Consider the following 72,089-nt stretch of genomic DNA (forward strand, 5'->3'; position numbering starts at 1 on the left):
ACAATTCCCTGCTTTGTTTCCTCAAGAAATGGGACGTTTCCTTGATGAAACAGTCAAAAATAACAGAATATAATAACCTATGCTAACTAACAATATGTTAATAACTATATAGAAAAGGAAGAGAGGAAAGTTTTGTCCAGAGGGGCAATTTTTTGTCCTCATGAACCGACGCTTTGATATTGGTCTTTCAAAGGGAGGGCCTCTTCAGAGAGTACATGTTACAGATGGTATATATTATAACAGAAAGAGAAAAAGAAAAAAAAAACAATCAAAACAAAACAAAACTGTTCATTTAAAGTCTCTGAAAGTCTTTTCTCAGATGTCCTCTAGGTGTAGTCATGGAATGGAAGTCTTTTCAGGGGTTGATGTGTGGATGCTGGTAATCAGCCAGGAAAATTTCCTACAAAATTGAGCTTAAAACAACTTTAAAATAGCTTTGTCAATAATCAAATCAAACAATGAAATTTCTCAAAAACATGTCTAAGCGAATTTAGAATCTTAATTGTTATACATGACACATATAATAAAACAAAAATTGAAACATTCTTTAGAATTCATATTTCTATAGTTCCCCCCCTCCTTATGGAGGGTAAATTGAGAAGACAATTGCTGAAAAATGATTTTTATCTTTGTTTCATCACTTTTTACATCATCTGTCTAATTATCCTCATGCCATTATGAGAAATTAAAAAATCTAATATAATTGGTAACAGGTGTCAAGGCCAAATTCAGCACTGTATTTATCATGACACCTGAGATAATTATGGGGGTTACCATAAAATAACAGAGAAATGATGGGAGATAAGCATTTCCACACTTGAGCAATTTATACAGCCCATGAAGTATGCCAGGCCTAAAATTGGTGGATGGAATATATGTCCGTGCCACCGAACATATTGGAGGAAATTGAGTCAGACTTAATCAGATGCATGGGATTGAGATGTCCATGGCATCAGGCATATAGGAGAGAGCATAGAAGCCAGGTGTGTAGAAGTGAGATGGGTGGGATAAAAACTTCCAGCCTTCTGTGCAGTATTGTGGGGAAAAATAAAATAAAATATTAAACCAAGAGAATCCAATCTCAACATTTGTCAAAAGCCATTCCCTCGGCCATACCTTGACTTCATGCATGACTCCCCTCATGTGACAGTTCAGTGTCTGCGCTTGCATGTATTCCTTTTGCGACTGGATGGCATCTTGGCCAACTGGCATCTGATAACTCAGAATAAAGGCAATTAATATCTTAAATGATAAGTTCCCATAATCCAAGTCTCATATGGATTTAAAAATTGAGGATAATAAATGATTGCAAAAAATGTGAATACATCTTGACTCAGAACACAACATATAATTATGCAACAATTTCAAATAATACCCCTTTTTTTTTACTTAGTATACAATTACTTTTGTAAAAAATCGGAACACATTTAAATACAAGTTAAAGCACAATGCAATCTCAAAGAAAACTTTTTTTTTAAAAGAAAACTTTTACAAATGTTTCCCTCTTTTTTTTTAATATGCTTATCAAAAATAATACTTCTAGAATCAATTTACACTGGCCATGGCAACCAATTTGCCAGGGAAATGCTTTAAAGAGTTTGATCAAATAATCAGTTGAGAGAAAAAAACAAAAACAAACAACTCAGAATATGGGAGCATAATACTCCCAGAATTAACATTGTATTATGAAATCAAAACCATCTTGCAATGTTTCAAAATTAGATAGACAAATGAATAGAAGAAAATATACATGGAACAATAAAAGACAATGAAATTCAAACTAGGGAAATCTAAATGAATATGAACTTAATATTAATAAGAGTCTTATAAAATATAAACTTGATCACATGACTATAAAAAGCTTTTACAAATATTCTCCTTGTTTTAAAAACTAAGTATAAAACACAATCTCAAAAGCATGAAAATCTCTATGAAAATAAACCCATACCATGAATTTCTTTTTTTTTTCTTTTTTTTTTCTTTTTTTTTTTTAGTGAGGCAATTGGGGTTAACCCAGGGTCACACAGCTAGTAAGTGTTAAGTGTCTGAGGCCGGATCCGAACTCAGGTACTCCTGACTCCAGGGCCGGTGCTCTATCCACTGCGCCACCTAGCTGCCCCCATTAATTTCAAAATGTATATATAATAGGATAAAAATCCTATGTAACCTCTGAACTGACATTAATACTCTGAGTAAAGTTAGAACACTTTTGATTCTGACATCTAAAATCCCCACTACTCATATCAATACCTTGCTGCTTACTTCTACATTTCTGTAAAATATGTACCCTTCCATGGCAAAAGAAGCGGAGTCTTGAACTATGATGATAGCCAATTTTATTCAGCTTAAGTTTTTCTTCTTTAACCCCTCTATATTGTCTGTTGGTCCTTTCACCATACAAATGCTTTATAAGGTTACTAATCAAAGACAAAAGAAGATTAGCAAAATTATGAACAAAACAAGCATATCTGGAATTTAAAGGACTTTCTAAGGTTGAGTCAGAAGCACAGCCAGGCCAGGGAAGGGTTGAGCCTGAGGCTGCAAATGCAGGTAGAGAAAGCTGTTCATGTGTATTAGATCTCTGGACTTCCTGGGCAGGGGAAGCAATGGGCTTGGCCATGGGAGGTGTAGAAGGTGGGGTCTGGAGAGGAGGGGAGGGACCAGGGCAATTTGAATCAGACTTGATTTTGAACTCAGGCCTGGATTCCTCTTCCCCCACTTTGCCTCCAGGTGCTAGGGGATTAAAGGCTTCTAGAGGGTGGGTCATTGCCCCCAGGCATGCAAAATTAGAGAATCTCTCAGCATTAGAATTTGAAAAAAATACAGGAGTGTGAGGCTTCTCTGAAAAAGCATGGCTGGGAGAGGGGGGCGGGGATGGCTCTTCTAACAAAATTAAAAAGAAAAATAGAAAATCCACAAAAACAAAGCACTAACATGATCTTATCTCCCATTTGTCTGGTTAAATAGACTAAAATAAAAAATAGGGTAATTAGGGAGTTTAAAAGGTCCATTTGAAAAAATTTAAAGGGAAAACACCCGGCAATTCAGCAGTACTTCAGATTTAAAGGGACAGGGTAGGGGAAATTTCTTACCCAACCAGAAGATCAGAAGAGTGAGGTTCAGTTTTCCCCTTTGTGGTCAGCCATCTGTTAAGGGCTAAAATTCTAGCTATTCTGTCTAAAATATCTAATGAGTGGTCGCCAATAAATTATAAGCTTTAGCAAAAGTGAGGCTTTTAAGCATTTATTAAGGAGAATAACAATTTGGTAAAGAGAGAGAGAAAGGCCTACATTCATCTATCTATTAAAGGGAAAACACATTTCTAGCTCCGCTCTCCACCAGAGTCCAAAGGAAAGAACCAGAGATAGAGCACTAGTCTCTTCATTCTTCCCCCCACTACCCAACGTCACTTCCTGATGCCAAAGAAAAGACTCCTGGTCTTGCCTTCAAAGACCTTTGCTTCATGGGCGGAACTCTTCTACAATAAGTCTCCAGCAGGTGGTGTCATTGTTTTTTTTAGACTTTTTAATTTTAAAGAATGGTTCAATTTTTGTTTTATTATATGTTTCATGTGTAACAACCAAGATTCTGAATTCCCTTAGACATGTTTTTGAGAACTTTCATTGTTTGATTTGATTATTGACTATTTTAAAGTTGTTTTAAGCTCAATTTTGTAGGAAATTTTCCTGGCTGATTACCAGCATCCACACATCAACCCCTGAAAAGACTTCCATTCCACGACTACACCTAGAGGACATCTGAAAAAAGACTTTCAGAGACTTTAAATGAACAGTTTTGTTTTGTTGTTGTTGTTTTTTTTTCTCTTTTCTCTTTCTGTTATAATATATACCATCTGTAACATTTACTCTCTGCAGAGGCCCTCCCTTTGCAAGACCAATGTCAAAGCGTCGGTTAGTGAGGACAAAAAATTGCCCCTCTGGACAAAACTTCCTCTCTTCCTTTTCCATATAGTTATTAACATATTGTTAGTTAGCATAGGTTATTATATTCTGTTATTTTTGACTGTTTCATCAAGGAAACGTCCCATTTCTTGAGGAAACAAAGCAGGGAACTGTAACTATTGGAATGACGTCACCTTCTGGAGACTTATTGTAGAAGAGTTCCACCCATGAAGCAAAGGTCTTTGAGGGCAAGACAAGGAGTCTTTTTTTTGGCATCAGGAAGTGACGTTGGGTAGTGGGGGGAAGAAGGAAGAGACTAGCGCTCTGTCTCTGGTTCTTTCCTTTGGACTCTGGTGGAGAGCGGAGCTAGAAATGTGTTTTCCCTTTAATAGATAGATGAATCTAGGCCTTTTCTTTCTCTCTTTACCAAATTCTTATTCTCCTTAATAAATGCTTAAAAGCCTCACTTTTGCTAAAGCTTATAATTTATTGGTGACCACTCATTAGATATTTTAGACAGAAGAGCTAGAATTTTAGCCCTTAACAGCAAGTCACTTAACCCTCGTTACCCTGCAAAAACAAAAACAAAACAAAACAAACAAACAAACAAAAAACAATGTTTGGTATGAACAATTTGTTAAATAGTAAAAGCTCATCATCTGTGACTATATAGTGGTTACCACTAAGCTGAGAGGAGGTGAAGGGGCAGAGCTACCTTATATGTTTATAACATCCTCTTACCTCTGGATCCACTCTCATAATTTCCACTTCTCTGGAAAGTTGGAGTTGAGACTTCTACCTGTAAATCTGTGGGTGGTGTAAAGTGCAGAGCTAAAAATTGCTCGAGAACTATCAAAACCACTTAAAAGAGGACTTTTGAAATCACTTAAAAAGAAAGGAAGGAAAAGAAAGAAAGGAAGGAAGGAAGGAATAAAAAGAATATTTGGGGGAGTCTTGCAACCTGGATGGGGCAGGGGGGCTAACTTACCCCATGAATTGGAGGCTCATCACAAATCATCACAAAATAAAAAGAGATTTATTAGGAAACAGAAATAAGGCCAGAGAACAGATCACCTTGGTGACTGTCCTGCTGGAGTAAGAGAAAGCTGGTCTTTTGTATTTTTACCAGACAAAAGGGAGGGAAGGGCATTACAAAGAACAGGGGGAGAAATGTAACAACAGGGAAGGGATTTTGGAATAATGGAGCATCAAGGAGATATACAACAACCATCTATATCTTGTATATCAGTGTACAAGTTTGTACCTGGCAACACCCATTCCTGAGGTGGGAGGCAGAGCTGCCCCTCCCCTAGGAGAGATCAAAGATTCTTTGGGGGGTTCGGATCTTTAGGTTTCATGGGATCCCACTGTATTCCCATAACAGAAGGAAAGAAAGAAGGAAAGAAAGAAGGAAGGAAGGAAAGAAAGAAAGAAAGAAAGAAAGAAAGAAAGAAAGAAAGAAAGAAAGAAAGAAAGAAAGAAAGAAAGAAAGAAAGAAAGAAAGAAGGAAAGAGAAAAAGAGCCTACTGCCCCTTTGACCAGACCTTATCACTCCATAGATTGGGGGGGGGGTTCCTTTCTGTACCCATTTCTGAGGACTTTTTGTTGTTATGCAAAACAACTTATGTATCAGTTTCCCAAGGAGATGTCTTCCTGAGACTGCCTCCCAGCAGTTATTTAAAGCTTACCCCTTCACCCCTGTTGCACGGGCAACAGCTTGTTTTCCATATTGATCCGCCCAGGCCAGCGCCCTGGAGAGGACACTCCAGCTACTCCTCATGGGGTAGATACAACATGGGATGCGGCAGTTACCAGTTACAAGTCACTCAGGACCTGCAGCTCCCATACAGGACTGCACAGCCACACTGTGGCCTGTGGCTCTTCAAGGGACTGATCCATGGTTGTCTGCAACTGGTGGAGGCCTACTACCCCTTCACCCTATCTTGTGTACTCTTGTACCCTGGTATTATATGATGACCCCAAATTTCAATTCTCTTATCTTGATTAAAAGCCCCTGTTTTTTTGCTGTTTTTGCAGTCTTCTTTAGTTAATAGTTGCTATATCTTATATTAGATTACCATCCCCTACTAATATACTTTGAGCTAGAACATGTCAACCTGAAATTTTAATGAAAACAATCAATACAACATGATTGAGGTCTTTAATCAAGGTAGAGGAGTAGTAGCTCCTGGTACCACACAGCAATCCCTGGAGTACTCAAAGAGGGGCTGGTCACAGGAGATATATAGGATGCTAAGATAGAGAGTGACAAGACTGTCTTTGGAGGAGTCTAGTATCTCATAGTTTCACCAGATAAATTCTTTTGCATAACAAGTTAAGTCCATGAAATAATCTTGGGAATCTCATGGAAAGAAGAGTTTGAGAGTTTTACAAAATAATATCTGGTTAGCCCCCAGGCATTTCATTGTCCCTGGAACTTAAACTAGGTCAGCATGAGCCAGTTCTTGGTTAATTGTGTTTGTCATATAATAATCAGCTACTAGATTCAGTTCTTTAGCACCTTTAGTCATCTGTCAAGAACAGTAGATACAAAGTATCCCTCTCCCTCTCCTTCCTTCCCCCCCCACCCCTTCTCCTTTCCTCACCACCCACTTTTCCCCTCCAACATTAAGTATACACAAAAGCACAAGTCTGGACTGGAAGTTTGGGCACAAAATTGCACTTTGAGGTGCAATGATACTGAGGCACATGTGGAGGGACCACAGATCAAGACAATTCACAGGCAGATACTTTTATGTAGGACTGAAGTTGGTCTGATGGGGTGATCATCTGACTGTGGAAAGTTCTCTTATTGGGTGGTGGGTTGGAAGCAGTATCGTGAAGGGTGGTTGTTCTGTCCACTCTCAACACTTTGGCAGCAGCCATAGCCAACAGGGCTATCTCCTCAAGACGCTGGGGGAGACTGGAATGAAGTGTGATGGTTCTGGAGATATCCCAGTCCAGATCAGGTGCCCCTTATCTCTTTAGGTGTTTCTGTCCTTTAGTTTTGTTTTTCAAGAAGAAGGTTCTTTGATTTCCCTCACAAAATTTCTGAGGTACTCTGAGCCCATAATTTTAGGATGCATTTATTCTGCTTAATGGGTTGATCTATTGGACTCCCTGGGCTCACTCTGGGTCAGCTAGCTGTAATCATTTCCATGTTCAGCAGACATTTCTATCTTCAGCCACTGGCATGGCTGAATGGGACTGGACTTCTTTGGATGGAGTGTTACAATGTTCTTTTCAAATGCAGTACTACAGGGCTCTTTCTGCTAAGGATGCTTCTTAGTTTAGGATTGGCAGAAGTGTCTTCCTTCTTACTCCCTTACTTTTATTTTCTTCATGTAAGAAACTAGAGCCTATCTAATTCAACAATTCTTGCAGTTCAAAAGGTTCTTCCTTCTATAAAGTATTAAAGGTGGCCATTAGGTGATGAGTTCTAATGTATTCAGTTTTAGGTCCTGGGGGAATCTTATGTATGGAAGTGACTAGGATTTTAGATAGGCCAGCTGGGTGGCACTGTAGATAGGCTGATGGGCCTGACATCAGGAAGATTAATACTCCTGAGTGCAAATTGGGCCTCATACACACTTACTAGCTGTGTGACACTGGAAAAGTCTTTTAACTCTGTTTGCCTCAATTTTCTCTTCTGTAAGATGATCTGGAGAAGGAAATGGCAAAGCAAAACCATTCCAGTATCATTGCCAAGAAAACTCCAAATGGGTGAGTAAATGGCTAACAGGACTGAAAGAAACAAAGATTGAAAAACAAGAGGATCTTAGATATTAAGGCTAACTATGCCTGGAGGCAAATTCCTTATCTGGGAGAACTCTCAAATGCATTTGAACCATTCAAGCCTTTCTAGAGTGGAAAATATTTATTTTGTTGTATTTGAAGGCCTTCACATTTTTCATTTAAATATTTTTATGTTTTAGTTTCTCCAGAACTTCAGGTTTTGCTGAAATTTCTATGGATCCCATTGTATGTTAAATGAGAAACCTAAGGGCTTAAGAACTGTGCAGGATCAAGTTCTTATCCTGCAGGAAATGATTACATTTTGAGAGTGTGCATTTATACATGTGAATTCTGCCAATTTTAGAAGTCAAAGTTTCATTTATTCTTTTATTGATTGTCTAGACTTTAAAAAGTGATCGGGAAAATGTCAATAGTGCAGGTAAACATAAAAATATGCCCTGATTCCTACTTAATTTTATTTTGTTTTTTCAGTCAGGATGGCAAACACTTGCTGAACCTTAGGTTAAGTGACTTGACATACTTAAAGGATTATTAAGTCTGATTCCAAATACCGTATTCCAGATCCAGTGCACTTTTTCCTTTACCACTAAAGATGGATGTCAGTAGACATAAGAGATGAACCTCTCAAATAGGCCTAGTGTCCATGCTTATATCACCTTGGCTTTCTATCTCTGCTCTCAAGTAGCCTTAGAGATGACTTGTTCTATATTGTCCCAGTAAAAGTACTTAGATAGAAAAAGAAAATCCTTTCCTCTAACTTGTCTACTTTAGACAGATTAACTAATGTTAGAGCATATTATTAATGGAACTAAATTCATCAGGTTAATCCCTATGAAGAGTAGGTAATAACTTTCCTGTTACATAGTCACAGAAAGACTGCTGCCCTAACTTATGCTAATGTATCTTGGAAAAAATAAAAACATGCGAAGGGTTACAGGACTCTGTCAAGAAAGTGTAGGTGGCTAAGCACGAATCTATCTCTTTTGCAACACAACCTAGCAAGCACTCTGTTAATGATGGCTCAATAATACATATTTTGTTAATGAAGGAGAGCAAATGGGTATAAGAGCATAGTTTAAGTCCATTTACTCTGTTCTATTATGAGGGAACAACTGGTCAAGATTTTCCTAGTATAAATGGGATTGCTTTGTTAATTCATTCTTAATAATAGCCGAACTCTGCATAATGTTATATATAGCATGATATTAAAAGAAATCTTCATTCAGAATTTACACTGGTCAATTAGACAAACTCAGGGAAAGAATCTTAAATGTAATTTATTACCAAGTCAACAAACTACTGGGTAGGGCTGGCCCTGATTCAAACTGTGGGCTGCTTTTTTTTTTTTAATACACAAGAGTAAACAACTTCCTCATAAGGGCAAAAGAATTCTGATTGGTGATTATAAGGAGATAGGATTACTGCCTCCTCAGTTCCTTCCTTAATACAATATCACAGGGAGATGGAATTAGTGTACATGAGCAAGGGTATTTGACCAGGCTGGCTATAAATGTGCTCAAAGTTGTAAACAAGCTTTTTTTTGAAAAGGGGGACACTCAGACTGATTCTGCACAAGTATTTACTTTTGATATGTACACATGTGTATATACACATACATGAATGTTTATATGTGTAGGTGATAATATGTATATTATCAAACACACATGATCACATTTGTGTATTACAACCATTTAGGTAGCCACTAAATATTCAATTATTATCCCCTCTTTACAGATAAGACAAGGAACCTTACAGAGCTCTGTGACATGCCCAAAGCTAGCCATGTGAATAGTTAGTATGTGGTAGAGGTGGGATTTCAATTCAAATTTTCTTGACTCCACTATATCATACTGCTTTTCCATAGGTCCATAGAACCATGGGTTCCACAAAGGTAAAAATTTTCTAGATTGGAGAAGGATGTATGCAGCCAAGGTTAAGTCAACTTAGGTTAGCAAGTTCAAAGAATGTGAGTTGGCTTATTAGAATTGTCAGTGGTCATCCCTCCTTTGGAATAATGCATCTGACTATGAAGGGATGATTTATTTTAAATTTAGTTTTTGAGGAAAAAGTTCCATTAAAATGAAATTTTAGTGACTCTCCAAATTGCTTGGTCCTGATATTTTATTTCTTTAAATAATATTACAATAAATACATAATCATTTGATATTTGGAAGTAGTAGACTTGAAGTTTTGGCTTTTTTTTTTAATTATACATCAAAATGGTAGTAATTTGCTGCTTTGAAAGTTTTGTAAACTATTTACAGACCATAAGGAAATACTATGCTGTGGATTACCAGGCTGGAACTGCAGGCTAGATAGGCCTTTTCTTAACTTTCTGAACTCCTTGTGAATACTTGTATGCTTTAATAAATGTTCAATGCCCAAAGACTGGTGCTAAAGCTTCTAATTTAAGGCAATCACACAATATAGATTTTAAACATCACAGTTTAAAGATAATCTAGGTTCAACTTCTGACTTTGACACTTAGTTCTGATCCCTCTTTAAAAAGGGAAGATTACAAGGCAAGTAGAAAACTGGGAAAGAATTTTTGAAATAAATATCTCTGATAAAGGCCTCATTTCTCAAACATATGAAGAACTGTATCAAATTTTTAAAAATACAAGTCATTCCCCAATTGATAAATGGTCAAAGGATTTGAACAGGCAGTTTTCAGACGAAGAAATCAAAGTTATAAATAATCATATGAAAAAATGCTCTAGATCTTATTGATCAGAGAAATGCAAATAAAACAACTCTGAGATATCACCTTCCACCTATTAGCATGGCAAAAGTAATAAGAATGGTAAATACTGGTTGTTGAAGGGATTGTGGGAAAATTGGGATGCTAATCCACTGTTGGTGGAGTTGTGAAAAGATCCAACCATTCTGGAGAACAATTTGGAACTATGCCCAAAGGGCTATAGAATTGTGCATACCCTTTGATTCAGGAATACCACTACTTGGTTTATATCCCAAAGACATCCCCCAAAAGAGAAAAAATACCTATTTGTACAAAAATATTTACAGCAGCTCTTTCTGTGGTGGTTAAATATTGGAAATCAAAGGAATGCCCATCGATTGGGGAATGGCTAAACAAACTGTGGTATATGATGGTAATGGGATATTACTGTGCAGTAAGAAATGATAAACAGGATGACTTCAAAAAAGCTTGGAAAGAAATGTATGAAATGATGTATTGGGAAATGAGGATATCCAACATAACTCTGTACACAGAGACAGCAATATTGTTTGATGAAGAACTGTGAATGGCTTGACTATTCTAAACAATACAACAATCCAAGACAATCCTAAAAGAATAATAATGAAACATATTACCCACCTCCAAAGAAAGAACTGATATTGATGGAACAGACTGAAGTTTAATATTTTTCCACATTCTTTCATTAAGTGACAGATATGGTGATGTTTTGTATGATCATATATGCATAACCCATATTGGATAGTTTTCTGCCTTGAGAAGGTGGGAGTGGAGGGAAGGAAGGGGAGATAGAAATTGAAACATAAAAATATAAACAAAAATGTTTAACCTGAAAAAAAAAGAAGGTGGGGGAGGGTTGTGCTACACACACATAAAAATGTTGTGCATATATAAGTCATTTAGGTATTATTTATGTAGTAATTATATTTACACAAATTTGTCATATATATTATTTATATAAATTGATATGTGTATGTTATTTATAAAACAGTCACTTGCTTGTATTAAAAAAGAGAAAAGTTCCTGTTCTCAAAAAAAGGAAGATGAAGGATTTAAAATACTATACTAAAATATATGTACTAGAATATGTCTATGTATATCTAAATGTAATAGCATAGAAAATATACATTATATATGTCATATATGTGTGTATGTCTATATTATATCTATTTGATAAATGCATAAAATTTAATTATATATCCAAAATAATTTTTTTGAAGGGAAGATACCTATGTTATTTGGATAGTTATAAAAAAAGGACTTTAGGGGGCAGCTAGGTGATGCAGTGGGTAAAGCATGGGTCCTGGATTCAGGAAGAATTGAGTTCAAATCCAGCCTCAGGCACTTGACACTTATGAGCTGTCTGCCCCTGGGTAAGTCAACTGTAAATCTTGCTATGCAAATGCAAATGATTCTAATTTTTCTTGTACCAAAATCCTAGTTTTAATGGAATATATAATTATTAATTAATCTCCTCTTCAGTCTACTGCTCTCCAGAATAGAACTGTAATTTTACAAACCAGTGTATAAGGAAAAAATGGGATCCTGAGATACACTCATCATTCTTGTGTATTCTTGCATCATTCTTGTGTATTCCAAATTAAATATTTTACTACAAGTCAAAGAAAAAGAGTTTACTATTTAGAATTAACTTGCCTTCTATTATCAAAGTCTTAGAAAAGCTATTTGGCTTTTTTCACCCAAAATGAATATATTGTATATATGTTTTTCAAAAAAAATGAGTGATTTTGATATTTAGAAACATCAAAGAAGAAACTTGCAGCAAACATTCCTTGCTTTTAATGAAATAATGCATTTATGTTGGAGGAAAGAATGATTATGAAATCTGAAAGAGAGAAAAAGCTTATGAAATGGAGTCTTTTTCAGAAACACTTGAATATTAGAACTGAATTTTGGGTTTTCTTAGCAATAACCCAATCCTACGACTTTTGATGCTTTTTAATATGTCATTGAGAAAGCATAATGCCACCAGAAATGCATCCACATTTGGTTTTCCTTCTTCTGTTATAAAAAAAAAAATCCTACAAGCCCTGAAATGTGTTATCTTTGATTAAATTTTTATAGTACTGAGGAATCAGTTCCTTAAACCTGCCTGCCTAAGCTTGCCTATGTGCTTTATGAACCTAACATCAACCTGAAGAGTCAGTGATATCTTTGATCTTTTGCTAGGCCTGAATGAAAGGAGTCTCTTTCTTTATAAAAAGAAACCTAATTTTGGTCATTTTTTTTTCCAATGCAACTTCAATATCTAGACACAATTCTTCTTCTGTATGTACCATAGACCTTTCCCATTTAATAGATTCTTTAAAAGTACTATGGTACATGTGGATTTTTAAATTTTGAACTCTATTCATACTTCCCATTCTCAGGAGATGATTTTGCTTTCTACTTGATAGAACGAATTCTTAAAATATAGATTTACCTCTTATTTGACTAAAGACATCTCACATGAATTCACTCATTTCCTCACTTAGAAAACTCTTTGTCTTCAACTAATTTATCTTATTGTATAGCTAGGTGGCACAGTAGATAGAGTGATATACTTGGAATCTGGAAGACACATCTTTATGAGTTCAAATTCATAAAGATCCTCGGATACTTACTAGCTGTGTGAACCTTGTCAAGCCACTTAAACCTCTTTGCCTTAATTCCTCATCTATAAAATGAGCTGGAGAAAAAATGGCAAACCATTCCAGTATCTTTGCCAAGACAACCCCTAATTGGGTCATGAAGAATTGGACAGGATTGAAATAATGGAAAAACAAATCCTCTCCTTCTCTCCTCCTGTAGGGGATTTGGTGATGATCTTCATTGTATGATTAACTTATTTATTTAAGTCCTTGATCCTATTACCCCCTACCATAAACAGGGAGGTCAAATGGCACAGTAGATAGGTCATTGGACTTAGAGTTAGGAAGACCTGGGTTCAAATCCCACATCAGACTCTTTTTAGCTGTGTGACACTGGGAAAATCACTTAACCTTTCTACAGCTGAGAATCCTCATCTGAAAATGATTGTTGCATTGATGGTGTTTAAAGTTCCTCCCAGATCCAAATCTAAAATTCAATTACCTTCTGTGTCTTATTTAATCAATAATGCCTGATCTCTTTAATCTTCAGTCAGTTCCATTCCCTTCTCCTCTTGCCTACAAACAAGTTCTCTCTTTCAAAAACAAAAAGAAACAGTAATAAGCTCCTCTTGAACCATGTGCCTCACCAACACCTTTTACCTTTGTTTTATTTTTTAATTTTCAATTCACATAACAATACAAGAATTTCCACAACACAGTATAATAATATGATAATTGCACATTTGCTATTCCTTTCAAATATTCGATGTTACTGTGTAAATTTCTTTCTTCTCTTCCCTTCATCTTTTCCCCCTTCCCATCCTAGAGTTGGCTACCATTTGGCACAAATAAGGGAGTGTGTGTACACACACATACACATACATGTATACACATATGTTTATGTGTGTAAAATCTGTCTATACTTATTTCAATTTATCAGTTATTTCTCTGGATGCAGGTAGAATCTTTCTTCCTGTGTCCTTTATTTTTAATTTCTGTATTCCATATTTCTTTCTTTTCATATCTATAGTTCTATAAAGAAGAGTTGACACTTATAACTTCATTGCAATCTGGCTTCATTTCTAACTACTCTTTTCAGAATATCTTTGGAAGATATAAGAAGTAAACTAGGCCTCACCTACCACTTCATAATTTTGAAGAAGTTTACTGCCCAATAGAAATGAGGCGATGGAAAGAGGTACAATTAGGTATTGATGATTGAACTGTTTTCAATCCCATAATTCTGGAAATGAATTTGTAAACATTTTAGGAAAGTGACTAAATAGTTATTATCTATATACTCCAAAATATTAATTGCAATACTTTTCATAGGAGCAAAGAATGGAAGGGAAGGGCAGGGGGAGTAGCAGTTTGAATAATGACTAAACAAAGTGAGGCACGTGAATTAATGAAATTTCATTATGCCCCCCAAAATAATGAAAAGGACAGAGAAGCATGGGAAGATTTATATGAACTGATGGAAAGTATCAATCAAGAAAAAATATATATACACTAGAGGTACACAAACTTTATCTGTTCATATTACATGTTAGGGTCTCAATAACTTTTTCATGGCATCTATAAACCAAAGAAAATACATCACTGTTCTATTTGTTATAACCAGTAACTTGCTAATGAGATATTTATGACTATTGGACACTGCACAAATTCTTAAAACCTGGAAACAGATTGGACATGACTAGTTCATTTCCAATTGCACATTAATTTTCTTGGGAACTTGCTTTTCATCACAACTGCTTTGCAAAGATTTGGAACCTCCCATGAGAAAGTTTGAGAAACTTATTTGTGTAGATAAAATTCCTATAAATAAAAACATAGGTCAAATATTAAAGAACATCAAAGAAAAGAAAATAGTTTGATCTACTGTTGAAATAGTGAAGTAGAAAAAGCTAATTGTGTGATATCTGACGGTTGTCAAGTAAGAATGTGTTTCTCTCAAAAATATAAAATATCCTGAAGCACCACTGTGAGTTTGCTGGTGGTATAGAGTTTGAGAACCTAGATGTGTGTACATGTGGTTTTGTCTGTGCATGTAAGAATTACAATAATAACTATTCAGGGAAAATGAAAACAGTATGAGCTAATTATAATGACCAAACATGTTCCCAAAAAAGATATGAGTTTACTATCTTCTATTGTTTTTTCATTTATTTAGAATTTTATTTTCCCCATTTATATGAAAAAGCAATTTTAATGTCCATTTTTAAAACTTTGTGTTCCAAATTCTCTTCCTCCCTCCCTCTCCAGCACTCACCCCCTTAAGAACTCAAGCTATTCAATATAAGTTAAACGTGTGTGGTCATGAAAAACATTCCTATATTAGTCAGGTTGTGAAAGAAAACAGACAAAAAAACACTTAAGAAAAAAGAAACAAAAAAAATGATTCAGAGTTGTCTTGGATCATTGTGTTGCTGAGAATAGTTAAGTCATTCTTAGGTGATCATCTTACAATATTACTGTTACTTTGTATATAGTACATATAACTTTAAGTCAGCTTTTCAGGTTTTTCTGAGAGCATCCTGATAATTGTTTCTTTTTTTTCTTTTTTTGTTTTTTTTTGGTGAGACAATTGGGGTCAAGTGACTTGCCTAGGTTCACACAGCTAGTAATTGTTAAGTGTCTGATTCCAGATTTGAACTCAGGTCCTCCTGAATCCAGGGCCAGTGCTCTATCCACTGCACCACCTACCTTCCCCCATTGTTTCTTATTTCACAGTAGTGTTCCATCATAATCACATCCCAAAATTTGTTCATCCATTCCCCAGTTGATGGGCATCTCCTCAATGTCAAATTCTTTGCACCATAAAAGAGCTGGCATAATTTTGTTGGTACATATAGGTACTTTAACTGTTTGTTTTTATCTATTTTTGGATATGGACCTAGTAGTGTTCTTATTGGGTTGAAGAGTATGCATGGTTTTATAGCCCTTTGGCCACAGTTCCAAATTGCTCTAAAGAAGGTTTAAATCAGTTTACAACTCCCTCAACAGTGCATTAATGTTTCATTTTCCACATATCCCCAACAACATTTGTCATTTTCCAATCCAATAGATAGACGTGAGGTAGTAACCCTGAATTGTTTTGAATTGCATCTCTCTAATCAACAGTGAGTTAGAGCATTTTTTTAAAGTATGGCTATAGATAGTTTTGATTATTTCACCTGAAAACTCTTCATATCTTTTCATCTTTTATCAGTTGGGGATTGGCCCTAACTGTAATAAATCTGACTCGGTTCTCTATGTATCTGAGAAATGATGACTGTCAGATAAACTTACTTCAATTTTTTTCACAGTTACAATTGCTAAATGTATTTCCCTCCATCTTATTCCCTCCCCTGGACATTTATTCTATTCTCTATCTCCTTTTACCCTGTCTCTCCTCAAAAGCGTTTTGCTTCTAACTGCCATCTCCCTCAATCTGCTCTTCTTTCTATCACCCCCCTCCTCCAACCTCTTATCGCCTTCATTTCCTATTTTCCTGCAGGGCAAGATATATTATTATGTCCAATCGAGTGTGTATGTTATTCCTTCTTTGAGCCAATTATGATGAGAGTAGGGTTCACTTACTCCCTATTATCCCCCACATCTTCCTCTCCATTGGATAAGTTTTTTCATGCTTCTTTTATGTGATATATTTTACCCCATTCTACCTCTTTTTTACCCTTTCTCTCAATGCATTCCTGTCTTGCCCCTTAATTTTATTAAAAAAAAATCATGCCTTCATATTCAACTGAAACCTGTGCCCTTCATCTGAATATACTACATCTACCTACCCTAATAATGAAAAAGTTCTTATGAGTTACAAGTATCAGCTTCCCCCGTAAGAATGTAAACAATTTAACCTTTTAACATCCCATATTTTTCTTTGTTTTTTTTTGTTTACCTTATTATGCTTCTCTAGGGTCTTATATTTGAAAGTGAAATTTTCTATTAAGCTCAGGTCTTTTCATCATGAATGCCTGAAAGACCTCTCTTTCATTGAATTCCCATTTTTTCTCCTGAAGGATTATACTAAATTTTCTGGATAGGTGATTCTTGGTTGTGATCCCAGTTCCTTAGCCCTCCAGAAAATCTTATTCTAAGTCCTCCCATCCTTTAATGTAGGAGCTGCTTAAACTTTTTTTTTCAATCTTGACTGTGGTTTCACAATACTTGAATTGTTTCTTTCTGGCTGCTTGCAATATTTTCTCCTTGATCTGGGAGCTCTGTAAATTTAGGTATACTATTCCTGGGAGTTTCCTTTTGGGATTCTCTTTCAGGCAGTGATTGGTGGATTCTTTTAACTTCTATTTTACCTTCTGGTTCTAGAATATGAGAGCAACTTTTGTGACAATTTTTTGGAAGATGATGTCAATGCTCTCTCTCTCTCTCTCTTTTAATTTTTTTTATCATAACTTTCAGGCAGTCCAATAATTTTCAAAGTATCTCTCCTCAATCTATTTTTCCAAGTCAGTTTTTTTTTTAATGAGATAGTTCACATTTTCTTCTCTTTTTTCAACCTTTTGGTTTCAATTTATTTTCTTGTTTTCTCATAAAGTAATTGGCTTCCATTTGTTCAATCCTAATTTTTAATGTGAGCTTTTGTGCCTCATTTTCCATTTGGCAAATTTGGCTTTTCAAGGCATTCTTTTCCTCATTGGCTTTTTGTACCGCTTTTACCATTTGGCTTACTCTGTTTTTTCAGCTGTTATTTTCTTCAGTATTTTTTGTGTCTCCTTTACCAAACTGTTGATTTTTTTTTCACGATTTTCTTGCATCACTCTCATTTTTCTTTACACTTTTTCCTCTGCCTCTCTTATTTTGTTTTCAACATCCTTTTTAAGTATTTCTATGTCCTGGGACTAATTCATATTTTTCTATGAAGGTTTGGATGTGGGAGCTTTAAATTTGTAATCTTCTTCTGAGGCTGTATTTTGATCTGCCTTGTCACCATAGAAGCTTTGTATGGTTAGTATTTTTTTTTTCTGTTTGCTCATTTTCTCAGTTTATTTCTTGACTCTTGACTCTTTGTTAAAGTGGGGCACAGTTTCCAGGGTTGAGGGCCCACTGTTCTAAGCTCCAGGGTGTTTGTGCAGCTGTTTTCAGTTATACTTCTAGGAATTTGTAAGTTTTTAGTTCTTCCAAGGGGATATGCTTTAAGGAAAGGCTTGTTTACTAATCTCCTGGCCTGTGCTCTGGTCTGCAAGCAACCATAAGCCTGCTTTTCAGCTCTGGAACTATAAACAGAGCCCCACTTCACTGTTTCCAAAAGCTCCTAAGTTCTTGTGCTCCTCCCCTGCCTGGGACTGCCAACCAAGACTGTTACCTGGATATGAGTATGGGCAAAAAGCACAGTCTTACCTGAGTGTTGGCAAAGAGATCCCTGTAATCTCCTTCTAGCCAATTGTTCAACCCCCTTACCATCTGTGGGCTGAGTTTCAGAGGCTGTTGCTGCCACTGCTGATTCAGAGTCTCCCAAGGCCTGCTACTGTTTTTCTAGGGTTGGGGCTGGGGCTGTGTTTGCATGGCCTGTGCTGGACTGCACCCCACTCTCACCCAGGTGCTACAGACCTTTCTTGACAAAATTCTAAGTTATCTTTGGCTGGAAAATGATTTCACCCTCTCTTTTTGTGGGTTCTGTTGTTTCAGGAATTGTCCTATGGCATTATTTGAAGATATTTGGATGGGTCTTGGGGAGAGCTCAGGCAAATCATTGCCTTTACTCTGACATCTTGCCTGTGCCCACCCTTCCTTCTCTTTATAGAATTCAATAACTATGTTTGTGGAACATTCATTCACATTCCATAAGACTTAGTTGATATGTTAATTAGTTGGTTAGTTTTATTAAATTTCTTTCTTACACACATACATTCACATACACACATTCAGTTATTATAAGAATGCTTGGAGAGGTTATGAGGAAGAATATATTACAAAATAAAGATGTAAATAACAAAGGATAACATTAATTCAAAAATATAAGAGATTAAAAATGGAAAAAATGCAACAATATCAAAAGATAACAATAATAGAAAGAAGAATAATTCCTACAGAAAAAATAGCAATAACAATAACAACCACCACCACCACCATCATCATCATCAAAGACCATTTCACCTATCACATCCAGTACTCCTGGCAAACTTGTTACAGAGCCTGTGGCCATGATGTCTACAAATCATAAATAACCATTTGATAATATGCCCCAACCCACTAAAGGTGAGGGAAATGAAAATTGAAAGATTTCTAAGGTTCCATCTCTTTGCCTGTAAAACTAAAAAGACAAACAATGGGAACAGTAAATATTGGAACGGCTGTGAGAAGAGCTGAATAGTAATATATTATTGGTAGAACTGTGAATTGATCCAACCATTTTGGTTATCAGTTTGACATAATATAAGAAAAGTCAGTCAGTTTAAAAAAAAGTTTATTAATCACTGACTATGTGTCTGGCAATGTCATAAGCACTGAGGATACAAAAAGAGGCAAAAGACTGACCCTGTCCCCAAGAAGCTCACAATCTAATTAGAAAACAAGTTTATACAAAAAAAAAATTCATACAGGATAAATAGGAAATAATTAACAGAGGGAAAGCCCTAGAATGAAGAGGAGTTGGGCAAGACTTCATGTAGAACATAAGATTTTAATTGGGACTTAAAGAAATCAGGGAGGTTAGTAGACAGAGTTGAGAATGGAGAACATTTCAGTCGTGGTGGATAGCTGGAGAAAATTCCTGGCACTGAGAGATGAAGTATCATATTTGTGGAACAGGAAGGATGCCACTGTCACTAGACCAAAGAATAAGCAGTTAAAAATACAATATAAGCAAGGTTATGAAAGTTTTTGAAAACAAAGTAGAAAATTTTGTATTTTATTGTGTAGGAAATGGGATACCTTTGGCCAGGTACCCAAATTTGTTGATATAAAGAGCAAAACAACCTTGTGGTCTGTAAACAGGTAGGTTTGTAATTGGGTGGTAAATTTGAATTACATAAAGATCAAAGGAGGAGAGTTAACTTAGTGAGAGAGATAGAGGATTAACCTTAAGTGTCATTGAGGAGCAAGGAATATTTTAACTCCTTCTCTTTCAACAGTGAACTGAGGGGAAGTAAATGAGAGAAAAGCCAGTACTGAGATTTTGACAAGTGAGGATGTCAGTGGGGAAAAGCCAGGTTAGGGGGAGAGCCAGGTTTCAGTAATAGCTAAAAGATAGAAGGACTGGGAGAGGAAATTATTTAGAATGAGAAGTGTGTTGCTTTATGGAATAGACTTTCCAGAGGGTACAGTGGAAGGAATGGGTGTCATTTGGTTGGCACTTTGCAGAGGGAGAGTTGAAGGCTATGGGAATAAAGAATTGGATGGTGGTGGATGGGAAATGGTGTTTTAATGATGAAACTGTGTAGTTCAGAACAGGGGTTCTGAATCACTAGAATGTGCACATTTTCATGATTGAGTGGATGATGTCACGTATCTTTTAAGAGGAAACTGGACATTGAGCTGGAGACAAAGGGAGTACAAGATGGAAAGTAGATGGACATATTGGGAGGATTCATTTCACTACTATTCCTTTCAATGGCCAGAGATTGAACAGGAAAATTTTCATTAGGATATGGAAGTCCCATTCTCCATTAACTCTCTTCTTCCTTTTCCCTTAAGGGATAGGTACAGAAGGAGAAGGAACAGTTACTTAATTGTACATGCCATTTTGTCTGATAATCTCACTACTAGAATATACCCACAAGGATATAAAAATAAGATCCAGCAGTCTAATATGTAGGGAGAAAAATTAAGAGTCCTCTTTGTAGTAGCCTGTGGTAAAAAGTATGCCCATTTTTGAAGGACCATCCTTTCGGGGAGGAGACTGTGACAAACAGTAAGCACTTCACCTCTGTCTGGTAGGCACTTCACTTCCAGGTGCGAGCTTAAAAGGCAAGGAGAGAACAGAAGTGAGGTCTTTTGATCCGCTCTCCTCCTCCCATGGTTGCCCGGCGCATACAGATGCTGACAAAGGTTGGACTCGCCTGGCTCGCTGTAGCAGCATGTGCTTGACACGGCTCTCCTCCTCAAACATAGCCTTGGGCTTTTGGTGAGTTTTATATGGAATATAGACTAAGCTTAGACTTAAAACTATTTGTTTTGCATTTCTACTTTCCTATCCCTCTAATCAACATCACCTTGAAATTTCCAAACAATAAAAGCTCTAACTAGAGACCAGAGGCTTCTTCCATTTACTAGTCTGGGAGATAAAGAAGGGAAAGGTTAAAAAGGGGAGGTTAATGCTCTAGTATCCAATTTTAAATCTCACAAGCCAAAAATTGGAAACAAAATGAATGACTGCAAATTAGAGAATGGGGGAAGGAAAAAAAAACCCTCCAGCATATGAATGTAATGAATTATTAATGTACAATGAAAATGATGATAGATATGAAAACATTATAGGAATGTGAGGAAAAAACCTGTAAGAATCAATGTAGCAAAATAAGCAGAATGAAAAGAACAGTATACATAATGCCTACAACAATTTAAATGAAAAGATGAATAAAAAGAAAATCAACAGGAGTTTTAGAAAACAGATCAGCATTCAACATATCTCCCTTAACATAGCAAAAAGGGAAAAATGTATATATTATGAAATATGATCCTTGTATCAGTTGTTTTAACTTCTTTCTTTTTCTTACAAAGAAGGATTGAGAAATGAGGAAAGGTTTTAGAGGGGGCATTTTCATAGCTAACTGATGTCAACACAAAAAAAATATATCTTTTAAAATAAATAAATTATGTTTTTCAAAAGTAACTCTAATTCCTTATTGATAAATTCTATGGCTTTGTGTCACTCTTCATTTTCCTTCACTTCTCTGAATAATTAGTTACTATTGAAAATTCCTTCCTTCCTGAAATTTCCTCCTCCTCCTGGATTTATGGACATTACATTCTGATAGTTCTCCTAGCCCTCTGAACTTTCCTTTGGACTCTCTTTTATCAGTTCAACTTTCCTAAACATAGCATCTATATTCTTTCAGTTGGTGATCATATCCACTCCCATGACTTTAATTTTTTATTTCTGTGAAAATGGTTTTCCTATGCATCCATCCTGCATTTTCAACTCTCTTCTGAATAAATCCAACTAAATATTCCTCCATAATCTTAAATTCAACATATTAAAAAATACAAACAACAACAACAACAAAAATAGAGTCATCTTTGTTTCTAAAGAAGCTTCTCTCAGTTTCCTTATGTGTGAAAAACATTCAGGGTAATTTTTAACTCTTTCTTCTCCTTCACATTCTCTATACCATTAGTTTCTAAATCCTGCCACCACAGTATCTCCTATATGTATCTTTTTTCCACCTCTCCCATTCTTTTTGCTATCATTATAAATCATACCTTCATTGACATTAACATGATCTATTATTATTTTTTTTTTTTAGTAAGGCAATTGGGGCTAAGTGACTTGCCCAGGGTCACACAGCTAGTAAGTGTTAAGTGTCTGAGGCCGGATTTGAACTCAGGTACTCCTGAATCCAGGGCCAGTGCTCTATCCACTGCACCATCTAGCTGCCCCGACATGATCTATTATAATAGACTCATAACTGGTTTGCCTGTATCTCCCTTCTCCTACCTATCCTCCATTACACTGTTAGAATAATGTTCCTAAAGTTTTTCTGCTCAATTTACTTCTGCTCAAAAATCTTCAGAAATTTCCATGTCTTTATCACAGAACAGAAAACAAATTTTATTCTCACTTTGAAGATTCTCTACAATTGGTTTCTAACCTACTCTTTTGAGCATATTATATTATACTCTTCTAAAAGTATTACAGAAAAAAATATGCTACATGCATCTCTTTGTGTGATTGTTGTCCACCATAACTGGCATGGTCTACCCACTAGATTCTTAAACTGTGGGTCACAACTCCATATGGGGTAGTGTAAAGAAATTTGGAAGTTGCAAAAAAATGGGCAACAATAAATGGTTATGTATACCTATTTTATATATCTATATACCCCTGGGTTGTGTAAAACTTTCTTGGGTGAAAAGTAGTGGCAAGTGGAAAAAGTTTAAGGAGCCATCTTCTATCCTAACTTTTGAAATCCTTCTCTTTAAGAACCAGCTCAAATGTTATCTCTGGAATCCACAGCTAAAAGGGATCTTTGCCTTAGATCACTCATAACATTCTTTGACCCACTTCTTGTCACATTTAAAATTATAAATTAGTCATTTGTCCTCTAATTTTGTCCTCATTTCTAGAATTTAGGTTCCTTGAAAGAAGTGATTATTATATATCATTATCATATTAGAGTTCAATTTCTGTTTACTTAATTGAATTGAAATACCTATATTCCATACACAAGCAAATGTCTCATAGTGTATTGACAGCTCATCTTTAACCCAGGAAGACCTGGACTCAAAACCGAGCTCTGACACATAGTAGCTGTGTGACCATGGGCAAATCACCAATCCCTCACTGCCCTAGGCAACTCTAAGACAATGTGTTTCAGAAAGGTGCTGACCTGCATTTGTAGAGAGTTTCCATACCTATGAGTTCCCTATGGTTGTGAAATTACAAGTCTAGTTTCTATCCCTCTCTATATTCCATAGGGACATCTCTTTCCTAAGGTACTATATATCATATTACCATAGGCATAGGTCAAGTAGAATGGGGGAAAATGCTAAATTTTCCACTCAGAGAATTTGAATTTGAGTTATAGCTTTGTTATTTGCTACTTTGTGATCCTGGGTGAGTATTTTAAATGAGCAGCAGCTACATTTCCTCATCTGGAAAATAAGGGAGTTGAAATAGATGATTTCTGAACTCTTTTGTGCCCTAAATTGAAAATCTGTGCTGAAAATTAGGTATTAAAACAACACTGTGTATTGTAATTTAACTTTTTATATTTTTTGTGTATTTTTGTGGTGTTTCTCCCTAATGTATACATGTATATGAATTCTCTGGGGATAAAGATAAGGGAGCTTCCATCCCCTTCTCCCTTTATCCTCTATAGTTGCTAACATTTACCATGTATATAATAGTTATTCACTAAGTACTGATCAGATAATGTGTCAAATAAATAAATGTAAAGGGCTTACCTACTGACTAAGCAAATTTAATTATTTTTATTTCAATCTTTTATACCTTGTAAGAAACAACTCTTGAATTCTCATAGCCCTACCTGGGGCTTAGAATAGATTTATTTTTACATCATTCTTGCATATCTGTTTTGGTGTTAAATGGGGTTACTCCTACTCAGTCTTAAATACAAAAAGAATTCTAGCTTACAACAGGGAATTGAACCACCTTAGTCTGAGTGTTGACACCTACATGGAATGTTACCACAAGGTTACATGATATTTGTATACACACATATACATATATATACACACACATATACATGTATATGTGTGTGTATATATGGTCATTGTTTTGGTTGTGTTCATATATGGGTGAGTATGTGTGCATGTGTGTGTGTGTGTGTGTGTGTGTGTGTGTGTGTGTGTATATATGTGAATTTAATACATTATTTTTTTCTTGGTTTGATGGTACCCCAAAGATCTGATTATTCACAATGCCTCAGAATACTAACTCTGGTCTGGTAAAGATTATAGAATACATTTATTCACTAAAATGGCATGTAATAATAGAAAATAATTAAAAGATCTAAGCCCAATTTCCTCTGGCCTACCTTTTGAACTTCAAAATGTTATTTATTTATTGGGCAATCAACTCAAAATGAATCAGAATATTATACACATATCTATCTTTCTATCTATCTATCAACCGATCCATATACCCACTGACCAAAACAATTACAAATTCTTGATAGTATAGGCCTTTGTGCTAGGAACAGTATTTGTTTAGTGTAGAATGAGTGTAGTTTTCCTTTTAAAGAGGCCGAGTCTATCCCTATTACTTGTGTGATTTAGAAAACTAAGGATATATAATAATCTAGTGCTCTGGAAGTTTGACAGAATTTCTACTGTTTTGGGGAGTTGCCTTTTTGACTTAATATTGACTTTCTGTTGGTGAATTTAGAAGTATAGAGGAATAGCATTTTTATTTTATCAACTTGGATTTCATTCTTTTTTAACCTCATTTTCAATAAAGCTATCCTTATTGCATGAATTCTAAATCTAAATCACTGGTCTAGCCTGAGCAAGGTCAGCTCCAAAATGGCTTTCTGCACCTCAAGAATTGAGTTATTATCATAAGTCACAGAATTTTATAACTCACAAAGGGGAAAAAACACCAGATGGACTAGTTTGGTTGGCATGTAGAGTACATGAAAGGAAATAATGTGTCTTCTATTTGGGAAGATAGATTAGAGATTCTTTTTTTCCCCTCTCATACCCTCTCAAATATTTACAATGTTCAAAATATCTTAAAGCATATATATTTGAAAAGGTATCACAAATAATGCCTTGATTCACCAACCAGTCACTTCCTCAGAACACCCACAAAGAGAGGAAAACAAAATGACACTTATCTAAGATCTGATCTCTCTTCTGTAAAATGGAATGTTTGAAAGTCATTTTTGATTGCTGTACCCTGAACTCCTCCCCCATCCCCATTATATTCCCAGGAAAATTTGTAGCTTCTCTTATTTCCAGTGTTCCTGATACTTTTATGAATTTGCTCTTTATTGGGGAATAGTGATCAAATTAATAACACTTTCTACTGGAAAAGGACTGACAATTGACTCTCCTAGGGCTCTACAAACAATTTCTTTGGATCTCCAGAACAAAAGTTACTTTCCTTGATCCTACTGCTGTAGTTCAGTGGGAAGACATAGGTCAGAATGACTGGAGATGATCCCAGATGCAGTGAGAAACCTTGATTTTTTTAAGCTAAAGTCTTTCCCAGGACATGGAGGAGAGACTGAGGCTGATGACTTTGCTCAGACCTGTCTCACTTAAATCCAATTCACTTTCAAGTCAAGACATCATCCTCCTTATGTCATTGATCCTCTTCAATAATGAAGGGAAAACAACAATCTATGAGTAGCAGTAGACACCTTACAGGGGAGCCAACTGGCCAGTTTCAGCTGGGCAATGCTCCCTCCCTCTCTCCCTTCCTTCCTCCCTTCCTTCCTTCCTTCCTTCCTTCCTTCCTTCCTTCCTTCCTTCCTTCCTTCCTTCCTTCCTTCCTTTTTTCTTCCCTTTCTCCCTCCCTCTTTCTTTCTACATGCTCTGCCCAAAGTAATGTAAATTTTGATCACTGAAGCCTTGCAAGATATCATATGGTTTGTGAGCTTAATTATTTTTTTCTCTACTTAATTTTATCATTAAAAAAAAAACTGCGACAATCATCACTTTTGTACCATGTAGTTTTATTTATTATTTCTTAAAATAAAGTTCTGGAAAAACAGACTTTGATAAAACCTGTGGGGACCAATTTTTAATTGAGAGTGCTAGCTAAGCGGCTCTCTGCAATATTGGGGCAAGGAAGGAGACCGGCAGCCTCCCTCAAAACAGAACAAGATTTATTTTAACAAGAATGAACTTAAAGAAACAAAACACAAACAGGATCAGTAGGATCAAGGGAAAGGAAATACAAGGGGGAAAGGGAAATTATAATACCTGAAAAAATACCACTGCCCAGGAATCAGCTGAAAATACACAGCAGAACGCCTGTTGCTTTCCAGCTTCCACCTAGAATGCCCAATTCTCCTCCTCCAAACCTAGAAACACCCCACACAGTCCCAGCCAATGGGATGGCCTCTTTGATAGTCACATGACTGCCATCTCTAGGCTTCCAATCATTATAATTTTGCCAAGCCCATATAGGCGTCAGCGAGGTGCCAGAGCCCTGGCAAAGGCTACAACCAGTGGGTGGCGCACCATGCGGTTTGTGGAGCCCCAGGCCAGTGTGCGTGGAGGCATAAAAACCTCAAATAATAATTAATTCTTTACAAACCCATTGTGATTCAAATAGAGCTACTTGACCCTGCCTTAAACTCAAATATTTCTGGCTCTCACTGATTGGGCAATAACAGGTTCCAGACCAACCTGATTTTGTCTTTGCTTGGGTTTTGATAGTTCAAAATTAGTGTAAATACCAATTATTTTGAAGAAAGCTCTCAAAATAATTAAGAAATACTATGGGTTAAGGTAAAATTGCCTAAATCAAAAATAATTGTTATAATTACACTTAGAACTCCAGAAGAAAGAATGGATTTAAGAAAGAAAGACTCCAGGAATGTATGGAAGGTATATTAAATGTAATGAACAATAGAAAGTAGTTCTCTCCTTTTGAGATAATGTTTAAACTACTTTTTCTCTCCTTCTTCTTCTGATATTCTTTTGCCTCAGTGATCATTATGGTTATTGTAACCACATTCTCTCAGGCTAGCACCTAGAATTGAAATAAAAGGTTAGAAGCATCTTGACTTTTAGCTCATACCTGATTTGGGGCAGCTTCTTGGCCTATCATCTCCTCAGTCTTGGCCATGTACAGTAAAGGGAAATCATGGTCCTATATAGGATATCTGCCCATGAAATTCTAGTCTCTGTATACTATCTGTTCCCTTAACCCTAAAATGAGCTACTTCGGATATAAATTTGCTGCTTTCCAGCTTCTACTTTAGCCTCATGCTTAGGCTGGGAGGCTGAGTCAGTGTCAAAATCTGCCCCTTCCAGAAGCCTTGGCTAGACTTGAGCAGCCCGTAACCTTTCACTTTTAGGAGTCCAAGATTGGGTGACTGAATCAGGACATTAATGGTGTGGGAAGCCAAAATAACCCAATTTACATTTCTCATCCTATGTTTCAGGTGTTTTTAGTTTGTTAATGCAATAGGCATTGAGTACTGGCAAGATTGAAATTTTAATGTCAAGAAGATTTGGGTTTAAGCTCTACCTTTGACATATTGGTTGTGAGACAATGGAAAAATACCGTAAACTCTCAGTGCAGAAGCAATGTATAGTTTGCAGGTTTATAGATGAGTAGCAGGTCTGCAGTGGTAGAGAGAATTTGACTGTTGGGAATTCTCTATACTAATAAAATCACATGCCTAAACTAAATCATCATTATCATCATCATTACAATTCCATCCACATGGGGGCACCTAGGTGGCACAGTGGATAGAGCACCAGCCCTGGAGTCAGGAGGACCTGAGTTCAAATCCGGCATCAGACACTTAACACTTAACTAGCTGTGTGACCCTAGGCAAGTCACTTAACCCCAATTGCCTCACCAAAAAAAAAAAAAATTCCATCCACATGGTAGTGATAGTCTTCATGTTTAATGAGATTAGAATATTATTTTTAACTCTGATTACAATTGAATTAATCTAGTTCAAATCATTCCTGTTGACACTGGTATCTAGCCATGTGATATAGTTCAAGTATAACAAATCTTCCACTGAGATGTCTAGTAAAATATAGAATATTTTTCTAATTCTAGGTGAGAAATTCAAGAGAGAGATATGGGTAGATACAGGTAAATTAGGAATGTCAGAAAATAAGACACTTGTTTCTTTCTTACTCAGCTCTCTAAAAAGCAGGGGGGGGGGAGGATCTTTTAAAAGACTGATTGCTTAATTGCCATTATATTCTTCGATCATATACATTTTGGACATATAAGTCCAAAATATTTTATCTTTCACAAGTAGTATTTTATCAATGAACAATTAGTCTATTAAGAAAAAAAAAAAAGACACAGGTTAATCCAGGAACAGCAATGCACTTGAAATAAAAGGAAAATGCTTCCTGAACCTACATCTAAACTCTTTTTCTCTATTTTACCATTATTTCTTTTTGACAGATGGGGTATTTCATTGTATTGTAGTAAACTTTAAGTCAGTATATTTTATTTTCTGTACTTATGAAGGACAAGAAACCTAAGCTCATGGGGATGTGCTTATATCTTTGAATAAATTTTATTTTGTATGATTTTGATAATAATAATAATAACAATAACAATAACAAAACTAAAAACAAACAAAATAGAACCATTGACCTCTATGGGTCTTAAATATAGGGAGAAGAAAAAAAAAACAACCAGCAACAACAATAATTTGTTTTTCTTAATTAGATCTTGCTAAATGGCCAAATATAAATTGTTAATGTATTTTTTGGCCTGTAATTTCATGCTTATATACAGTAAGTATGTACATAAAATAGTTCTTACAATTTAATACATGCTTATGTAATTAATCTGTAAGTGGAAAATAAAGGCAGTTTTATAAGTGAATTCTATTTTTCCTAACTATCCTTAAAATATCTAAATACCAGCTAAGATATTTCAGTTCTTTCTATCAAATTAGGTTATAATTAGTAAATGCATATATTAGTGTTTACTAAGCTCTTACCCAAATTGAAGAATTGCTCCATATTCAATTAGAGGCAGCTGGTGACAAAGTAGATAGAGTAAAGGACCTGAAATCAGGAAAAGTTCAAAGGAGGTCTCTGACAGTTACTAACTATGGGAACCAGAGCAAGTAACTTCATTTCTGTTTTTATCCATTTGCTTAAATGTAAAATGGGGATAATAATGGAACCTACTTTTCAAGGTTTGTTTAAGGATCAAATGAGATAATATTTAAAAAAAAAAACATGCTTAGCACAGTGCTTTGTATAAAGTAGGTGTTTTATAAATGTTTATTCTCTTGCCTCCCTCCCTTATTAACAATTTTCATTTTTAATCATGTAAAAATAAGATTAAACAAAACAAAACAAAAAAAAACTTTCCTTTCAAATACTTTTAATTATGACTGATGACTTTCAGGATATCCCTTTTTGATCTTCCACTGAAGTCCTACAGCAATTTCTCATTGTGGTGTAGAGGTGTAATGATTGGAATGATGCCACATGCTGGAGACTAACTGGAGAAAAGCTTCACCATGAGGAGAAGGCCTCTCAGGGCAAGCCATGCGGTCAAGGTCCTTGGCATCAGGAAGTGGCATTTGCTCATGGGTACTGTCTATCAAGGCTACCAGTCAATCAACTTGAGGAGCCCCCGATTTCTGGTAGGAGGACATGAAGTAGGAAGCAGATGCTGGTTGAGGGGTTCGCTCTCTTTTGGTTCCTGACCTCGACAAAGTGGGTCAGATGATGGGGTCTCTTAGAAATAGTTAGATTTTTATCTTTCTCTCTGACCCTAATGCTCTTTAATAAATACTTAAACACTTAATACTCTTGCTAAAGCTTATAGTTTATTGGTGACTACTCATTAGATTTTGGATATTATAGCTAGAATTTTAGCTCCCTTACAAGAGGCAATCCAGACTTCTCCAAGGCTATAACAGAAGTATATGAGTTTTAAAGCATCCTATCAAGGTTAAAAACCTTCTAGTACACATCTGGAGTATCTATGTATTTTCTGAGGACCATCCTAAATAATATTGGAAAGGCTCATCTCTCATGTTCATTTTAGGACCTAAAACTTTAGCCACAACCATCTACATAGATTTAATTTTAATCATTAAACATTTATTAAGCACCTACTATGTGTCAGATACTGTGATAAGCACTGAGGATTCAAAAAGAGGTAAAGTAGTTCTTGCCCTTAAGGAGCTCACAATCTAATTGGGGAAATGACATGCAAACAAATAAATACAAAACAAACCAATAGAGGACATATAGGAGATAATTAAGAAAGAGAAACTCCTGGAATTAAAATGCATTTGGGAAGAAATCCTATTGAAGGTAGGATTTTGGTTTAGACTTATAGGAAGCCATGGAGGTCAGTAATTGTGATGAAATGTTTCAGGTTTGAGGAACAGCCAGAGAAATACCCCTGACAGAGTATGTTGTTCCTGCAATACCCAAAAGGTTAGTGTCACTGAGTTGAAGAATACATGTTGGTGAATAAGAGATAAGAAAAGTGGAAAGATACAATGAAATGATTGTAATTATGGAGGATGGAGTGGGCAGAATTAGCATCTTTCATTTGAAAGGATAAGGAAAGATAGAATACAATAATAATACACATGCTGATTTCAGTATAGAAGTATATGAAAATCAAAAAATGAAATACAAGTTTATAAGGATATGGGTGTGGGGAGGAGTAAGAAGGGTTTAAGAGGAAGTCCAGAATATTGAAATGAATAATCATATGCAAAGCACATTAATATTGGATCAAGGAATATGAAGTTAGGATTCAAAGGAAAGGGGAAATAGTAAAAAAAAATATGGATTCAGGGGCTAGTAGAAATAAAAGAAAGCAATAGAGAGGAAATAGACTGTTCCAAATATAAGTCACAAAGGTCTGGCAACTTTCCATTTTACCACATTATTATTTATAAAGTTGATGGTAGCAGAAAATAAATTTTAAAAAATACAAGATGACAGGATAGAGGAAAACACAAAGTTTACAATCACAATACTGAATGTAAATGGGATGAACTCAGACACGTTTTTTAAAGCTAGAAGATTGGATTAAAAAATAGAATCTGATTTGTCATCTAGAAGAAATAGACTTGAATCACAGAGATTCATATAGAGATAAAATGAAGGGCTCTAGTTAAAAAAAAATTATGCTTCAGCTGAACTCAAAAAAGCATTGGTAACACACAAGATTTTTATTAAAGCTGTAACAAATATAGCCATGACAAAAAGACATAACAGGGATAATTATATTATAATGCAAGGCATAATAGATAACCAATAATTGTTAATAATTAATTTGTGTATATCAAATAACAGTATCTAAATACTTACACAAAATGTTGAATTAGAGGGAACAATGTGGGAACTTGATCAAATGAAAATCAGTCACCCAGTTAAAAAGTATTTATTAATTACCTAGTATGTTTCAGACATAGTGCTCAATGCTGGCAATACAAAAAAAATAGAAAAAAAAAGAAAAAAGAAAAAGCAATCAACATATAAATTAAAAAGAGCAATAGGGGCAGCTAGGTGGCACAGTGGATAGAGCACCGGCCCTGGAGTTAGGAGTACCTGAGTACAAATCTGGCCTCAGACACTCAACCCTTACTAGCTGTGTGACCCTGGGTGAGTCACTTATCTCCAATTGCCTCACTAAAAAAAAAAAAAAATAGGCATTTGGGGCGGCTAGGTGGTGCAGTGGATAGAGCACCAGCCCTGGAGTCAGGAGTGCCTGAGTTCAAATGTGGCCTCAGACACTTAACACTTACTAGCTGTGTGACCCTGGGCAAGTCACTTAACCCCAATTGCCTCACTAAAAAAAAAAAAAAAGGCAACAGAATTTTAAAAATATTAGAGATGACAGATCATAGGTAATTAGCGACTGGAAGAAAGAAATAAATCATATGCCTCTTAGTTCAAAATGACAGCTTTAAAAATTGACCTATATATTTGGCAGAATGATATTGACCATAAAATGTAGGACAGAAAAAGTCTACCATTTCATTTTTTCATCTTAATGCAATAAAAATTATATTAAATTAAAAAAAATAGTAGCTTACTGTTCAACAAACCCAGACCCCAGTTAAAAAAAGTATGGACTTCAGGATTTGACAAAAACTGTGGGGGGTACTATAACAATGTGGCATAAATTTGTTTTTTATTTATGTCTTATACCATAAACCAAATTAAGCTCTAACTAGATAAATGACCTAAATAATAAAGATAGTATCATGAACAACTGAGAGAAACAGGGAAAAAATTACCTTTGATCTATGTATAGGAGAAGAGATCATGACTAAACAAGTGATAGAAAGAATTGGGTAAGATAAAATAATTTTAATCATACATACATTTATTTGTATTTTGCACAAAATTTAAAATTAAAATTAGTAAGAAAAGAGTTAACTGGGAAGAAAGCTTTGCATCAAATTTTTCAGATAAAGATCTCATATTGAAAATCTAGGAGCAACTTATTCAAATATATCATTCTATTTAATCATTCTGAATCATTCTATATAATAGATGAAGATGAAAGGATATTGCAAAGTACTTTTATTTTTAATTTTTTTTTTGGTGGAGCAATGAGGGTTAAGTGACTTGCCCAGGGTCACACAGCTAGTAAGTGTCAAGTGTGTGAGGCTGGATTTGAACTCAGGTCCTCCTGAATCCAGGGCACATGCTTCATCCACTATGCTACCTAGCTGCCCCGCAATGTACTTTTAAAAGAGGAATCCAATCTAACAATAAACAGAATTTAAACATTTATTTATCACTAATAATCAGATAAATATAAATTAATGGAACTTTGAGGTTCACCCTTGCACCTCTCAGACTGAAAAAGGTGGCTAATTTGGGAATTGTCTTGCATTCAGAACATCACAATATAGTCTACATTAGGTTATGTACACAACATTTTAAGAAGGTTATTGAAAAGCTATAGACCATTCAGAGAAAGGGAACTGATATGGTAAAGGATCTTAAGTTTCTACCATATGGGAACCATTCGGAGCAAAAGGGGGTATTTGACATGATGAAGAGATGACCTTCTTCTCAAGGCGGAATGGAGGTTGGAACATGAAATCTGTCTTCAAGTATTCACAACCTCTCTTCTTGCTCCTTTCTTTCATGTATATACAGGTTTGTCATGCCAGGGTGGGAGTGGGGATAAGCTGGCACTCTCTATAAAATGCTCCAAAGGTGTGCTTCTCAAATAGCCTCTGACAACCGAAGCCCAACTCCTGGCCTTCTCGTGGCAGAACTGTTTCTACTAACAGAAAAAGGGGCAAAGGCGAGTCACTGGCACCTTAATAACAGTCACTTCAGGCAGGTGGGGCTCATCAGCCTTGGCAGGCAACCTGCCTAGGGGAAGGAAAATCCTGATTTTAAACCTCCACTGTCTTGTGGCTATACCCATATACAGGAAAGGCTTTGGGAGTTAACCCCGAGGAAAAATCGGGAGTTGGAGTCCCTTAGGCAGTTGGATGTTGGACATCACATCCCTCTGGCAACTCCTGTGGGGGCACTGGTGCCAAACTGTATTGGCTCTGCCTCTCCTTTGGATCCACCAATGTCGCGGAGAGGGGAAACCTGCTGCATGGGCAACATCTTGTTTTCCATATTGATCTGCCCAGGCCAGCACCCTCAAGAGGACACTCCAGCTATTCCTCATGGGGTAGATACAACATGGGATGCGGCAGTTACCAGTTATAAGTCACTCAGGAGCTGTGGCTCCCGTATCTGACTGCACAGCCACACTGTGGCCTGTGGCTCTTCAAGGCGCTGATCCATGGTTGTCCAGGACTGATGGAGGTCTGCAAAAAATTCACAGTGTTCCTCTCTTTTCTCTCTTTATGTGACTTCTATTATTTTCTTCCAGGCCTACACCCTACTAGCTGGACCCAACGCCTCCTTTTGGCCAAGGATTCTTGTGGCCTATAGCTTTCTTCAGTGAGTAGCACTTCTACTTTTATGGCAACTATAATAAACTGTATTGGAGACTTAGAGTTAAAGAAAGCCCAATCCGATCTCATATTATAGAAGGAAAAACATTCTTTTAATTAGAGCTAACCAAAGTGGAATAGGATGCCTTGAGAGTTAGTGAGTTCCCAGTTATTAGATATCTTTAAGCAAAGGTTGGATGGCAACTCTTCATATATTTTTAAAGCTTATCTCTTTTTAATACTCCAGTTAATTTTAATACAATGAATAGATTGAAAATGCTGAGTAAGCAAAACAAATTTCAGAATATCATTAAGGAATGAACATGGGTTTAGTCAGTCAATCCTAGACCAGAAGTCACCACTTGAAGCCTTAAATAGAATAGAATAGGACTAATAAGAGAAAGTAACTCTCCTTATAAAAGGTAATAGAATCACAGAATACAAGAACCTAAAATTCTAACTAATCAGTTTTACAGATATAACAGAATTCTGGCACACACGCTCAGTACCTCAGATAATTCCTCCCAAAATGGAGAGACTGGGTAGCCTGCTTCTCCAGAGAATCATGATGATATGGATGATATGCAAGGGAAGCACCTTGGAGAGATAGTGGAGTATTACATGAATATTTTATTAACTGGTTGTGGTCAATTAACAACATAACAAATGGGAGACTTGAGTACTGCTCCAGAGGAATTCAAAAAGTCTTAGTTGGCTTCTTCTCTCTCTTTTGACTCAGTCCTTTTGGATACCCCATTCATTGTTGCACTTCATCATTCACAGTATTTGGTCAATGAATAAGCTGTAAAGGGAAAGGTCTTTGACCCATCTCTCCATTAAGGCTGTATCACCCCAAGAAATAAAACTGGGTCCATAGCCTTTGTATTTGTTACTCTCTATTCAAGATGAAGGGAGAAAAACCTCTACTTTTGATCATTTGAAATTTGAAAAATCAGGAGTGTGCCCCCATATTCTAGCATTACAAAATCCAGATTTTCAGCCAACTCAGCAAAACGTATTCAGATGAGCAAAGAAAAAAATGACCTTTCGACCTTCAGAACTCAGGGCAATGGAAGCTGATTTAAGAACTTCTCCAATGATCATGGTATATCAGGACACAAATTTGTTGGAACCACTATTATGTACGAACTAGGCTAATAAGTGTGTCCCTAAGATATGGGGGAGAATTATTTATACATTTATTCTTTTTTTTTTTTTTTTTTGCGGGGCAATGGGGGTTAAGTGACTTGCCCAGGGTCACACAGCTAGTAAGTGTCAAGTGTCTGAAGCCGAATTTGAACTCAGGTACTCCTGAATCCAGGGCCGGTGCTTCATCCACTGCGCCACCTAGCCGCCCCCAAATTGTTTATACATTTATTCTTAATCTGTCTTTGAAGTAAATATCTTTTTTTTTTGTAAAAGCTAATTGATGTTAACTATTTAATGGACATATTATGTTAACCACTGTCATATTATAGTCACAGGAACACAGCTAGTAAAGGTTCAATGGTGGCAGAATCAAGACATCCCCAAACTGCTCAGGATACCATTGAACCATAAAAGGTAAATGTAGCCTCTTGGATAAAGGAAAGACAGCTAAAATACATTTACTTCACAGATAAAGAAGTTATACCCAGAAAGAAGTCACCATTCCAAAGTCCCACTTAGTTGGTGAGGGAGCAGATACTAGAACCCAGATTTCCTAATTCCCAAAGCAACATGCTTTCTACTGTTCCTCATGTAGTCCACCTCTCTCATTAAAACAAACAGACAAACCAAAACCTTGAGATTAAAATCATACTAAACAACTTGACCCACAAAACAATCAAACTTTTGAAATGAATTCAAATATATTCAAGATTTATTATAGGCTGAAAAGTCTCAATAAAAGTAGATCGGGAGTTGGTCAGACCTTCCTCTCTTCCTACAAAGTTTTTATTGTATACCTGCAATCTGGGTAAGGAAATATTCAGATTTATTTATGTGTAAAATACTGTATTTTAGTGTGATGAAGCAGGACAAAAGAAAAATGATGTGAGGTAGAGGAGGGGGAGATTTCATTTCCATGAAGGCTCAAATCACAAAGAACATCTTTTTGGACAGTTACCATAACCACCCCCCAACCCCGAGTGATGTGACATTCAGAATTTAGGGGATCAATGTTGTCTGAAGAGAGAGGATTCTTGCTTTTCTGACCTAGTGTGATACTGTTCTTGAAGACTACTGCCATCATATCCCAGGAAGAGATTGTGTGAGGAAATAAGAAAGGCAAAGGGAGCCATCACTGAATTCTGGAATAGACAGAAAAAAAGCAGGGATGTTGTGAGGATGACATTGTGAGATAATAGCTATAAAGTGCATTGTGAAACTTAAAGTTCTATATAAATGTGAATTATTATTATCATTACTGATGGTAGTGGTCGTAGTTGCAATTATTTTTGTTAGTCTCCAGTTAACAGGCCTCTAGTCATAACTTCATTCCCTGAGTCTTTGTTATACTATACTCATGCTGATCTCAAACAATATTTATATATATATATATATATATATATATATATATATATATATATATATATATATATATATATATATATATATATATATGGTTGTGTAGACATAAGTTCAAATGCAGCATCAGATAGTTACTAGCTGTGTGATCCTGCTCCAGTCACTTAACCCTACTTGACTCAGTAGTAGCATCTCTATAATGAGCTTTAGAAGAAAATGGCAAACTACTCCAAGTATTTTTCCCAAGAAAATTCCAAATAGGGTCACTGAGTTGATCACAATTAAAACACACACAAACAGATTTCTCTTCATTAAGAAATGCTTTGATATTTTATTGTGGAAAACCGAGAACTTCTGATAGAGCTATCATTTGTACACACATATGTATATGTATATATATGTATATATATATATATATATATATGTGTGTGTGTGTGTGTGTGTATGTATATGTATATAAACATATATGCACATATACACACATAAATATATATATACACACACACATATGTTTATGCACAGACTTTTAGGTTTAATTTGAATTAGTAAAACTTTCTTAAGTCTAGACAATCAATATAAGAAGAAATCAAGGTATAATTTTTAGCAATTGCCAATTTCTGACATGAAAATGCCTACATTATAAATATAATAGTTTCTCTGGAACCATTTTGACCTGGCTTAAGCATACCCCCTAAGTAAAATAGATCATCTTCATTCAGAGGATACAGATATGCATACTCACACACTCATTTTTTCAAGCAGAAAAGATAGAACCAACACTGTTTTTATGGGTCAGAAATCAATAGTCATCATGGACTTAACTACTTCCTACAAGCTGTATAGGTACTATGGGCAGAGAAAAGGAGGTTTGAGTCCCAATTCTAGTCATCCTCAAGAAGCTTAAAATTTCTTTGCAGAAACAGATTTTACACATATGAAACAAATCAAACATGAAACAACAGTGGCAATCTATGTGTCTGGCATGATAGTATTCATCTCCTGAACCATTCATTTATCCTGTAATCATAAAAAATACTGCCTTGTAATATCACTTGAACTTCTTTTGCTGTTTAACTTTTAACTGTTGTATCACTGTGCTTGTGTTTTAACTTGATGTTCTCAAATTGATTGCATTAAGAGCAAGAACCATAGCTTTTATTTCTTCGAATTCCCCACAGAACCTGAAATAGTGGTATAAACCTCATGGAAAACCAAAAAGTATTTGCTCAGTAAAGCTGAAGGGGACTGGAAAGCACACTGGATCAAGAATCTGAGGAACTTGGGTTCAAGCTCAAGTTCTTCTAAACACTACCTTTCTAGCCTTGGGTAAGTATCTTAACTGCTCAGCGCCTATGTTTCCTAATCTATATAATGAGAGTTTGGACTTTATGACCATTCAGATGCCTTCTGGCTCTGAATCCAGTTGATAAAAGTAACATTGTAAAGGTGTTCATAGTTGATGTGCTGTAGTAGCCAGAATCTTGTAATAATGCAAATTAGAGAATAAGGTTCCAAGCCCTTACACTTTCAAATTCTTTGTGGATTGCTTTAACTTTTACCCACAACGTACAGTATTATCTGTTTGACTCATTTTCTCTAAATACTTATTGTTTCAATCACATTATGCACTGATTTACAAAAACGATGAACCTTTTGTGTGCTGGTTTTCAACAGACAAGGACTGTCCCAATTGATTTTATAATGTACTTGATATAAACTGAAACAAATGGAGCAGCAAGGGAAAATAGAAAGAAAGAAAGAAAGAAAGAAAGAAAGAAAGAAAGAAAGAAAGAAAGAAAGAAAGAAAGAAAGAAAGAAAGAAAGAAAGAAAGAAAGAAAGAAAGAAAGAAAGAAAGAAAGAAAGAAAGAAAGAAAGAAAGAAAGAAAAAGAAAGAAAGAAAGAAAGAAAGGAAGGAAGGAAGGAAGAAAGGAAGGAAGAAAGAAAGGAAAAACACAGACATAAGGCTTTACTTTAAGTACACTGAGGATATTTTAAGAGATTTCCAATATTAAGTGGCTGAATTGTTAACTCTGAATTGCTGCTGAGGGAGGATGGGGGTATTGAGGGAAGAAAGAGAAATGAACATGTAGTGTTATGAAAGCCATTTCTATTCATTAAGAAATGCTCTGATATTTTCTTCTGCAGGACCAATGTAGTTCTGACAGAGTGGCTAACAAATTGTACACTCTTCACCATTTATTTTCATGAACTTAATTGACCATTTTAGGAAAGAAATTGGCCTTTATGATAACAACAAGATAAAAGCTTGTAATTGACTGAAATGCTTGGGTCTAACTAGACAAAACCACTTTCAGCTAATGGAGACCTGAATAGAAGGTATGAAAGTTTTAGCCAATTGCTCAGAAGGTCACTAAGTCCCTCAACCTCTTCCATCCCCCATCTTTTCAATGCATCAAGTAAACAAGATTCTATGTGAGTCTTCACATTTAAAAGCAATTGTTATTTTAAAAGCAAAAAGAAAATGAATCTTTTGAAAATTATTCTGCAGTTCCATGATATTATTCATGATGTAATATATTAAATTGACATAATATTTTAATTTTTTTTTTCCCTCAGTAAAATTAGGCTATCAGCACAAGGGTATTTTATATATGTATCCAAGGAATTTTTCTGTTTTCAGAAATCTGCATCTAAAATTGAAATGGCACATGTCAAATATTTGACAAATCAATTCAATAAGAAAACTTTTGTGGAACTAAAAGTAAAGTACTGAAAGCTTGACTACTTTTTCCCCCTTTAAGCATCAGTCATACTTTTGCCTGAAAAAGGTAAATTGCAGGCAGTCAAAGCAATAGATATATTCCATGTAATTCAATTGCCTAATAGTAATAGTTAATATTAAGATAGTTAAGTCTATTTTTAAAACATTTTGGACCATTCATTTCTCCCCATTTTATTAATTATAACCACTGATGTGTTTGAATTATTTCTATTTTTAAATTGCCACTATTTTTCTTGAAGATAAAAAGATAGGAAATACTATAGTCATAGCTATTAAAATCATTCCTACTTAATGGAGATTATAGCCTAAAATGGTTTTCTTTATCTCTAGTAAGCAATGGAACAAAAGCACTGTCTATTAGTGTTTAGTCAAATTGGACATGGCTGAAAGAATCAATCACTCCAATTCATGACAGCACAGCTATATGGTCCTTTAAGAGGTAAAGACCGGTAAATAGCTGTCTTGCTCATTAAATGGCACAATCTTAATGAGCCTTGACTAATCGTAATGACTGACTCTTTTAGCCATTTCCAACTCAGCACTGCCCATGTAGATATGGCCAAAATCAGATTTAGTTGCAGATAAAATTCTAAGAGAGGTTTTCATAAGCCTATGCAATATCAGCCAGTTTAGCTCTTTGTTTTGTTGTTATTTTGTTTTAATGAGAAACAGTGAGAAGCAATAGGGATATATTAAGTTTTTTATCTTAATCCATGTATTTAAAAGAAGGAGAATGATCTAGAGGAGAGCATTAGTAGGACAAGTTTATGGATTTTGTATTTTTATGCTTATATAATTATAATGGTAATTAATTTGCCATTAAATTACCCTAGCCCCTGTTAAGTTTACAGGGATATGCAAATAAAACATATCTTTGAAATTTATAATAATAATTTATACAAATTAAAAATACCAGTTTATAAAATATATTATCATCATTGTTTATATTATTATTATTATTATTATTATTATTATTTACATAATAATGGAATATTTTAAGCCTAAAGGATGTAAAGAGGTGGAGGGACTAGACTCAATGCCTTGCTATTCTTTATGCTCTCAGAGAATAGAGATAAAGTATGGATAGAACAATGGCAGATGGTCAGAAATAAAGTAAGGCAGGAAACCTCTGTGATTCAGAATTCATAAATCATGCTTTGGGATGTTTTTACTATGACATACTAGCCTACTGTGTCTTCCAGAACAGTATGATTATATTTTGTTCCTTTACCATTTTACATACTCCAGGAAGAGATTTTATAGTAATACAAGACTATTTGTCGAAGGCTGGCTTTCTCCCCTGTCTGATTTACTTCTACCTAATGCACATCACTGCTATGATTGCTTTCCATTCTATAAATTACAGCATTTCAGGATTAATCCACAAACTTAAGGTTAATTTTTTTAAAAATTAGATGACAATTCAGTGAAAGGGGTAAAGACTAATGGTTGAAGGGGGTGGGGAGAAGCAATGAAAGACTGTGCATTGTTCTAACTAAAAAAATGTGACTGGGTCTTGTCTTTCTGAGAATATTGAAAGCTCATGGAGGATCATTTCAGATGCTTCAGAGTCTGTGTGGATTTAGTACAGCCTCAATTGTTAGCATATGGAACACTAGCTTTATTCTGATTTTTTTTTTTTTACTATAAATGTACATGGTTTTGTGTCAGGAACATATTCTCACTCTATTACTAGAACCACATGACATTCCTTTATTCCCAGGATCATAAAATATATTCCTTGTACATGGTGTGTCTTTGATATTTGGTTATAAAACTGAATAAGTATGTATTTTCCCCCAGATCCTAGTTATGAAAGAATAAGATACTATGAGTTGGAAAGGACCTTGTTCAGAATCTGAACAAGAATCCTATTTCCCACATATACCTGATAAATGGTTATCAAGGCATTTCAGAAATCCAGTAATGGGAAACCCATTCATTATTTCCTAAGGCAACCCATTCCCCATTTGAGTAGTATTGCCTGAAAGTATTTTCTTATATCAAGCTTAAATTTTAATTCTTTGCAACTTCTAGTTGGTAAAGCACTTTGTGAAGCTTGGGATCTCCTTTCAACTGAGTTTTTATTTGTTTCTGTAGGCATCATATATATTCATAGGAAACTAGGTTCTGCAAGCATAACTCTTTTACATAGCAATGATACATGATCTCAGTTATAGACACACTTTTAATGATACAAGTGGAATCCAACTCATGCCTTTGTGATTCTTGTCCATTTAGTCTTCAAAATCATCCATAGAAGATGAATCCTAGATATATCTGGAGGTCTTCCTTCCTTCTTTCCTTTCTTCCTTCCTTCCTTTCTTCCTTCCTTTTTTCCTTCCTTCTCTTTCTCTCACCAGTAATTCACTTGGGTTATTTCTTATTTCTTACTCTTCTTTTCCTATTATGTAGTGCTGTGCTTAAACTGGCTAAGAGGAGCAAATTGTAAAATTTTCACTATGAATATTTACACACTACAAATCAACAAACACTACATATCAGGGCTTCATTTGTTATTTTGTTGATTGTCTACGCTTAAGAAAGTGATAGAGAAAAATTAACATTAAACTTAATAGTGTGTCATGCATGCTTCTCCCCTGACCCGCCCCCTCTGAGAGCTGGTTGTCAAACATTTACCTGCTTTTACATCACTTCCTACATATGTGTTATTATTGAAAAATTCTCATGGACTACTTACCATACCCATACTTCTCTCCATTGACATTAGAGGTACTATGAATTTTAGTCTCCAGAGACTGTGTTGTCCCATGATTTGTAGCCATATAGAATTTTAGGATCATAAATTTAGATTAGAAAGGACCCTAGAAAACATCTAGCCAAAACTCCCTTATTTTGCATCTGAGGAAATTGAGGCCCCAGAAAGATTAGATTACTTCCCCAAAGACTTGAAGACTTTCTTCACTAAGTAGAAGGTCAAATATTTAAACTAAATTTTTCTTATTCCTAATTCTAGTATTCTTTCCACAAAACCACTCTGATGAGAGAAGGGTGAGTTTTATTTCTGGGAGTACAATAGGGTTATTAAAAGTACTTGTTAATTTCTGAAATGCAATCTGGCTTGCTCTCCTGTTCCTACTCAATTCTGGATCCAGTTAATTTTCCATCTGCAATCTGTCTAAGATATATGTATTAATGGATCAAGTCAAAGGAATGTACATCTAACTTCACATTGTTATGCAGTTAAATATGCAGGCATTTTTCATAATCGTTTCTTTTATAGATTCATTGAGGCAGTTCTATGGAATGTTGAATATTGATATAATGAGCTTTTAGCTATTGGCAAAAAAGTATTTTCTAGAATACTTCCCCAACCATGTATAGGGAATTTTCCACTGCTATTTGAACATGTTATAGGACATCATTCATTAATGATGCAAAGATAGATTTTTGACTTTCCATCATATTTGCCTTGATGATAGCTAGTTTAGAATGTGTTTTGTAATGGGCTTAATTATGGGCACAGGCCATGCAATGAATATAAAAGGCACCATAAAGAGTCAGGACCAGAAACTCATTCCCTCTGCTCAGAAGGTGCCTTGATTTGAAGAAAAACTCTTCATGGTGATTTCTAAATGAAGTAGATGAAGACTGAGTATATAAGCAAAAAGGTAGGTTCAGCTGGACTGTGGAACATAGAAACTGAAATAATGTAGCATGATGTTAGATAGGTAGGAGTCTGGTCATGAAGGTCTTTATTTTTTTTTTAATTTTTAAAAATTTTTAATTTTTAAATTTTTTTGGCAACAAACATTTATTTTATTTTTTCCATTTACATGTAAGGGTAGTTTTCAACATTCATTTTCATAAGATTTAGAGTTCAATTTTTTTTTCCCTCTCTCCCTTTGCTCACCCCTCCACAAAACAATAATCAATCTGGTATAGATTATATATGTTCAATCCGCAAGTACTCTTTTTATCAGTTCTTTCTATGGGAGTAGACAGTATGCTTCAACATTAGTCCCTTGGGATTGTCTTGGGTCATTGTCTTACTGAGAGTAATGAAGTCATTCACAATTGCTCATTGAACAATACTGCAGTCACTACACACAATGTCCACCCAGTTCTGCTCATTTCACTTGACATCAATTCATATGAGTCTTTCCAGGTTTTTCTGGGATCATCCTGTTTGTCATTTCCTATAGCACAAAACCATTCCACTACGATAATATATCACCATAGCCTCTTTAGTCATTCCTCTGTGGTAAAATTTATTTGTGGTAAAAAATTGTTGGAGTTTTAGCTGACTCATTTGGGAGGGGCCACACCTGGCCTACCATGAAGTTATGTATGCTACTGAGGTCAGAAGGAGAACTCTCCATAGACAGTTTTTGAAGGACCTCCCCTTTTGGGGGAGGAAGATTGTACTTTCCCTGAGGGGAGGCTGAGGCACTTCAGGAATGGTAGCTTTCTCCCGGCTGTCTCGACAAAGTGTAAGGACCGAAATTTAATATACAGAACATTAATTGGGTGATGCTGAAATATTGGTGTCCTGGATATATGAGGGACCTTTAGGTTCAAAGCTCCCTCCCCTCTGAACAGCCCTTTTAGATATTTCTCCCAGGCCAATAAGAAATTAGCCTTACAGCTTTAATTCACAAAAGGAACAGATTTTATTACTTGGGAATTAAACAACAAAGGTGAAATTAATAAAAATCAAAGATAAGGAAATAGGAAAAAGAAATACAGATAAATTTTCTTAACTCTAAACAGCCTATGCAATCCCCAGATCATTTCCAATTAATTCAAAGGAAATTAGGATTTTTTTTTGTTCACTAACCAAAACCTGGAAAGTCTACAGTTGCTCATGCCACCAGAAAGGCAGAAGCCAGAGAGAGAACTAGCATTCTGGAAGAGCCTCAGCCTCCCCTCAGGGAGCGTTCTATCTTCTTCCCCTAAATAGGGAGGTACTTCAAAAACTGCCTATGGAGAGTTCTCCTTCTGACCTCAATAGCATACATAACTTCAAGGTGGCCAGGTGTGGCCCCTCCCAAATGAGTCAGCTAAAACTCCAATAATTTTGCTGCCTCAGAACTAGCATAGACCCCTGTAATCTCCCCTCTGCCAAGGGCTCAGCCCTCTCACCAGATTGTGATCTTAGTTCCAGATGACACTGGTACTGCAGCTGATTCAGAAGCTCTGGGGGGCTCTCTTTCTCTGGAGAGGCCTTCCTGTGACTGGATGTGTGTCAGGATGACTGTAGGGTTGGGTCCCACTCCTGTATCAGCACAGCAGCTCCCTCCTTCTAGCCTTACAAGCCATCATTGGCTGGAAAATTATCTTAGCACATTCTTCTGTGGATTTTGCTGCTCCAGGAATTGTTCTATGGCATTATTTGGATGTTTTTTGGAGCAATCATGTAGTGAGTTTGAGAGCTCACTCCTTGAGCCAATTCTAATGAGTCATTAAGGTCTTTAAAGGAGAAATAGAAGCAAATGTATTTGATCCTAGAGGTAATAGGGAGCCTGTGGCAATTATTGAATATATAATGAAACAATCAGACCTAGGCTTAAGGAATATCTCTGGCTCTGTTTGGAGAATGAATTTGAAAAGGCAAATATTTAAGACAGGAAGACCACTTAGATGACCACTACAATAACCCAAGTGAAAGGTGATAAAGTGGATCACATAACTGAGATGTTGTAGAAGTAGAATCAACAAGATTAGGCAATTAAATGGATATGTTGCTTGAATGTGAGTAAGGATTCAAGGGTTACCTCGCAGTTGTGAACCTTGGGGACTATAAGGGTGGTGGCTTCCACAACACAAATAGGGAATTTAGGAAGAGATAGGAAAATGTTTTAGTTGAATTCCTTATATATTTAATTTTTTTATTCAATTCAATAAATGTTTATTTTGTTTAATAAATGCAGAAGTTTGTTAGGTACTATGGATATTAAAGTGAAAAGTAATATAGCTCCTCCACTCCAGTAGCTTGTAATATAATAGAGAATATGTGTGTCACACTCACTTATATATGTGTGTATGTATGTATGTATATATACACACACAGAGACATATATATATATATATATATAATTTGCTATAATACTAGAATATGTTTAAGTAGACAAGAGATATAAATATGAAATGGAAGACAAAAGGAATGATGGGAAAATAGATGAACTGTCAATTCTCAGGATTTATATTTAAAAGGGATATTTGGGGTTACCAAATCAACTCTCAAATGAAGAACCGAGAGGGTAATTGAATTCTCAAGTCAAATAAATGGGTAGTAGGCAGTAGGGCTAGCATTTGAACCTTGAGTCTCACATGCTAAAAACATAATGTCTGATGAAGGATCAATGAAGACCTTTATGAGAAGTTCATGGGTTGGCACTTAAAGGGAAAATATTCTGTGATATCTCTTGTATCTATCCAATTATTTCCACTGCCAGAATGCCATTTTATGATTTCATCCTTCATGCCTTTGCTTTTGAAATAGGTACTTAGCTTGTCCCAAGGATTTTTAAAGATGAATATAGAGACTAAACATATTAAAGATCTATAATCACATATACATACATACATACACATACATATACATATATACATACATACATATATATACATATATATAATACACACACACACACACACACATATATATATATGGATTTGTAATATTTAAATCAATGATAGTGGTGCTACCACATTTTGACTCTAATAGCCCAGTCCATTTGTGGATTTGACAAAATGGGAGTGACTCTGGCAAAAGTGAAGTTAGGATTTGAAAGTATTGATGAACCAATACACAAGATGACTAAAAGGAAGAAAGATCTGAATGACCAGAAAAATATTACTTTTGATATTATTACCAACATAAAGATGGTCAAAAGGACATCAAATACTGGATCATTAACATATTTTCTCATTCATATAAAATCTTCCTGTGAATAACAGATACCTATTAAAAGTGTGCTTTTTTAAAAAGTATTCTTGATGAAAAATATAAGCAGGGAATAGTACGCATTCACAAATATAGTGACATACAGCTTCAGCCACAAAATGGACAGAAAGGTATTGAAAATACAGTATTGCATCAAGATTTTGTAGATACAATAAAAAAAAGAAATCACTTATATAGAAGAAAATGAACTTTATCTCCAATGAAGCATCTTCTATGCAACTGTTAAAATTACATATGATTTTTTTTTGCTAGATCTAGAAATAAAGACAATTTCATTCAATAATCTTCTACTTATTAATGTCAAACAAGGACCAAAAGAGGAAAATAGGTTATTTACAGTGATAATTATTGCAGAAATACGGAGCTGAAAACTGTCCAGAAATTAATTAAAATGGTAAAAGAGAGGGGTAGACTAACACAATTATGACTTCTCAGATTTCAAGGAACAAGGATGAATAAGATCAAGAACTATATGCTTGTCAAAAGTACATCTTGGGGCAGCTAGGTGGCACAGTGGATAAAGCACCATCCTTAGATTCAGGAAGACCTGAGTTCAAATGAGACCTCAGACACTTGACACTTACTAGTTGTGTGACCCTGGGTAAGTCATTTAACCCTCATTGCCCCACCAAAAAAAAAGGTACATCTCATTTTCATGTTTAATATCTATGAAATCTCTAAATACTAAAGGAATTCACTCTAGACTTTGAAGTATAACCAATGACTCTATTCAGTGCTAATATTGCACAATTCCTAACAAGCCTTATAACAGATCAGAACCTCTAAAATTCCCTTCAGCACTAAAAAGTGCTACATGATAGGTACAATTCACGAAGGAAAAACTAAATGCATTAAGAATGTCTAGGGGCAGCTAGGTGGTACAGTGGATAAAGCACTAGCCCTAGATTCAGGAGGACCTGAGTTCAAATCCAGCTTGAGACACTTGACACTTACTGCCTGTGTGACCCTGGGCAAGTCACTTAACCCTCATTTCCCTGCAAAAAATGTCTAGGACATGACATACTCATTGAACTAGTCCATCAGTATGTATCTTTGATAGATGTCAAATGAACAAATTGATTTCTAAAATTGAGAGTTCGGTAGTTTGTATTGGGAAACTGTGCTAAATTTTCTATAATTACAAGATTCTCCTTGAAATTTCTTAATAAAAACAAAATCCCTCAATATTCCTTCATTGACATTTTATGGTTGCGAATCAAAACCCCCAAAGAATCAAAAGTTAACATGACGACAAGGGTAGTGGAGATATATATGGTCAGTAGAAATATACTGCAATGTGTGCAAGAATCATTGTATCATCTAAGGAATATGTAATCATAAAAACAGACAGTTAATATCCATGTAATGTTAAAAGACATAGAAAAAGGACTTCATCGTATTGTATGGATTACTCATGGAGTAGTTAGGGTAAGAACTGAGCAATACTTGCCCAACATGATGTATGAAAGTTTCCAAAGCTCACATTTTAAGAATCTTTCCGTATCAATGAGCTTACCCCTCATTCCTCAATTATAGTAATAGATTAGATCTCTTTTTCTTCTCTTTTCACAATCTTTCAACCCCTGCATTTTTATATTCACCTTTCTAAGGTAACCTATCACACATTCCTATAGATGTGATTATTGGTAAACAATCCTTCTGGGAATGAATATGAGTACAATTGCATTCAAAATAAAAGTAGTTCTAATTATTTAATAGATATGTTTTTTTTTTCCTTAGAAATGCTGAGTTAGTGTGCCTAAATGGAGAATGCTTTGGATTAGAATCAGATGCCATGGGGTTAATTCTCAGAATGGCTATATGACCTTGGGCAGATCAATTCACTTCTTCTGAGCTTGAATTTTCTCCTCCCTATATTCCATATTATTGAAAAGATCTATTATCTGAGAGTTATTATTTGTTGTGCCATTGTTATGCTTTCTAACTGACATTATGTTAGTAGACAATTCCTTCCCATTACTAGGCTATCATTTAATGGGATTTTAATGAAAGTATGGAAAATCCCTGTGGCACTTCATTGGAAAATGCTTCTGACTGTGGATAGAGTTGAAGAATATAATATAGAACTACAGCAAGTATCTGAACTTTAAGGATGTGTGGGTGGATATTTCTTCTGAAGAAAAAGATTTTGTTTTAGCCTGAATTATACTGGTATTTCAAATCTGAAAAATCAATTTATTTTACTCTTCATATCCCTTTGATAATTTTAGTCATTCTCTGGATTTCTTTTAGCATTTTTTCTCTCTATTTATCTTGAGGAACACTAAGCATCACTTACAGATTGCATATTCTAGTACATAATTGACACATTATTAAAATTAAGTCCTTTCATTTGTTTATAATATATCTTCTGATCATTTGTTTTTAGAGATTTTGTTAGCTTTTTGGACCCCAACCACATTTGAGTCTTGTCATCAGACACATTTCCCTCTTGAGTTTGGACTACTAGTCCTATTTTTATTAATACTGATTTGGGGGGTAGCTAGGTGGTGCAGTGGATAGAGCACTGGTCCTGGAGTCAGGAGTACCTGAGTTCAAATCTGGCCTGAGACACTTAACACTTACTAGCTGTGTGACCCCGGGCAAGCCACTTAACCCCAATTGCCTCACTAAAAAAAAAAATATAGTGATTTGGATATATTTTTCCTCTTTCTGGCATTATCTTCCACTTACATTGAAATTCATCTTCCTTTTCCTCTTCCATGCCCATTCACCACTCCCATACCTCCCTCTCCCCCATGCATGAGATCAGCTTATATCTATCATGACTTGCATAATTCCCCATTTTACTTTGTCTCAGTCTATTTGAAGCCCAACATCTAGAATGGAGAAATTTGACATGTACATTTATTGGTTGCTATTTTGTCTCTGAATCATTTAAATGAGCAAATGGACTATACAGAATATAAAATGACCCATTCTGTCATGGTATATAAAATAAGGAATTTTTTGTATTATTTAGGTTTCCTTAGACTAACAATTTTGTTTTCAGGCTCGGGAGACATACCATTCATTTACGTTTTCTTCTTTTTCCATTTTAACCACAATAAAGGGGGTGAAAATGAATAACTCAGCAGCACATAAATTATACAAGAGCTCTCATTTGCATCCCGGTAATGAATGATATGCACAACTTGGTGATAGATATTGTGACTTGAAAGGCAACAACTCAAAATAGATTCAAATGGAATGTGCTGAAAAACAAACTCTAAAACTATGCTTGAGGAGTGCAGGTAATTTCACTGTATGTAATTTGAATTTGCATATAATCCTTGCTTACAAGAAAACAAGACAATGACTGAACAATATCATGATGATTTTGTATTTTGAAAATGTTGCAACAGTAAGATCTGCATATGTGTGCAGCACATACAAAGAGACATGTTGTACTTTATATGGTTTTATAGTTTTATCCTGTCAAACAATGTTGATGTACCTCTACATAAAATATGTCAAAACCTGAGAGCATATATAATCAAATCATTCTAGGCAACATTGGCACCAAACCTGTTTGTAAACTATTTTGTCAAAGGATGCTCAATTGCATCTGACTGGGGGAAATCATAAATAAATGGAGGATCACTTCATGATTTCAAATTAAGTGTTTGTAAATAGAAGTGATGTTTGACATTGTACATGACTCCTTGATGATGCTGTTATACCTATGTACAATTCAGCTAATCTGCTGTTTTATCTTTTATTTTCTCCTGACTGTCTCATCTCTTGGCACCTTAGAACTTTAATGAGGAAATGCATTTGAAAAGTAAAGCATTCTAAAAGCCTGAGAAATTATATTTGGCAAGTTTTCTCTGATTCTATGCAATGCTAATAACCCTACATCAGAAACAATGAACATCAAGATAAGACATGCCATAGGTATTCAGGTGTAGATTGCAAAGGAAGAGCACTACAATTATGTGTTTGTTATTAAAATAACCATGCCGAAGTGTAGAAAAAAGTCTGTCTCTGATTTCTCTACTCTAGATTGCCATAACCTGTTGTCAGCTATTTAAGGCAGTCTGTTGATTTATTCTTTTAGATAATGAAACTCTACATTCTTGAGCCCGGGATCACAGGTTATATTATTGGACCCTTGACAGAATCTAATGCAGAGGTGGATGATAGTTATGTTGGGGATAAATATTAACTGATTTGTTGAATTATTATAAAATATATTCCATTAAATAAGAACATGTCCTGACTCTATTAAGAAGAAATAGAGAACCTATATGAATAGAGTTTTTATTTCTTTGGAAAAAAGAGCCTTAGCATACTGGAAAAAGAACTGGTCTTAGAGTCAGTCTCATATCTGAAACATACTAGAGGTAAGACCTTGAACAAGTCACTTGACCTCTCAGCATCCCAGGAAATCCTCTAAGTTGTAAAGTATGTGTCAATTGGTGCTTGTAGGGGTTCTTTCCTTATTAGAATTTTTCTATAATGATATAGATCCAGTTCAATATATGCTCAAGAGTACCAGCACTCCTCCATCATGACACAATGCAAATAAACATGTTTGCAATAGAGAAAACTAAGGTTACGTTTTTTGCATCTGGTTACATAGTTTGTAAGTAGTAAAGCCAAAATTCAAACCCAAACAAGTGTCAAAGATCTAATTAGTCTTTTTGCTGTATCATTTCCTGAGATTAGTAAGGGGTAGTAGATCATTGAGCTGTAGTAGATGAGTTAAAGCCATCTACTCCATACAAACTTTATCCTAGTAGAGTCGAAAAACTGGGATCTGTGTTTGCTGAGGCACTGATGGGGATCTTATCAAACTCCTAAGTAATCAGAGAGGTGGGACAAGAGAAAGGCAAATGCTCTGATCCTGCAAAATTTATATATGGCACCTGTAGACTATAGGCCAATGAATTTAATTTTGTTTCCTAGAACAAATCTAAAACATTTTTTAATGTCTAGAAAGGGGGAGTATGTTCAGTAAGAGTCAGCAGAAATAATAGGTCAGAAGAACATTGTTTTCTTTTTAAATAGAATGTTGTAAATATATATTTACTTAGATCACAGCAACAAATTTTAAAGACTTTTATGTTCACTTCACAGGCAAGGTAAAGCTAAGGGCTGGACAATTATTGGTAGATGCAGAACAGGTTGGATGACACAAAGAGTAGCCATTGCTTGGTGACACTTTCTTAGTTTTCCTATATTTTCTCAACTGTCTTCATAGCAGAGATCAGAGAACTCTGTGCAAAAATTCTGTCAGTGCATATTTTTCACTTGACTCTGCTAGCAGTGACCTGGTTTCATTACACAATAGCTCATCAGTCCTTATGGTAGGGTTGCAAGTGATTTTCTTTGATGACAATACTATTCCTAATATCTTAACAGAATAGGACTCACAACATTGTCCTATGCCTAAATACTAGTTGTTTTGCAGCTCTTAGGAGTAGGAATGCACTGTGGACAGGTTGTAAAGATTAAAGCTTATTTTCAGCAAAGAAATTTCTTTTTTGCTTGCCATTTGTAGGGAGTCAGAAAAACAAATATTCTGTAATATTTTTATTCCCTTAAATATTCTGGCTACTTTTCCTTGAATATATAGATACAGGAATGTTGTATTAACAGGAAAACAAGCCTTATTATTGGCTTGTCAAAAGAAGGATTAATTTTTTAATTCCTTGTGACACAATAGCCTTTTGTATATAGTCCAAATAGCACTGGTTTTTCTGACTGCTACATCATCTTGTTAGTTTTCTTTTTTTTCCTCTTCATGGTCACTCAAAGTATTTCAATACGACTAGTTTTTTTTTTTTTCTGATCATACAGCTGAGGTTCATTTTTATCATTCACCATAAGCAATAGTTCATGCCTGAATAAATCATCTCTTTTAGAGAGGTTTCTGCCAGCATACCTAGACACTCTGGAGATAGCTGTACCGCTGATATTCCCTATGGTATTGCAATAGGTTTAAATTAATATTGCTGCAAAATAGCTTTGACATTCTGCTTTTTCCAGTGATGTATATATCTCTAATGAAAATGTTAAATTAGACATAACCTGACCTCAACCTTTTCAGCATCTCACTACACACATCCAGAAATTCAATCTTTTTATTATTTCTGGTCTTTACTAATAGGTTTGCACAGACACAATTATAGAACATATACCACAACTCAAAACAACAACCACCACAACAAAAATGTTTTAAAAATGTTTTAAAATTAGAATTAAGCTGACTAGGGACAGTTAGGTAGCACAGTTGATAGAGAACTGCATTCAGGAGGACCTGAGTTCAAATCCGACCTCAGACACATGACGCTTACTATCTGTGTGACCCTGGGCAAGTCACTTAACCCTCATTGCCCTAAAAAAAATTAAACTGACCAAATACCAAAGAGGCAAGTACATAAGGTTTTGCTTATCTTTCTGATTAATACATCTTTTTATTTTTATACAGTGTGTCAAAAGAATGTGAAAAACAAACCACAAACAGACATGCTTTTGTTTATTTGTGTAACAGTGACTATCCTTCCTCTTCCTTCTATCCTCCTCCATTGCCTGAATGCCAGGTATATAATATTTTATCTTTCCTCCAGAGCTCTCCATTAACCCTAAGGGAATTTGGTTATGTTTAGTTTCTATGATAAGCCCAAACCAATGTTGTTCCTCCAATTTTCTGAATCCACTGAAGCCCGGTCCACTTAATCATTTAAATGTCAGATTAGCTTTATTTCAAAAGAATATGTACATCAGAGGTATAAGAACAAATATTCAATAAATGGATCCCTCCCCAGTATGTGGAGAATATAATCCTCCCTTTTATCACCTCAGGCTCTGGAGAGGAGAAGGGAATTAAGTTTACACTTTATCTCAATTCATATATAGCATGATACCACTAAATCCAAAAGTCAAAGCCCCTCTCCAGCTTGAGTCCTGGGCACCCTGGCTTCTAAGGGCTCCCCTGTCAGGCTGGCTACAACATTCAGCCTGGAATCCATGGCATTAGTGCAAGTCTAGGGACTTCACCATTTGGGTCTGGAAATGAAAAGAAAAAATGGGATAGACAAAAAGCTCAAGCTCAATTCTAAGGATCACAAGGCCAAGCCCTTTTCTCCCAGCTCAATTCATGGCACCACATTTGTGACCTCTGATAGGATGCCAAATTTTCTCCTGATGGAAAGCTGATACTGTCTTTCAGTGATGATAAAATGTCAACACTGTCTAACTGTGGAGTAAGTCCAGCAGAGAATGTGTGCATTGGTAGCTTGAATAACCTCAGTACCTTATTTTATTCCAGGATTGAACCTGAACTAACATGGTACTGGCTTGAATCCAGCACATCACTAAAAAAGTTAGCTTTGTCTCCTTTTGTCTATCAATATGCTTTTAATTCCTTTCTCATTGTTAATATTTTTACCTTCTTTGGTAACATCTCTAGAAGCATAACCAAAAAAAGTGGATGATATATGGTACTTGCTTCTGAATTTAAATATGTAAGTATATGAATACATACAAACACACATATATATGTATATACCCACATATATACATTGTTCTTTGTCTAAAATTTTTAGTTTTTAGCAAAATGAGTGTTATACTTTATCAATACCACTTTCTTCAACTATTGAAATGTCAATAATAAGCTTGGAAACTTTGAATATGATTATTTTTATTGTTTTCTTAAAGTTAAACCATATTTGAATTTAGACAAGAACATCTATACACACACACACACACACACACACACACACACACAGAGTTAATTTCTTCTGTAGTACTGTACTTGATAGAGAAGATTTCTGGTATTTCTCTTTAGTTTCACTGACTCTTTGCTTCAGTTGGTTCACCCCCCACCCCAAACACACTCATCTTCTTTTCTGCGTTATTTCTCAGGGGAACTGGATTTGGCTGGAACCTTTCATGTCATATTTATTGGAAGTCCCTTTCCAGAATATAAATTTGAACAATGGAACAGACATAAAATCACGCTATCAAAAAACAAACAGGGGCAGCTAGGTGGCGCAGTGGATAGAGCACCGGCCCTGGATTCAGGAGGACCTGAGTTAAAATCTGCCCTCAGACATTTGACACTTACTAGCTGTGTGACCCTGGGCAAGTCACTTAACCCCAATTGCCTCACACACACACACAAACACACACACTAACAAACAACAACAACAACAAAAACAGACAAAAATAGTTAAAATGGTAAGAAAAAAAAAGTGAGGCCAAGGGCAGAATTAAGTTTAAATGGTGTTGGCTTGACAATCATATGATGGTCTAATAGACAAAATTTTAAAAAAAGCCATTTATTAATTCTTCCTATGAAAAAACTGTACTAAGCACTAAGGATATAAATAAGAAAACAAAACAGTCCCTATCCTCAAGGACTCCAAAGCTGGTTATTTTATCAACATGGTTCCTTACAGACCTTAATATATTCAACTAAATTTTTGGTAAGTAATATACCTAGCAATTTTCAGAGGTATATTCACTGAGTAACAGTGGGGTATTTTTTTTTCTTTTTAGTTTAACAGGGTTTTGATTTTAATACTTCTAGCTCATGTCTCTAGCTTTTACCTCTTTCCTTGTGCTCCCATCCCTAACCATCCTAAAGAAGATTCTGGTGAACCTATCATCTTACAATACTTTACTGAAAAATAAGAGTCCATGGCAATGCAGATCTGGCTTTAGGAAAAGAGAATTTAGTATCAGGATACAAATGATTTCTCTAATTGTATATGGAAGCATCTGAATTTGGTTGCTAGCCCAGAGGAATAATTCAGACAAGTACCTTCAAATTGACTGTCATATGTTATGTTATGATTAATAATGATTAAGTTGTTCTACATCCTTTACCTCAGCTAGATCAGGTCCTTGAATCATCTACAAGTAACAAAGCAATAGAATATAACAGGGAAAATTAAGATAATTCCTTTGTCAATAATCAATGAAAGCAGAAGAGATGAAAGTTAAACAAAATAGAAAACTATTGCTATAGGCAAGATTTTGTGTTTGCTTCTTTCTGTTCAGTTCAGTGAGCTGACTTGTTAATTTTTCTACTAAGTTGTGCAATGAATAAAAATTTTAGATTTTTTTCACTATAATCTAAAGAAGTCTATTTTAGCAGTACTATAAAGTCTTAAAGCAGGAATAATATATTTTGAAGAGGAAGGAGAAAAATTCATAGAAACAATAATTTCATTAAAGAAAATGACAACAATGAGACAACATACCAAAATGTGTCAATTGCAGCCAAAGTAGTACTGTGGGGTGGCAGCCCTGGATTCAGGAGTACTTGAGTTCAAGTCCAGCTTCAGACACTTGATAGTTACTACCTGTGTGACCCTGGGCAAGTCACTTAACCCTCATTGCCCCCCCCCAAGACAAAGTCATACTTGGGAAACTTTATACCTTTACATCTGGGCATTAATAACAAAAAAAAAAGAGTAGATCAATGGATTGTGCATACCACTAACAAAAATAAAAGCTAAATAAAGAAAAACAACTAAAAATTCCCAATTAAACATGAAAATGGAAATTGTAAAAATCAAAAAAGGAACAAATAAAATAGAAAGATAAAAAAATAAGCTAAAAGAATAAAACTGAAACCTCTATTTATGGGGAAAACAATAAAATAGATTAACCATGGGTTAATTTGATTTTTTAAAAAAGGAAGAAGAAAAACAAACTACCAATATCAAAAATGAAAAGGGGGAATTGACCTCCAAAGGAAGCTGAAATTAAACTGATTCTTAGGAACTATATGGCAGTAGAATTGATAATATAAATGAAATGGATGGATATATAAAAGAAATTATAAACTACCCAGATTAACAGAAAATAAAATAGGACGCTTAAATACCCCAATCTTAGAAAAAAGAAATTGAAGAAACCACTAATGAGTTCCTCAACAACAAGAAAAAATCCCCACGACCAGGTATATTTACAGACAATTAATTCTAAATCTATATAAACTATCTGAAGGAAAATAGTTAAAGAAGTAATCCTGCTAAATTATTTTTATGACCCAAATATGGTTTGATAACTAAATCAAGGAGCACAAAAACAAATTAAGAAAACTATATATCAATTTTCTTAATGAACAGCAATGTAACATTTTTAAATGAAATACTAGGAAGGAGATTATAGCAATATATCAAAAGATCATCTACTGTGACTAGGTGGGAATTACAACAGGAATATTGGGATGGTTAAGCATTAGAAAAATGAAAAACATCCCTAACTCTATAAAAAAAACAACAAAAATGTTATGTTCATCTCAATAAATGCAGAAAAAGCCCTTTACAAAATACAACACCCATTCCTATTAAAAAGAATAACAACAATAACAACACTAGAATGCATAGGAATCAATGGAACCTTTCTTAAAATGATAACAACAACAACAAAACATAAAACTAAAGCAAGCTCTATCTGTGACAGGGATAAACTTGAAACCTTTTCAATAAGATTAGGGCTGAAATAAGTATGTCTATTATCACTATTAATTTTCAATACGCTACTAGACATATTAGCTATAGCAATAAAACAAGAAAAAAGTAATTTAAGGAACAAAATTATAAAATTAGGCAATGATGAAACAAAATTATCACTTTTACATATAAAATCATGGTATAATTAGAGAACCCTAAAGAATCAAATGAAAAAAATAAAATAAAGAAGAACTTTAGCAAAGTTGCAAGATATATATAAATTCAGTCATGCAATTCTTCACAAATCTTCACATGGAAACATGTCAGATCTATAGTAAATGAATAGTTTATAATCAAATAAGAGATAGAAATAATCATGGGAAATAAAATGGATAATTTTCATTACAAGAAATTAAAAAAAGATAATTTGTACAAATAAAATTAATATAGCTCAATTTAGAAGGAAAACAGAAAACTATGAAACAAATTTTGCAGCTAATTTCTCTCGTCAGAGCCTCAATTCTCAAATATGAGGAGAACTGAGCCAAATTTATTTTTTTAAAAAACAAGAGCTATTCCCCAATTGAAAAGTCAAAAGAATTGAAAATTGAAAAGGAGATATCAAAAGCACCAATAGTCACATTAAAAAATGCTGTAAATCATTATTGATCAGAGAAATGCAAAAACAACAATAACAGTAAAGTAAAACACCTCTGAACTACCAATGTACACTTATCAGATTAGCAGATATGACAGAAAATGAATATGCTAAATGTTGGAAGGGATGTGGGAAAATTGGCACACTAATGCACTGTTGTGGAGTTTGTGAACTAGTCTAAACATTACGGAGAAAAATTTAGAACTATGCCCAAAGGGTTATAAAACTGAATGGACACTTGGAACTAGCAATGCTACTGCTAGGTCTGTCTCCAAATAGATCAAAGAAAAGGAACAAAGTTTTAGCTGTAGAAAAAAAAATGTTTATAGTACCTCTTTCTGTGGTAGCAAAGATTTGGAAATAGAGGGCTTACCCTTCAGTTGATGAACAGCTTAATGCAATTGTGATGTAAAAGTATTTGCTATAAGAAATGATGAGCAGGACTGATTCAAAAAACCCTGATAAGACTTATATAAACTAATGCAAAGTGAAGAGTCCAGAACTATCAGAACATTGTACACAGTGACCAACTACAAAAGCTTAGCTACTGTGATCAAGACAACCATCTAAGATAATTTCAATGGATTTAAAATGAAAATATTTTCCCCTCTGCTGAGAGAGAACTGATGAACTCAGAATGCAGATTGAAGTATATATTTTTTAAACTTCTTTATTTTCTTTGATTCGTTGTTTTGTTTTGTTTTTGTCTTTGTTTTCTTTTGCAACATGGTTAATATAGAAATATTTTTACATGACTTCATATCAATACTTAGGGAATTTAGCTGGGGTTTCTAATATATTGTAACTTAGAAATTAGAGTCTATAGCACCAGTTTTGGGCATTAAGTATTTATTAAAGCATATTAAATCTTAGTAAAGAGAGAGCTGTGCCCAAAAATTCAGAAGGGAGAGAAAGAGAAAAAGCGTGTCTTCTCCCTCCAGCTTTCCCAGGCCAAGAGAGAGTGCAAGAGTGTAGACTACCTGAGGGTCTACAGGAGAGGTGGCCCTTCCACACTGCTCAAAGCTAATTGGCTAGCATCATTCAAATCTATTGCTTTACTGGACTTGAGGGTGGTCCATGAGCAGTAAATGCTGAAGTCAGAGTACAGAGGACAGATGCTCTGAGGAGAAGGCTTTCATGTAGGTGTGGTTTTAATCTCTAATTGTCTTTATTCACAGTGAAGGTCCAACTACATTTCCTTTGAAATTCTCCTGCCTCTGGTCTGGCCTTAAGAAAGGTCAGGCAAGGCTTTCTGGGTACCCTAGGTCCCCATTATTTTCTCACAAAATAGAAATGAGAAAGGGAGAATAAACATTAAATAAAGCTTCTCATTTACTAATCCCTTTTCATTAATCCTTATTCTCATCTATACATCAACCTAGCTCAAATTATTATTCAAGCCATATTCTGCTGCTAACTATTTCAAAATTTTAAGTCATCTTTAAAAAATTAAACAAATTAAAGGTATAATCATGAAGCAGATAAGATTATAATTGAAAAAAGCATCATAAAAAATTTGGATTATTATCTTAGTTCTTGGCCTTAATCATGTCTTCTTTCCACACTAGTAATTGTAGAAGGAATTGTAATATCTTTGATCTATTGAAAGAGAATTTTTTAAAAAGTATCCTTTCTGCTAGTTTTATAAGGACCATAGAAATCACCTTGTTCAGTGGTTCTTAACCTTTGTGTGTGTGTGTGTGTGTAGTCAAAAATAAAACTGTCCCCCTAGTAACTCAGAGTAAGGTACATTCCAAATGAAACACAGTTCATTAAACTTTGTTCCATAGTACCAGAGTGAGGCATTCCCCACAGCTTACTAACCAGAAGGAAAAAAGCCAATTCCCTGTAAACAAGAGTGAGGAAAAGTCAAAGACTATTTCTTTTGAAAACCAGTGTAAATAACATCAAAACCAAAACCAAAACCATACATTGCCCCATGAAACAGAATGAAGGACAGGTTAGTGCAAGCACCCATTTTAGTATTAATTCTTTTTAGCAAAAATTGTACACACATGGTTATTTGAGCTATTCTCAGAGAGAATAGCCCACTCTAAATTGGGGAGAGTAGATACTTAAATAGTTTAAATGGTGGGGGATAGGGTGAAGCTGTGCAGTTCCTAGACAGTTAGGATTTATTGATTATGTCAGTTAGGTCCAGCTTGATCAACTCCTGGCTTCCTGGTTTGCAACAGGATATTCTCCTTTCCATTTGCCCAACACAAATCTGCCTGACAGTTCAATCCTGGAAAGCAAACAATGTCATAGGAGGATGTGAAACAGGGCAGAGGTCCTTGCAAATAAAAATATCTCTTGGAAGGTCCATGAAACCCCAAATGGCTCAGGAATGTTGGGGAGGCAAGACAGAAAGTCTTTATGAAATAATTACTACATATCACCAAATGTGTCAGAAAAAAGTCTCCACTACAAAGAAAGAAAGTGGACCATAAACTCCTAAATGTCTTTGGGTCTGTTTAGTAAGTGTGTTTTATTGGCATCAGGATTTTTGATGTGTTAGGCCAGGTTTTCACTCAATTCCTTTGGAAAATATGGTAGTTTTACTCTGTGTGTGTGTGTGTGTGTGTGATGGATTCAGACAATCTGGGGAAGCTTATGGTCTCAGAATAATGTGCCTAAATGTACAAAACATGAAAGATTGCAAAAGAAAGCAAATATACTGAAATATTTGTGAAAATAATTTTTTAAAACACAAGTTCATGAAGCCCAGTTTAAGAACTAATGATTTAATTCAACCACTTCCCCTCTACAATATCCACAGTTTTACATGGTACTAATTGTTATATTATAGATCTCTTTCATATTATCTCCAGTAGCTAATAGATATATGTACTCTTTTCCATAGTAGATAGACCTCAACCTCTCTCTCAGGATATGATAGCCATACCCAAATTGGTCTCCCTTCCTCAAGTCTTCCCATAATCTAATTTTCCACACAGTGTCTAAAGGGATTTGCTTAAAATGTAGAGCCCACCATCTCCTTCTTCTACTCATTAAAATTCAACAGAAAATCTATTACCTTTAGCATCAAATAGATTGTTAATTCTTTAGCAAAATAATTCATTCAAATTGTGTAGAAAGAATAGATTTTACAAAACATTTCCCACAAAAATCTGAGGAGCATTCTCCCTTAAAGACACACAAAATCTATGTGATAAAGAATTGACAAGATGTTAAAGTGTAATGGTGGTAAAACATATTCCAATAATAAACATAGCCAAAATAACAGAGTTCTAAAACTGACTCTGAAATTAAAGAACATAGTTTCATACATTGTCTCTGAAGCTTATCTCCTATGTAACCTTGACCAAGTCACTTATCTTCCATTGGCATCAGTTGATTTATTTGAAAAATGAAGGGATTAGAAGAATTGATCTCTTAGATCTCTTCTAGTTCTGTTTGTATATAATGCAAGGCTTCCTTTTCCTTTCTTTTTCCAAAGTCATAGTGAATTTTGCTCTGAGACATAGTATTTTCAATGGATTATTCAGTTAGTTTGGATCCTTGAAAGACATGGTATGTTAGCTGGATGGGTCATTCCACTACCAGGTTAAACCAGGCAGAGTCTTGGGTCTGGATTGGGGGGCTAGCTCACCCCCCCCAAATTGGAGATTCATCATGAATCTGGTAAAAATTTAAAAAAGAAAAAGATTAGGAGAGAGGAATGTATGGCCTGGGAGAAAGAATCACTATGAAAAACTATCTCTCTCAGTAAGAGAAAATGGTGTTTTTGTATGCTTACAAAACAAAGAAAGGGGAGGACACTACAAAGCAACCAGTAGGGAAATACAAAACTGGGAAAGGCCATACAACTGGGAGGGTATTTTTAAATAAAAGGGTGTCAATAAGATATGCAGCACACATCCATATCTTATATATCATCTTGCAAAACTTGGTATTATTGCTTAACAGCATACAAAGTACCTGCTTGGCCATGCCTTATGCCTGAGGTGGGAGGCAGAGTTGTTTTTCCACTTAATTGGTGGTGAATTCACCCCTTTCTTTTTTGATACTGGTAATTTGGTTTTCTTCTTTCTTTTTTTAACCAAGTTAATCAAAGGTTTATCTATTTTATTGATTTTTTTCATTAAACCAGCTCTTAGTTTTATTGATTAATTCTATAGTTTTCTTATTTTCAATTTTATTAGTTTCTCCTTGGATTTTCAGAATTTCTAATTTAATATTTAATTGGGGATTTTTAATTTGTTCTTTTTCTAGCTTTTTGAATTGCATGCCCAATTCATTGATCTCCTCTTTCTCTATTTTATTCATGTAAGCATATAGAGTTTTAAAATTTCCCCTTAGAATTGCTTTGGCTGCATCCCATAAGTTTTGCTATGTTGTCTCATTGTTTTCATTCTCTTTGATAAAGTTATTGTTTCTATGATTTGTTGTTTGACCCATACATTCTTTAAGATGAGATTATTTAGCTTCCAATTAATTTTCAGTCTCTCTTTCCATGGCTCTTTATTACATAAAAATTTTATTGTATCATGATCTGAAAAGGATGCATTTACTATTTCTGCCTTTCTACATTTGGCTGTGAGGTTTTTGTTCCCTATTTTTTGGCCAATTTTTTTGTGTATGTGCCACATATTGATGAGAAAAAAGTATATTCCTTTCTATGATCATTTAGTTTTCTCCAGAGGTCTATCATATTGAACTTTTCTAAAATTCTATTCACCTCTTTAATTTGTTTCTTATTTATTTTGTGGTTAGATTTATGTAATTCTGAGAGGAAAAGGTGAAAATCCGCCAGTATTATAGTTTTATTGTCTATTTCCTTTTGTAGCTCATTTAACTTTTCTAAGAATTGGGATACTATAATATTTGGTGCACATATGTTTAGTATTTACATTACTTCATTTTCTGTGGTACCTTTTAGCAATATGTAGTTCCCTCCTTATCTCTTTTTATTAGATCTATTTTTGCTTTTGCTTTTTCTGAGACAAGAATTTCTGCCCCTGCTTTTTTTTTAACTTCAACTGAAGCATAATATATTCTGTTCCAACCTTTTACCTTTACTCTGTGTGTATGTTTCTGTTTCAAATGTGGTTTTTTTGTAAACAACGTATTGTAGGATTTTGTTTTTATCCATTCTGCTATTCATTTCTGTTTTATGGGAGACTTCATCCCATTTACATTCATAGTTATGATTACTAAATGTGTATTTCCCTCCAAGCTATTTTCCCCTTTGCTTGTATTTTTTTCTTCTTTCACTCTATTCCTCCACACCAGCATTTTGCTTTTGACCACTGCCTCCCTCAATATGCCCTCCCTTTTCTCAGTCCTCCCTCTGTTTTCTTTTCTTTTTTTTTTCAGCAACAAATATTTATTTTATTTTCTAGTTAAATGTAAGATTACTTTTCAACATTCATTTTCTTAAGATTTAGAGTTCCAAATTTTTCTCCCTCCCTTTTCTCCCCCCTTCACAAGCTTCAGCTGCTGATCTATGCTGTGGCCAAGAGCCTTGAGCTGTGTTGTGCTCCCCTTTCAATCAAGTGAGACAAATCTTTGCTGAAGTCTTCTAAATTATTTTAAGTTGGAAGATTGTGTCTCTGTCTTTTTGTAGGTTCATTGTCTGAAAACTGCCTGTTCATATTCTTTGACCATTTGTCATTTGTGGAATGACATGTATTTTTACAAATTTGACTCAGTTCTCAATATGCTTGAGAAATTAGGCCTTTATCAGAGATTCTTATGTCAAAAATGGTTTCCCAGTTTTCTGCTTCCCTTATAATCTTTGTTACATTAGTTTTGTTTTTGCAGAAGCTTTTTAATTTTGTATAATTAAACTTATCCATTTTACCTTTTGTTTTGTTTGGTAAAATTCACTTGTGAATCCATCTCTTACTGGAATTTTTTTCTTAGGAATTTCTTTCATGACTTGTTCAATTTCTTTTTCTAAAATTGGCTTGTTTAAGTAATTTATTTCTTCTTCTGTTAATCTGAATAATTTATACTTTTGTACATATCCATCCATTTCATTTAAATTGTCAAATGTATTGGCATATAATTGGGCAAAATAATTCCTAATAATTATTTTAATTTCCTCTTCATTCATGGTGAGTTCACCCCTTTCAGTTTTGATACTAGTAATTTGGGTTTCTCCTTTCCTTTTTTGATCAAATCAACCAATTATTATTATTATTATTTTTTTTTTTTAGTGAGACAATTGGGGTTAAATGACTTGCCCAGGGTCACACAGCTAGTAAGTGTCTGAGGCCGAATTTGGACTCAGGTAATCCTGACTCCAGGGCCGGTGCTCTATCCACTGTGCCACCTAGCTGCCCCAAATAAAGCAATTTTAAAATATGTTTTATTGTTTTGTTTTGTTTTTCACAAACCAATTTCTAGTTTTAGTTGATAATTTGATGCTCTTCTTACTTTTGATTTTATAAATTTCTCCTTTAATTTTCAGCATTTCCAATTTGGTGTTTAGCGGGGGATTTTTAATTTGCTCATTTTTTTAGTTGCATGCCCAATTCATTTTTTTCTCTATTTTACTGATGTCAGTAGTTAGAGATATAAATTTTCCCATAAGTACTGCTTTTCCTGCATCCTATAAATTTTGATATATTATCTCATCATTGTTTTTGTTTGTTTTGGTTTGGTTTGGGTTTTGGTGGGGCAATAGGGGTTAAGTGACTTGCCCAAAGTCACACAGCTACTAAGTGTCAAGTGCCTGAGGTTGAATTTGAACTCCGGTCCTCATGAATCGAGGGCCAGTGCTTTATTCCCTGTGCCACCTAGCTTCCCCCTCATCATTGTAATTTTTTTAAATGAAATCATCAATTGTTTCTATGATTTGTTCTTTGTTCTTTGACATGCTTGATTTTTTAGGATCAGATTATTTAATTTCCAATTGATTTTTAATCTCTTTCAATTTTCCATTATTGCATATAATTATTATTGTACTGTGTTCTGAAAAGGACTTTTTTTTTTCAATTTCTGCTTTTCTGAAACTGAATGTAAGTGTTTTATGCCCTAATACATTGTCATTTTTTTTTTTCTGTAGGTCCCCTGTTCTACTGAGAAGAAGGTAGTTCCCTTTCTATTCCCATTCAATTTTCTCAAGAGAGCTATCATATCTAACTTTTCAGGAATTTTATTCATTTCCTTAAATTCTTTCTTATTTATTTTTTCTTTAGATTTTTCCAGTTTTAAGCAGGTAAGCTTATGGTCCCCCAGTAGGATACTTTTTTATCTATTTTTTCCTGTAACTCATTCAACTTCTTCAAAACTTTAGATGCTATACTATTTGGTACATAAATGTTAAGTATTGATATGACTTCAATTTCTATGGTGCTTTTCAACAAGATATAGTTTCCTTCTTTATTTTTTAAACTAGATCTATTTTTGCTTTTGCTTTGTCTGAAATCATGGTTGTTACCCCTGCTTTCTTTGCTTCAGCTGAAGCATGATAGATTCTGTTCCAGCTCCTGATGTTTACCCTATGTATATCTCTGTGCTTCAAATGTGTTTCTTGTAAACAACATGTTGCCGGGTTTGGGTTTTTAACCCATTCTGTTATCTGCTTATATTTAATGGGTGAGTTCATCCCATTCATATTTATAGTTATGATGACTAACTTTTATTTCCCTCCATGCTATTTTTCACCCAGTTACCTCCCACCCTTTCCCTCTTCACAAGCATTTTACTTATTATCACCACTGTCTTCAAAATACCCTCCCTTCTATAAGTCCCCTCTCCCACTTCTATTATCCCTGTCCCTTTTTCCCCACCTTCCTTATGAAGTAAGATAGATTTCTATATCTAACTGAGTGTGTATGTTATTCCCTCTTTGAGCCAACTTTTATGTGAGTAAGGTTTAATATATGCTTTCCAGCACCTTCCCCACCCCCATCTCCTCCTCCATTATAACAGCCCTTTCATGCCCTTTTTTTTTTTTGTGGGACAATTTACCACATTCAATTTCCCCCTCCTCCCATGCAATTTCATTCTTATCCCTTTATCTTGTTTTTTTGGGTGGTGTCATCCCATCAATGTCATCTTATAAACACACCCTCTTTCTACATATAGTACTTCTAATTTTTCTTATAATAAAGGTGAGTTAAAAATACTATTCCATCAATGTCACCTTATAACCACATCCTCTGTCTACATATACTATTTCCAATTGCTCTTATAATAAAGTTAAGAATTACAAATATTATCTTGTCATATAGAAATTAAGTTTATCCTTGTTGAGTTTCACAGTTTTTCTTGTTTCTTTTTTACCATTTTGTTTCCTTTGAGTCTTGTATTTAAAGGTCAAATTTCTTATTCAACTCTGGCCTTGAAATCAGAAATGCTTAAAAGTCCTCTATTTCATTCAACATCTATTTTTCCCTGAAAGATTATATTTAATTTTGCTGGGTAGGTGATTCTTGGTTGTAACCCTATCTCTTTTTCCTTCTGGTATATCATATTCCAATCCCTGCTGTGTTTTTTTGTTTGTTTTGTTTTCAATGTGGAATCTGCCAAATCCTGTATAATTCTGACTGTAGCTCCACAATGTTTGAATTGTTTCTTTGTGATGGCTTATAATAATTTCTCCTTGATCTGTGTGCTTTGAAATTTGACTATGATGTTCCTGGGAATTTTCATTTTAAGATATTTTTAGGTGGTAATTGGTGGATACTTTCAATTTCTATTTTGCCCTCTGGTTCTTATATGTCAGGTCACATTTTTTCATAATTTCTTGAAAATATTTCCAGGCTTTTTTATCATGTCTTTTAGTTACTACAGTAATTCTTATATTATCTATCCTGGGTCTATTTTCTAGGTCAGTTATTTTTCCAATGAGAAATTTGACATTTTCTTCTATTTTTTTTTTACTTAAAAAAAAAATATCATGGTATCTTGATGTCTCACAGAGTTATTAGTTTCCATTACTTCAATTCTAATTTTTAAACGGTTATTTTTGGAGTAGCTAGGTGGCACAGTGGATAAAGCACTGACCCTGGATTCAGGAGGAACTGTGTTCAAATCTGGCCTCAGACACTTGACACTTACTAGCTGTGTGACCTTGGGTAAGTCACATAACCCTCATTGCCCTGCAAAAAAAAAAAAAGATATTTTCTTCTGTGACTTTTTGTACTTCCTTTTCCATTTAGCTAAATATATATATATATATATATATATATATATATATATATATATATATATATATATATATATATATATGGGAGTTATTTTCCTCAGCAAGTTTTTGTTCATCTTTTTCATTGCTCTCTTGTATTACTTTTATTTATTTCCCTAACTTTTCTTTATGTCTCCAATTTGTTTTTGTTTTTGTTTTTTTTTAGGCAATGGGGGTTAAGTGACTTGCTCATGGTCAAACAGCTAGTAAGTGTCAAGTGTCTGAGGCCGGATTTGAACTCAGGTACTCCTGAATCCAGGGCCGGTGCTTTAACCACTGCTCCATCTAGCTGCCCCTCCAATTTGCTTTTTAAAAGATCTTTTTAAGCTCTTCCCGGAATTATTTTTGGGCCTGAGGCCAATTTACATTTTTCTTTGAAGCTTCACCTCTGATCATTTAGTTACTATTGTCCTCCTCTAAGTTTATGCCTCAATCTTCCCTATCACTGTAGTAACTTTTAGTAGTTGAACTTTTTTAAAATTTTTGCTCATTTTTTTGCCTTTTTTGTGACTTAATGTTTTTTATGAGAAAGTTAGGCTCTATCTCTACACTGTCCCAAGTATTTTGCTGGAGCTCTGGGTCTTACTGTTGGCTTTCACTGGGCTTCAGGGCTTTGCCGCTTGCTTTCTCTGTAAAGTAAGTTTCCCTTTTGACTGGTATTTTGGGGGTGGGAGCTGGTCCTTTCTTTTGGCCTCCCTTGTTTGTGGACTGGCCATCTCCAGGAATGTTGCCCTGCTGCTCGGTTGCAAAAGTTAAGAAAGTCTTTCTGGGGTCGGCATGGAAGAGTGATCATGTTACTAGTCCTTCCCAGTGGTGGTACTCTACTGCTGAGTTGCTTTGTTAACAGAGCCTCTCTGTTAGCATACCCTGGAGGAGTAATTTTCTTGCAAATCTACCCAAGTGTGGGGGCCCTGCTGCTGGGTTGCTACGTTAATAGAGTTACTCTGCTAGCAGGCCCTGGAGGAGTAATTATTTTGTAAATCTTCTGAGGGATGGGGACCACTGCTACTGGTTTACTTTGGAAAAAGAGTCTCTCTGCTTTTGATGAGTCTTGAGTGGGGCTTCACTACTGGTTAGCAGTGGGGTCAAGGACTCCCTAGTGGTCTGTGGTAGGTGTGGGGTACCTAGTGAGTGTCCCTGCTATGCATCCCAGGTAGCTCACTTGCCCAGCAGGTGGCTTATTTGCAGGTTTAGAGAACTGCTTCAGGTTCCCTGCTGTGAGCCCAGAAGTGTCTGTTGCTGTTGCTCTTGGATTAAATCTCCCTCCCACCCAGTTAAGACAGACCTAAATTTTCATGCTGGTATGCTGCTTTTCTGCTCCTGGAATAATTCAGAGTCAGTTTTCTATTGATTTGGAGGGACAATTTGGGAGAACTCCAGAGGGTTCCTTCCTCATTCCACCACCTTGGCACTGGAAGTCTAGCAATATTTCTTTCCTTCTTTTTATAATCTTAAAAGTATTTTATTATTTTCTAGTTACATGTAGCAATAGTTTTCAATATTTATTTTTATAAGATATTGAGTTCCAAGTTTTTCTCTCTCCCTTCCTTCCCGCCTACTTCCCAAAGAGAGAAAGCAATCTGATATAGATTATACATGTACAATCACATTAAAAATATTTCTGCATTAGTCATGTTGTAAAAGAAGAATCAGAACAAAAGTGAAACCCTCAAAAAACAAAAAGCAAGAAACAAAAAAGAGTAGAAATGGTATGGTTTAATCTGCATTCATATTCCACAATTCTTTTTCCTGGGTGTGAAGAGCATTTTCCATCATGAGTACTTTTGAACTGTCATAGATCATTGTATTTCTGAGAAGAGCTAAATCTATCACAGTTGATCACTGAATGATGTTTCTGTTACCATGTACAATGTTTTCCTGGTTCTGCTCACTTTACTATACATCAGTTCATATGAGTTTTTCCATGCCTTTCTTAAATCATCCTTTTTTAAATTTCTTATAGCACAATAATATTCCATCGCCATCACATACCACAGCTTGTTAAACAATTCCACAAGACTGACATAGATTTTAAATCATGAACAACCAATAACTATTTCAGATGAATGATTTCCTATCCATATTTACCCCATCTTTTATTTGAGAACTTGACTTTTCAGCACAGGAGTGGTATATTCAATTTATCCCTACTGAAATTCACTATAACTCAACTCTAAATTCATGGATAATAAAGAATGATTGATTTTTAGAGAATACCATCCAATGCCAGTAACCACTTCTAAGTTTTCAAATTGTGCTCCTACCTTCATTACCACCATGTCACCTAAATTCAACAATAATAACATTAAAGTTATGTTTTCAAGTGCCCTAATAGTGGGATTGGTGATGCAACTCTGCCCTCTGAAATTGATTCTCTGACTTTGTATTTCCCCCAGAAAATTGGTGATGATATCACCAAGCAGCTAGGTACTAGAAAGAGCAAGGTAATTAACAGTGAAACTCACCACTTTGGACAGGTCCTAAGGATTCTGACTTGATACTGATAATCAAAGTCCTCAAAGCACCTACCCAGAATAGAAAGAAGAAGTCACATATTTAGTACAGTGGGAAACCAGCCTCAATGTAGATGATCAACTTTACTTCACAGATGAAGAACCATTTTTTTTTTGCAAGAAACTTCTATGTAAGTATCTTCTTTTTTTTCTTTCTTTTTTTTTTTGGTGGGGACAATGAGGGTTAAGTGACTTGCCCAGGGTCACACAGCTAGTAATTGTCAAGTGTCTGAGGCTGAATTTGAACTCAGGTCCTTCTGAATCCTGGGCTGGTGCTTTATCCACTGCACCACCTAGCTGCTGCTCCTCTGTGTACATGTTAAGGAGATCCTCAGGACAGTCTAGTGTGTGAAATACAAAATCAATAGCAGATTAACTCTTTGAATCTATAGCTCTGCATTGTTTTAACCTTATGGGTAAAAGATGCTACCTACCCTGCTCCCTTAATAAGCTCATTACTTCTAATTTCACTACTCAAGCCTTGATTAAGACCACCTCCCTCAGCTTCCTCTTCCCTCTGATGTAAAGGGCTAGAGGTCAGAGTACCAAAATCCTCCTGGTGCCTTTAAAAAGGGCAGAAACTGGACTATCAAGTCACCCCACTTTCTATCTGCTACTCTACCTGGTTTCAACTCCATGAGAAAGATGGCCTTTACTCCCCTCCCCCTTAGTGTTCCCCCTCTCCCCCTTTCCCTACTTCCCTTTATATTTTGTCTTACCCTTTAGATTTTAAACTCCTTTAGGGCAAAGACTGTCTTTATTATTATTAATTGTATCAACATAGTTTAGCACAGTGTCTGGCACATAGTAGACACTTAAATATTTATTAGATTCAACATATATACTCAATGATAAGTGAAGATGTCAATATTGAAGCTGTTGAATGACCAATTAGTTAAGAGTCATGAAGGCACTATTGTAGTAAATGAACATTTGACAACAGATAGAGGCTCCTCACATTTCAGACTAAAAAAAAATTTTTAAGTGACAGAAGCCACTAAGCACTGTTGGAAATGAATGTGCTAGCTGAATCTTTATATAGTCCTTTATTCACCAAAGGAAATTTCAGTGGGGGTGGGAGGTGTAGGATAGGAAAGAGGGAGAGACAGCTGACCAGGCAGAGGACCTGAAGCACCTTAACAATGGGATTGTAAATTGGTAGAAGATTGGGTGCAAAAAACCAGTTATTTCCTAGACATAATTAATGTTACCATCTAAGACTTAAAAATATTGAGTTTAGATATTATCTTGAGTATTCCCTCTTTGTAAACTTCAAATAGTAGGAAACACATAGTGACCTAGAAGCTTGGGCTTCTGGCAACAAGAAACTTAAAAATTATTTTTAAAAATACTTTTCCAAGATCTTCACACAAATAAAGTCAAACTTCATGCCTAGATAAGTAGACTATACATAGCCAACACTGCTTAACAATTTCTTATACTTTCTTTACAAATAGGAAAATAATCATGATTTATCTGGTTTACAGTACTATATTGTCAAGATCTCTTTGGAACCTGACTCTGTCCTCCCTTGTGTTAACTACCCTTCCTTCTCTGTTAGCTGCAAAAATGATAAGCCTGCCATTTATGCCTTCATCCAAGAATCTGACAAAAATGTAAAGGAGCTTGTTGTTTTTCTTTGTGTCTGATCCTTCACAATTCCATTTGGAGTTTTCTTGGCAAAGATATTAGAGTAGTTTTTCATTTTATTCTCCACTTCATTTTACAGATAAAGAAACTGAGGCCAACATGGTTAATTGACCTGCCCAGAGTCACACAGTGTCAGAGGTTAGATTGGAACTCAAGTATCTCTTACCCCAGTACATTATCCACTGTACCACCTAGCTATTCAAGATAAAGGAAACAGTAAAGTGCTATTTGGAAAACAACACATAATCCCAAGAAAACAATAATATCACAACTACCACCACCACATAAATACAACAAGATGGTAAATAGACCATATTATCATTTAGAAGCTTAATTTATTTCAATATCCATATGGATGTCAAAATTACAACTTCTAATTTTGACTTTCGGGTAGTTCTAAATTTAGAATATATTTATACATGTTCACAAATTATATATGTACGGTATTGTCATATGTAGCAATATATTATCGTATGTGAGTATATTTAATATTTAGTCCACTTAAAAGATTTTTCCAATCATAATTAAACACAGCTAAATTGTACATTCTTACTCTTACCTTGGTCCAGAACCAAGTCTCCTGAAGTTGTACTAGAGATCTGTGTCTATATCTAAGAGAAATTTAAACTATGTACTGTAAAATTTTTATAAATTCAGCTATTATTATTTTAATTTTTTTCTTATTATGCCAGCAGTTTGTCTCTTTCATCCATTCATTACATTTGTTTCTTTTCCTCCACAGCCTTCTCTTTTCTTAAAACAGCCCTTGCCCAATTGATAATAGTATCTTTAAGGCAAGTGATTCTTCAAAGTAGCTTTACCTCAATGCCAGCTGTGATTTCATTTATATTGAATCACTGTAATCACTGAAAACAATTTATGGAATTGTTTTCCAAGTTTGACTTAAATTTAAATGTAAAAGATATAAAGACATGAAGAAGCCCTATTCAACATACTTTGCTTCTTTGGATTTGTATAACCAAGGTTAACCTTGCAATATAAACTTATGGTCATATCCTAAAAGACTACCATAAGCATGTGGGGAAATACCTGAATGAATTTAGTGATTGTTGTACTTCATGCTTGAAAATTATCAAAATGATTTCATTATATGTAAGTTAAGGTACAGTGTGTCTTACTATGGCTGAGCAGAGCAATCAATCCAAGCTTGGAAAACTCTACTACACATTAGGCACAAAGTGTTCATATAAATATTTGGAGTGGATATTTATCTACATTTGTGCATCTTTTGAGTTCCTGCAATTCTGTTTTGCTCATA

The sequence above is a fragment of the Dromiciops gliroides genome, chromosome 1 (genome assembly GCF_019393635.1).
Source record: "Dromiciops gliroides isolate mDroGli1 chromosome 1, mDroGli1.pri, whole genome shotgun sequence".
Classification (NCBI taxonomy): Eukaryota; Metazoa; Chordata; class Mammalia; order Microbiotheria; family Microbiotheriidae; genus Dromiciops; species Dromiciops gliroides.